This window comes from Prosopis cineraria, unplaced genomic scaffold, assembly GCF_029017545.1.
Source record: "Prosopis cineraria cultivar Desert tree isolate PC_DT_omini unplaced genomic scaffold, ASM2901754v1 PC2, whole genome shotgun sequence".
NCBI classification, from domain to species: Eukaryota; Viridiplantae; Streptophyta; class Magnoliopsida; order Fabales; family Fabaceae; genus Prosopis; species Prosopis cineraria.
In genome coordinates, this window is record NW_026555333.1 from 132,991 (window position 1) to 193,938 (window position 60,948).

Here is a 60,948-nt window from a genome sequence, read left to right on the forward strand (position 1 = left end):
GAGCAAACTTCAAACCAGTCGCAATTCTCCTTTCGATGTTTGATTAAAGTAGTTTTGGTATCTACATGAAACTTTCTTCTAACTGTAGCTAATAGCACAGGTCTTACACTCAAATGCATTTTTATAAAACATTAGATATCAAAACCCATTTTACCACTTTTTCACATAAAACATGAAACATTAGTGTTCCAACCCAACTACAAGTGCCAAAAGCCTACACCGACTCTTCGACCATACTTATTAGACTCTAGTAAACCAATGCAATGCACCATACATAACCAAAAACACATAATTCTCAAAATTACCACTTAACCCCAAATTTCACAAAACACAAGGGGGAGAAAATTCATGCACAAATCCATCATTTTTATTTCAAATCATTTAAATTACTCCTATTTCTACTTGTATAAGTATTTTGGCCCTATCTAAAAGTTTACAACTAAAACTCACTAACCTGAAGCACAAAATACATAAGATATATGCCACAATAATACAAGTAGTACAAAAATATCATGAGATTCCTTGCTAGATATTGTATCAACATTTATACACATAAAACAACAAGGAGAGGCATACAAAAGGATTACTCTATAAATCCTAAGCCTCTGTGTGTTTTATCTAATTCGGATTCAATGAGCTAGGCCCTAAAAATATTGAGAATTGAGGGGTGAGTTTAAACGCTCAATAACTAAGTTTTACCTAATCTATATAGTTATATATAAATTGTAAACAAATATAAATAAGGAAATACAACAAATATATAGCATATAAGGTAAGCATGGCTATGGCTCATAATACTAACAACTATATGGCCAAGCCTAAAAATACATATAATCATATTAATTTATAATGCACAACACGAGGTTGCAATAATACTAACAATGCACCCCTAATACATCTCGGACCACAATACTAACAATCATGTGGCCGAATTTATATGCATGATCATGTGTCAATCTTATACCCTCTTGTTACCTCCAACATAAAACTCATAGCTATCATATGGCTATGTCCTTCACAGACTAACCCAGCCTTTCACTTATAAGAAGCTACCGAGCTAGGGTTAACTCACTCACTTATGTAATCTGGTTTTTCTCAATACTAACAACCATAGGATGCTGTACCGTTAATCTAGCATCCACATAAATTGGTGAAGACTAGTTATGTTTGAGTCAAAAAGACTCAATTAATGGTGGTTTAAAGACTCAATGGTAGTAATGTGAGCAATAAAACCTAGTGAACCCATTGAATATGAATGGGTGGTGAAATTATGGGATTAATAGAATAGAAGAAGTGAAAATTAATGTGGTAAACTCACAAAAATGGAATAATGATGATATCCTTGTGTTGTGATTTAGTGGAATTCACATTGGCACTACTCAAGCTTGTGAGAAGCTTTGAAAGTGTTTGTTATGAGGGGTAAATATTTAACCTCTCAAATGTTTGAGGTAATTAGGAGAAACCTAGCTTATATAGTTGAATATTAATTGTTTATTTTTTTTGTAATGGTTGATTTGAATCATAAGTTATATTTTAAACTATTGATGCAATGTTTAGGGTACAACACCTCATGATTGTTAGTATTGGAAGAAATATGGCTCATAAGTGAGTGTAGTAGCCTTGGCTAAGTAGTTCCTCACAAGTAAAAGGCTTGGTTAGTTTGAGTTCATAGATGTAGCCACTAAATAGCCACCGATTTTATGTTGAAGGCGTCAAGAAGGTAAAAGAATGGCATTAATCATACATATCATATCTCGGCTGAATGGCTTTCATTATTGTGATCGGACATAATTTGATATGGGCACATGGCTGTTAGTTTTATAACCCCATATGTATGTTGATGCTATTCATTGATATTAATCAATATATGCTTGTGCCTAACCACATGGTTAATAATATTATGGTCGTGGTAACTCTTTTGAAAAGTAAATATACTTGTGAATGTAGTATAATTGCCATTTACATCTTTATAATCGATTGATATGTATTTGTATAAGCTAGATTAATCTTGGTTACTAAGTGATTGTACTCATCTTTCTTTCTTTAATATTACAAGCATTAGCTCATCGGATCAAGATATAAAAAACAACCAGAGGCATAGGATTCTATTGAAATCCTACTAGTAGCCCTCGTAGTTTTATTTATGTGTATTTTTGTTAAGAATTTTCCAAAGCTTCATATGATTTTTGACTACTTGCACTAAATAAGAAATTGAATTGAATGTATATTTTGTGCCCCGGGTTGCATATATTATGGTTGTATGGTTTATATAGGACTAAAATACTAGTGTAAGTAGGGAGATGTGTAGTTGTATGGGTATTATGAATTCTATGATATTTTATACGAATTTAGCTCCCCCACATGTTTTTGTGATGATGGCGTTAAGCATCAAAAATATGAGACATGTGTTATTTGATCGTCATGGTGTATTGCATAAGTTTTGTATGATCTATTAAGTGTGATATATAGGTTGTAAGAGCTTTTAGCACTTGAATTGATTATTGGACACCTAAGTTGTGTCATTTTGTTATTAAAGAGTCAGTTTGAAAATGGTGTCTAACTTTTAATTGAAAAATAATTTGAATGTGAAACTAGTGTTATTAGTTAGAGCTCAGATAAAGTTTTTTATGAATACCTAAATCATCTTAATCGAATGTTAGATGGAGAATCAAGATACATTTAAAGTTTTCCTTAGGTGCTGTCTTATGAAAGCAAGTTTGCTATCAAATTTTATGCAATACGTTGTAACATATGGCATAAAGGCATATGAATCATGGCACGTCTGCAGCAAGCTGCGACACATCCCTATGTTTTATGCATGTTTTCAAGCCAAATATGGTTTTATATAATTTGGATTCGCATGCTTTCATAAAGTTGTTTTACTCTTATTCTCGATTTACAGAAATATATTGTAGTGTTTTAAGCTTTTGAAAACTTAGAATCCCTTATATGTTAATTTTACAAATTTGGTAGTCCTATTAGATTATTTCCATGATTACCTTAGATTTTGGAGATGATTATGGCTTAGTAAGGGCAATCTTGCAATTGTAGTAATCTTTGGCCGAGTTATTCCTCATGATTAGTGAGCTTGAATAGTTCATTCACATAAACAAACCCCTTTTAGTATTCTAGATCACTATTTTAATTGAAAGATACAAGGGAGTTATAAAGATGGTCCAATGATACATATTATCCGATGTGTTACGTGGTTGTTAAAATTGTGGCAAGTCATGACCAATGAATTGTCATTGTCACATGGTTGTTTATATTGTAATAATGAGCCCTATAAGGTGACTATAAGCTATATGATAAACTTGTAAGTATGTAGTATGAAATAAGTGTGTTTTTTATGGTATGTGCTAATGTTTCATACGTAATACATTTAAAGTGAATTGATATGAAATTACATAAGATAAACTTATCTTGGTTACTGAGTTGTTGTACTTATCCTTCTTTATTAATGTTTTACAGGTTATAGCTTAGGTGCAGATAGGGAAAAAGCTCCGAAGGCTTAAAAATTTCATTATTCCTATTATTAAGCCTCTTCGCCTTGTTTAATTTTGTGTAATTGTAAGATATGGGTAGAGGAGGAAAGGCATCATTAGTGAGGCACATTGAAGGTGGAGGAGGATATTGAGGATATCAATGATAAAAGATACAAGTGATGTGGGTCAAGGGTAAATATGTCTAAAGGTGGATTCTGGGCAATGATAGTTAGAGGTGTTCAATCTTGTACCCATAAAAAAAATATAGACTTTACATAGAAAGTTTTGAGACAAGATAGAATATGGGATTGTTCTTGGAACATCCCTTCCTATTCAAATATTATATATATATATATATATATATTATTTTTCTTTTAAAAATATGCATTAAATATATTAATTATATTAATTATAATTTTAATATTTGCAATCCCTATTCAAAACTAAAATTTCTTGATACTAATAATTTTTTTAATAACACAGAGCAAGCAATACAAGATAATATCTTCTTTTTCAATATATTATTATATTAATATAATTTATTTTTATATCTATCTATCTAATAATTTTTATTGATATCATATTCTTTGCTTTATTTTCAGAAGAGTCAATAGCATCAAATATCTCAACTAAAGAAGAAAAACAATCATTTGATGTTGTGACTAACTTGCCGATTGATATTGCTCTTGTACGCTGAAGGTCACTTATAATTGTTGTCATGATGTTTTATGTACTTGTGTTGTTTTAGTTGTTGTCATCAAATATCTCCATTAAAATATTAATATTCATTAATATTTTAATGAATATTGTTATTTAAGTCATCCTCATATGCTATCCACCTTATTGGGATGTCCCGATCTTATTCTAATACCGTCTCAATTTTTAATAAGACATGACAATTTTTGAAATGGAACAAGACCTAAAAAAAAATTTAATCTTAATTATTTTTTGGAATTGAACACGAGACAAGGGTGTCTCATCCCATGAACACCTCTAATGATAATTCACATTACATATGTTTTTGTGTGCAACGAGAATGCACGAGTCTGGCGTAATCTAGATTACCACGATAATGGCGATGCTGGGTTAAAGGGCAACCAAACAACATGAATCACAAAATAAATCAGGATCATAAAGAATCTTCATTGGAATTCGACCAAACTGGTCACAAGTGGAATAGTGCGTTGTGCCTGCTCTTTCTTGGGGACCTGCAAAAACCCACGCTTCCAACAAAAGCGGAGCATGATGCGAACCACTAAGGAGCAACTTTCCTTGCAAAGGCGGGATCAAAATGGGAGTTGATAAGAAGAGGACACAATGAACCATCCAAATACTCCTAGTGAGTGAATTTCTTGTACTACTACAACTTTATAACTCAAATTTATCAAGTTCGTGTGTGACTTAGTTTCTAGGATATTTACGTGTCTTGTTAATGCAACTCATGTACTTACTATAGTTCCATTAGTACAACTTAATCCCTTCACAATCTGAGTTAGGACCTATTTGATAAAAATATATTTGGTTGTATTAATTTAAAAACAATTTTACAATAAAAATAGTTATGGTTTATAATAGAAATTGATTAAGCTAACTATATTTTTTAATAATCAAATATAATGTGTTTTGAAAATAAGAAAAATAAAATGAACATAATTCTAAGATATTTCTATTTTTTGTTTTAAAAAAATAAAAATAGTTTTAAAAACAATTAAATCCAAATCTGTTATTCAAGTGATTTTTTTTGTTTTTGTTTTTAAAATCAGAAAACAGTTTTTAAAAACAAAAACAAAAAAAATTCCCTTAATCCCTGTGATTCAAAAGATTGAGATAAACAATCTTGAAATCGACCAACTCTTCTAGCATGCTTCGTAAGCATGAGATGTCAAAGAACAATAATTGAGACGTTCATTGTTGTAATGTCAAAACATTTTAAATTCTAATGTTGATGGCAACTATTTTTCAGTTTTGCTGGTGTTCTACTAGCGCGTATCAAATTAGTGTTTTACATGTGGTGCTTTCTATTCATACCTACTGATAAGTGATAATAGAAAAAATTATCCAAACATCTATAAAGATGAAGCTGCCCACATTTACAAACCAAGATGATCTGTGAATTATGTTGTCAAATAAAGATGCCTCATTCTGAGTCATAACAACAGTACCACAACATGCTAGCACGGGGCCAAGGACAAAAGGCAAACAAGAATTACAATTACAATGGCGATCCCAAAGAATGAAGGTTCATGCTTTGAGACATTCTCTCCGCTTCCCTTCCCGCGAGAAGAAGGGGGAAAAAAGCGTCGAGGCATCACAAGTGTAAGGCTAATCAAGATGTCTATCCAGGGATCAAATCGATTTCACTTTTCAGTCGGTACTACCTGCAAAAGTTCAATATTGAGTTGAAACGTAGCTCCGGGCTGCAATAACAGTAACAAACGTTAGAAAAGGTTGGTGGCAAAAGAATAAGTTGAAGAAATGAGGGCTTCACCGGAATCTCATTCATCCCCTTTTGGCCGTATCCCTTGTCGGGAGTGACAATCACAGTTCGCTGCAAGCATTCAAACAGAAAACGCTCAAATATAATTGACAAGAGTATCGGTAGCAGCAAGATAATTAGGGATTGTCCGCAACACCTTTCCACCGGTCCGCATCCCTTCCGTTACGGAATACAAGGCAGCGGGAGGCTTCGGTGCTGCTTGGGCTGAGAATAGACCATTCGGGTTGTCTACAAACTCGCGTTTCCGTTCCTTTCCAGGCGGAGATCCGACCGTGAACTCATAAGGCTTTAGAATAGCACAAAGAATGCATCAGGCGTTTGGCTCGCCACACTGAAACCGGCAACACCAAGTTAAAGTCTTAAAGAAGAGGGAACCTGAGCTATAATACGATTTCCGGCAAGGAGTTTAGATTCTCTGCTCGATACCGCCGTAATTCCACGATATATGCAGTCAAAGTGCACCTGCGAGAAGGAGCCAACAGTAAATCAAGAGGAAAAAAGGAACAGCAAGATTTGTATAACACGTTCCACTCCTGACCAGAACAGCCGATCTTTCTCCGCTACAGGACCCTTTCCCTCAACCAAATCGTAGTATTTCAATCCATCAACTGAATCAAAGAGCACAAACATGAAACGCAAGTGAGGAACGGCCAATCCAGGTCAATAATAAGTATTTGGGGGAATGAAAAGAAAACTTAACTGGAAGAAAGGTAGTCTTGAATGGGGATGGTAGAGCTGAAGCGTCTGTCGCGAGCGACGACAGGAGGAGTGGGGAGGCAAAGGAAGGAGAGGGGGAGGGCGGAAACGAGAAGCGCGGCGGACGATCTTCTGGAGAATTGGTTAGGGTGGTTGGAAGGTCCATATTCAGAGAAGCTGTTTTTAATGATGAAGCTGCACCTGCAGGATGAGCACCAAGTTGCCATGCTCATCTCCTCGCTTTTCATTCATCATCACCCACCATCCGACTTTTCAACCCCCCAAATCCCATCCACTCCTCACATTACCCCTCTGCCTCTCCCTCTCCTCATTTACTCCTTTTTTTTTTTTCATTTCAGGGATTCCTCAAAAATAGGGCTGCACAAAAGACTGGACGTCACTGAACTTCACCCTAAACCGAAGTCCGGTCTCTTTCATGAAAAAAACTGGGTTAGGCAACCCGTAGTCCAGTCTTGTCCAGTAATAACCCGAAGATTAACAGGACCGGACTTGGTCCATAGGACTGGGAGACTGGTCCTGTCAGTCCAGTACTCACTTAACTTTTTTTCACTCTTTTTATTCTATGAGAGGCAATAATCCATTCCAACATAATAAACTCAATTAAGATAGTAAAAATACTTATAATAATAATAAATCCATAATAATTTCTAACAATAAAAAAAAATATTTTTATTATAGTCTAAATTATTTAAATTTATAAACTTTAATAAAAACAGTACTCAAAAAATTCAACAACACTATATTACAATAACAATTTAGAAACAAATTTAATAAATCTTTATGCAATCATCTCCTTAGCATCAATTACACTTTAAACATTTGTCAAAAATAAATTAATTATAATTATAATAAAAAAAATTAATAGGACTGACTGAACCAAGTGGTCCGGATGCCTGGTCTCTTGTCCAGTCCAACCTGAAAAAATAGTCTGATCTTTTTAGTCCTTTTGGTCCTGAAGGACCAGTGACTATACAGACCGAACAAGACTGAAACCATCTCGGGTTGGACTGGACCAGACAGGACTGGAAGACTTTTACACAGCCCTACTCAAAAGCCTGGACATTTTTAATTAATAAGCCCTCTCAAAAATTGTAAAATTGAGGTTTTTGGATTTTTCTTTGACAAATTTAAGAACATAGCATAATTTCCTAAAAATGTGCAAAAATATTGGAAACTTCCACTATTGGAATAAATTACAACTCATCTGATTATATTTGGTTCAATCTGCTGAAAAAGTAAAGGTAGATTTTGCCATCCTTTTTTCCCATGTGCTATCGTTTGAGGCGCGAATATCCAATGCATTGTTAATCCACGTCGACCTAGGGGACACGGCTCTAGTAGCGTTGTCTAGAAGGGAACTTGTTTTGCTGGGAATAACCGGCAACAAACACGGGCAGCCGGTCACCTCTACCCACATTACCGGCTTCCCCTGTTGGCCGTTCATTCACCACCGGGCTTCCATAGAATATAGAATGCTCCGTGTACAATAACTCTCTCCCAGAAATCTGACTGCTGCTGTGCCCTGACGAAGCCACAAAGCGCCCAGCTTCTTGATCCCAAAACACTGACGATCTTCCGTCTTCAGCAATGGCCAATCTGCTGTTTCTCATGGCAACCTGAATTGCACGTACACTGCTTCTTTCCCTTTCTTTAGCTGACCATGGTGACTGATTTGCGGATGATTGCTCATACACGGGATTCATATGATCTCTGTTTGAACTCTGCTGCTGCTGCATCATTGGCGAAGTAGCCAAGTTCGAGTGTTGAGGACTGCTCGAGATACTGATACTATCTTCCCTGCTCACATAACTGGGTGGATACGAGCTCTTGGAAGGAGATGACCTTGATGCTCCATCTTTCCCAAATCCTCGGTTGCCAACCGGACTGCTTCTTCTGCTCTCATTGCTAGGTGATAAATGATCAGCATCATGTGGATAAGGTCGAGAACTAATTGGATGAAGCACAGATGATGATGCTCTTGCTTTTGCACATGCCTTTGCAGCCTCATTAGAATCCAATTTTGCTAGTTTCCATGCACTGATTCGCACTGGACGCTGATTTAATTTCTTTTCCTTGTCAGGTGGCTGTATCATGTCTGGATCAACAGTGGATGGTAGCCGTCCTGGCTCCAAATGCGGTATAATTTCATCCTGCTTAACATAGGCCAGACAAGGAATTAAATCCAGAAAAAAAGGATAGGGTGTGTATAACATCTCCAATGGAAATACACCAAATAAAATATAAATTTAAATCTAAATTATCATCATGACACGCCACATTCTCCAATTCTTATGAGAAAGGTAGACAACTGTGGTCAGATAGAGAACACCGAATCTCATTGATATTAATTATATGTACAAAGGGTTCGGAAATAGATATAGCACAGTACAAAGATTAAGGAAAATTGTTCCCTAAACTATGCCACAAAATCAGCCTCTGATTGTTACATATCTGGTCTTTTGACTATTTACATAAAGAATGTTTGTTGCCCATGTCACAATAATATAACCACAGCAACATGGACTAAAAACTGAAGGACACGAAATTGACATGGAGCATGGAATTTGAAAATTTTGCCAACTGCTTACATGTGACTGCCACCACTGTATATTATTATTCTAATTTTAGCTAATGGCATGACGGATACCTTCATCATTAAATTCTAGCACTTCTTTATTTCCATTTTGAACAAAGAAATACAATGTCCTTTAGCCTAGCATGTAATCACAAATAAAGCACACATTTGCAGAAGAAGAAGGAAAAATGCGTTTCATATTAAATAGCAACAGCATCATGTGTTCAAAGAACTAGTTTGCTTCACTCAATTCTCCTTAATTATACACCACCGTTAAGTGTCTATAGTTAATGTAAAAAGACTGGTAAATATCCTTAGGGAAACCAGGCCATTGTCCAGTGCTGGCAATACCTGGTGGTCCATAAAAATTCTTGGAGGCGTACACCAAGCACCTTTATATTGCAGACTCCTTCCAATAGAGCTTCTTCCACTCATCCACTGACGGTCCAGCCTCACTTAGTGTTCTCATTGCAACAACGTACTCGTGTTGTGATTCCCTGGCAAAGAAAATGTTTGCTTACAAGCTATATAGAGTTGTCAGTAGGTAGTAAAGTTTATGAAGAACTGAAGATACCTTTCTAATCAGGATCATATGGAAAAAAAATAATTCTCCCAAAGGTATAGCTGCCAGCAAGGAGACAGCCGTACATATTGCCTGATCACCATTTTAGAATTTTGTAATACGTTGATGCATGCCTTCAATTACTTAGAATGGAAAGATATTAGAAAAGATTATTTCTAAATTAGGAATAAAAATAAATGTAGGAAATACGGTTTTAATTAAGATTAGATTATAAAGTATTAATCAATATTTAAAGTGAATTTGTTTCAATTAAATTATTTTTTACTTTTACATTATTAGGAATTATTGGGCTCTATATATAAAGCCCTCACTAGTTGAACTAAAGGCAGGCCATGGGATTTAGCATAATGAAATCTGTGCTCTCCTCTTCTCTTCTTCCCTTCTCCCTCTTTGCTTCCTTTGTTTTACATCACTTTGGCATAAGAGCACAGTTACATTCTAAACACTCCCTCCAATGCCTCTCACACTCCCAAATTTGCCAGAAAGCTTGTCAGAACTTTACAAACTCTCAACCAGAGGCGCAAGGTCCAGATAGCTCCATCCACAGAAGTCTCGTCTCTAGACTTGAACCACACGCTGTAAGAGCTCCTTTGCATGCCAAACTCTTCAATCTATGCCCATATGTCGTAACATAGGATTTGAGGTGGACACCCAACTCGCATCATGTTCGTGCCACCCAACCACTCCATTTACTGCCTGAAGGATCATTTTCTCTTCTGTTCTTTTCTCACCCCTCTTTTATTCCTTTGTTTTACACCGTTAACTAATCTTCATTCAACTTAAAGAAAGGGGAAAAAAATATCATTCAAGAGGATGCAGAATAGTTTCCAGCAAAAGAACTGATGATCCGCGCTTCTCTCATGACAAAGCAGACCCATAACTCCTGGATGGTTTAAGTTAATATACAGCTCTGCATAAAGCCCACGAAACATTGTAGCCTTCTCAACCACATCCCTGACAGAACCCACGAGGGCTACTTCTTGCAAAAGCCCAACAAAAGAACCTTGTTTTGCATCAAACTTACATACCCAGGTTCTATTCAATATTTTCCAGCAACTACAAGGGGCAAAATGCCAGCATAATAATCTGGCCCCACCAAAGAATGAAAAATTGTCCATACCCATTGCCCCTTTGCACCAAGCCAGTACTGGTTTTGAATTAAATCACACTGCCAAATGCTGGTGTTGCAAGAGGCTATTCGACTCCACCCTTCTTTCTGGATTTCCAAAAATGCTGGTGTTTTGGGTCCAAAGGCTAAGGGAATTGAAGCTGCTCTTGCCGGGCCATGAGAGTCCAAGTTGTTGCAGGAGGCAAGGATGTTACTGTAGAGCGTGTGTAGTCAAAGTAACACATTGAAGAGGACATGTGCTACACAGCCCACACATTGCATAAGGCACATGAGAAGAGCAGAGGGTCTGTGAATTTTCCTCTTTGTAGGTTGTAGGCACCAAGGGCATTGAGAGGTGAGATCAGCTCCTGATCGTGGATGACCATGAGAAGGCATTGCTTAAAAGAATCAAAAGTGAGACAAAAAGGAGCTACATTTTCGAGAGACCAACATCAAACTCTTCCCCCCACTCTTTCTTGTTCAGCAACCCTTCAACCTCTTCAGTTCCTGGCATGATTTCATCAACTTACTTATCCCCTCCTTTTCTGCTGTTCGATTTTTATTTGTTTTCGTTATCCTTATCCCACCCATCTTGCTCCACAACAAGTTCAAGCTCATCCCTATTCTTTACTTTGTTATGCGAAGGGGTAAGTCTTGATTTCTTGGCCAAGCGTGTAAGGAATTCATCCCACTTTTGTGCAAAGTTGCTAAACCTTTCCTGAAGATCTTGGTTGAGCTTCAGGACCACCTGTAGCTCCACCACTTGTTATGTCATTATAATTATGACAGTTATGGTTAGTTATCAGTTGGATTACTTTTGGGAAATTAGCCGTTAGTTGATTAAGATGGATTAGAGCCTATAAATACCCTGACATACACTTGTAAATCCGATGCTTTTTGATGTCAATAAGATTGAGCGTACTATTCAGTACAATATCTCTCTTGTTTCTCATTCTCTCCTCTCAGTCTCTGAATCTCCTTTCTCTTATCTGTTCTTCCCTCTTATTCTTCCTATCCCTCTCTATTTCTCTCTCTCTCTGAATTATTCTGATACATCACTAGTCCAACCAGACATCCCACTAGCCCTGATACCACTTGATACATAATAGAAGCCCTAATTATCTAATAAGCCAAAATAGTATTTCATTCATACCTTAGACATACGCAGATCATCCCCTATTTATACAAAAAGAAACATGCAAATAAATTCCTAAACACCCTTGAACCTAATTTCCTAATTACTTCCAGCCCCTAGTTCCCATATAACAAACATACTAGTACTATTCGCACATGATTAATATCACTATGACCTTAGACTAAATCAGGGGTTTGATGTCCTCCACTAACAATACCCTAAATTCCAATATGAAAATTCAAAACAGAAAGGAAGAATGAAAAAGAGATGCGATAGAGAGTGAATATACCACTATTGTAGCGAAAGGGGCCTGAGAGAATCCAACCCCAAGTTTTTCAGCAATTTGATTTTCTGTACCCCTTTTATCAACAAAGCATCGGATGAGCACAGCAATCCCAGCTCCAAATTCAACCATAAGCTACAACATCCTTGCATATAAAATAATAAATTACAGAATTCTAAAATGGAAGGTATTTCTTATGTGAAAATGACAGGAAAAAATATATTAAGAATAATCTTACCCAAACAATGCTCACTGCCAAGAGGCACACAAATGTGACGTAATTCTTTCTTCCAACACAATTGTTCAACCACTGAAAAAAAAAACATGTATGTTGCTTTCCTAAGAATCTTGAGTCAAAGATACTAGCAGTTGAATAATTGAGTGATATAAGCCAGGGAGACAAAAAGTGTGCAGAGAACACATAATCTCAAATATCTAAAAGGTATGATCAGGTTCTCTTCTAATCCATGTTAGGTATCATCCCCGGAAAAGGAAAAGGATTTCCTAGCACAAATATCAATATATGCGATGTCTATTATATCTCTATTATTACTTAACTCTCTTTTTATAACTTTTTGGGAAAATTAATCTCCAAGTCCTTCTAGTTTCTCAATTTTGAATTAGGTCACTATAATTTATTTTGTATTAACCAAATACTTATAGTTTGATCAATTAATTATGTTAATCCCTAAGGGTTAAAGTCTTTGAATTTTTTTCCTTTAAAAAATGAAATTAAGATTGTTTATATTTTTATTAAAATATTATATAACTTTATAAGTAATTACATAATTTTTTAACTCAATTTATACAACTAGGTTATGTTTCCTACATAAATTTTATATTTATAAATTTTTCATAAAAAAATAATAAAAATGTAAACATCGTATTAAATCAACTTTTCTATAAATTTTAAGAATGTTTTTGTTTTCAAAAAGTTAATTACTCATTAATAATTTTAACCTTCAAGGACTAATATCTTTAATTAATCAATCTACAAGAACTTAATTAAAACAAAATAATTATAAGGACCAAATTCAAAATCAAGGAAAACTAGAAGACTTGCACATTAAGTTTTCCAACCTTTTTTATCATTCAAAAGATACCAAATGTGGAAGTATTAGACATTTATTGTAAAGATATTTACTATTGTAAATATTCCTAGGTTTTATTAGTCTTTATTAGTAGTTATTGGTCATTAATAGTATTTTTCTCCACCCTAGTGTATAAATACCTAATTGTATTCCAATATTCTGTATCAATGAGAAACATTTTCTTTTCAATTTCACATGGTATCAAAGCGAAAGATTCGAAATCAACATAAGGGTTTCTAGGTCATGGTTCCATGAGGCAAAGTGTTTTATGCCCTAAGAAAGTTATGAATGTGATAATATTTTATTGTCTCTACAGTATGTTCAGGCCTCTGTTTGAAGAGTGGTCAGCAAGCCTAGTGGTCAGCAAGCCTCGACCAACAGAATCCCCAAAGCTCGCTGTGGTTGACGGCTTCTAGATCTAGCGCCAAAACTACTTAGGTGGCACATGGGGGCACGTCTCATTGCCATTCAGGTTGCTGCTCATCTCTCTAGCGATGAAACAAGATTTCTGGTGAGATCCCAAAGATTACTACAGTTGGGTACTCTTTTTGAATTTTTATTGTCTCTACAGTATGTTCAGGCCTCTGTTTGAAGACTTTTGGAGTACCAATCAAATGCTCCTGCTGATTCCTTTCTTATGTATGGGTTTCATCTCATGGGAAGCCCTAGAAATGGTCATTTGGACGGTCATAAGTCCTATGATGTCGATGACTAAATATGGCTCTGTAGCATTAGTGGAAAAATATAGGTCTCGACCGTCTGTGGCCAAAAGAGGAACATTTCTCCAGGCTTTAAAGACATCGTGCAACACCATAGTTTGGATTGTTGATTCAGGACTCCAACCATATGACGTGTTATCATGAGTTGTTTATCACTTATACCCCATGCGCTAGGAATATCAAAGTCAAGATTGTAGATGGCCCCTTAGCACTTGTAGTGGGAAAAGGGAGTATTCAAATTTCTGATTCCATAATATTGGAATCTGTACTTCATGTGCTAAAACTTGATTGCAACTTACTTTCAATTAGTCAATTGACCAACCAATCAAATTGTTATGCTAAATTCGTCCCATCCCATTGTGTGTTTCAAGATCTATTATCTAGAATGACAATCGGAAGTGCTAAGAAGTATGAGGGACTCTATTACTTTAAAGTCACCCCTCAAGTAGGTAACTCACCAGTTATTGGTAATTCTGCATCTATCTCTAAAGTTAATAATTTTATGTTGTGGCATAAGAGGATGGGTCATCTTAACTTTCATTACCTTCAACGATTGTTCCCAACTTTATGTCTAACCCTAAATATCAATGACATTCATTGTGAAGTGTGTGAACTTGCCAAACACCATTGAACATCCTTTCCCAAAGCCATTTACACACCAACCAAGCCTTTCACAACCATTCATGGGGACTTATAGCGACCATCCCATACACCCAACCGCACTAAGGCAACATGATTCATTTCCTTCATTAATGATCACACTCATGTCTATTGAGTTTATCTTTTACAAAACAACTCTGAGGCCACATCCACATTCATGAATTTCTTCAACACGATCAAAACCCAGTTTAATACCACAATTCAAGTCTTACACACTAACAATGACACTGAATACTTTAACCGATCTTTGAATACTTTCCTCCAAATGCACGATACTGTTCGTATCAATTCTTATGCCCATACGCCCCAACAAAATGGGGTTGAAGAAAAGAAAAATTGTCATATACTTAATGTTGCTAGAGCACTCATGTTTACTTGCAAGGTGCCTAAGTTTTATTGGGGGGATGCTATTTTGTCTGCAACCTACCTCATCAATCGTAAGCCCAGTCAAATCTTATCCTTTGAAATTCCTCTGCATAAATTGCAAAGTATTTTCTCCACATCCCATATTGAACCAATCTTCAGCTTCAAGTGTTTAGTTGCACAACCTTTATCCATAACCATCAACATACCAAACTTGAACCTCAAGCAATCAAATTCATATTCGTTGGCTATTCTATTGCTCAGAAAGGATACAAATGCTTCAACCCTACTTCAAAACACACATTTGTAAGCCTTGATGTTACTTTTCATGAATGAACTCCATTCTATCCCAATTATTTGATTCAAGGGGAGAGCATACGAGAATCTCAAACTTGGGAACAAGAACTCCAAAGAGAACTAGTGCATATTGAACTATTATTACCACGAAACCCTGAGTCGTTACCTTCATCTGAGTCTTTACCTTCATCCTCTCTTATGTCACAATCTGAGGAACACAAGGAGACAAGGGGAGAAACAGAAAGACCACAAAAGAGATAACTATCGGTTTACACTCGTGAAAGGAAATCGAATGATAGTAAGCAACTTGTACCTAAAGCACCAAGAGAGTCAAAACCAAAGGTAGCTCCTAAAGCAAAAACTCATGGAGACGTAGAATTTAGGACAACTCCTGAAAACCCAAAGCTAGACAATATAGAACAAATAAGTGAATCTACTGATCTTGATCTTCCTATCGCTTTGAGGAAGCAATCTTTTTCATGTACTTTCCATCCAATAAATAGGTTTGTTTCATACAATGCACTTTCTCCTCAATATCAGGCTTTTATTACTAGCCTTGATAAGGTAAAGGTACCTGAGACTACACAGGAAGCCTTAAGCATTCTTGAATGGCAGAGTGCTATCACGGAAGAAATGAGAGCCTTAGAAAAGAATAGAACATGGGAACTTGTTCAACTACCTAAAAGAAAGAAAAAAGTGAGTTGTAAGTAGGTGTTTACCCTAAAATACAAGGCTGATGGAGCTCTTGACAAATTGAAAGCATGTTTGGTTGCATGGGAGTTTACCCAGACATATGATTTGGACTATGAAGAAACATTTCCTCCAATGGCAAAACTGAATACGATCAAAGTATTATCATCTATAGCAGCTAATCTTGAGTGGCCACCGTTAGTCGCTCGAGATAATAAAATGAAATAAGAGAAATAAATCTATTAAGATGATATAGAATAAGAATCTCGTTATATATTTTTCTCAATAGCCACACTTAGGAGAATCTTGAAAGAGTTCAAGAACTATTTTATTGATGAAAAAATGATATGCTAGCTTCTAAGTTGCTAGTCATATTTATAAAGTTAAATACAATCTAAAATAATGAATAAAACCAGATAACTAGATAATTAAATAGAATCTCCTAAAATTTAAAATACAAGATAAAATCTAAATAAATAAAATACTAAATAAAATCTAAACAACTAAATAGTTAAATAAAATCTAGGAAAATATCTAAATAAAAACTAAATCAAATACTAAATCAAACAATAATGAAATCAATCCTAATTTATCTTCTGACGCTTCCCTCTTGAATAAGTCTTATTAACCACTTCATCAACTTGACATCAAAAATGCATTTCTAAATAGAGTTGAAGGAAAAAGCCTATATGACTCTACCTCTCGAGTTTGATAAAGGCAATCAAATCTGTAAACTGAAAAAGTTTATATATGGCTTGAAACAGTCACCAAGGGCTTGGTTTGACAAGTTTTGAGAGTCCTAAAGTTTGAAAGTTACAAGCAAGCTCTTTCGAATCATGCAATGTTTGTTAACGTTGAGGGAAGCAAGAAATGTATCTTTATCTTCTATGTCGATGACATAATACTCACTAGAGATTATTTTGAGGAGATAGAAAGAGTAAAAGGTGCCCTTGACAAGGAATTTGAAGTCAAGGATCTCAGGAAGCTAAAATACTTTCTTGAGATGGAAGTTGCAAGGTCAAGAAGATGAATCTATGTCTCTCAGAGAAAATATATAATTGATCTCCTGAAGGAGACAGGTATGTTGGGTTACAAACCTGTTAAAACCCTTGTTGAAATCAAGAAACCAAAGAAGAAGCTAAGGGAAGGTGAAGAAGAAGAGGAGGAAGCTAAAGAAGAAGCAGCTGACAATGAGAGATATCAAAAGCTTGTTAGAAAGGTGACATATCTTTCTCATACGAGACTAGATATAGCATTCGCTGTCAGTGTAGCCAATTAATATATGAATTGTCCATGAAGAGTCATATGGAGGCAATCTACAGGATTTTGAGATATTTGAAAGGTACTCCTGGTAGAGGCCTATTCTTCAAAAAACATGAGCAAAGATCCATTGAAGTTTACACTGATGCAAGTTAGGGTAGAACCTATAAAGATTAAAGATCAACCTCTGGTTATTGTTCATTTGTGTGGGGAAATTTGGTTACGTGGAGAAGCCAAAAGCAACAAGTTGTTTCAAGAAGCAGTGCTAAATCTGAATTAAGAGCTTTGGCCCAAGGAATAGCAGAGGAGTTTTGGCTAAAACGAGTCTTAAATGAAATACAGGTGGGAACAAGTCACCATTAAAGCTCAACTGTGATAATAAGGATGCCATAAATATGGCCTTAAATCTAATACAACATGACAAATCTAAACGGGTTGAGATAGATTGACACTTCATCAAAGAAAAAGTAGAAGGAATTTTATGTTTGACATATTTACCTATCAAGTTGCAAGCCGCTAATGTTTTGACTAAAGGATTTATTGAACCTACATTTGAAAATTGCATAGGCAAGTTGGACATAATTAGCATCTATGATCCAACTTGAAGGGGAGTGTGGAAATATTAGACATTTATTGTAAAGATATTACTACTATTGTAAATATTCCCAAGCTTTATTAGTCTTTATTAGTCATCATTAGCATTTTTCTCCACCCTAGTGTACAAATACCTAGTTGTATTCCAATATTCTGTATCAATGAGAAATATTTTCTTCTCAATTCCACACCAAAGACATTTCTTTTATTCACAGAATCACTTTTTTTATTCCATTCTCTTTCCCATTCCATTTTGTGTGCCAGCTGAGAGCGTTCATATGGTTTGTGATGACAAAGAATCAGTAGGCAGTGGTAGTTGCAGTTCTGAAATCAAAACTCAAAATGTCATTTTGTTTCTACAAAAACTTCAGGGATAACAAACAAGACAAATTTTATATGCAGAGAATTATCAACAACATCATTATTTGATCTCTTCATCCATATAAGGAATAAGTAGCAACTTTATTTTTGTTATCCTCTTGAATAATCTCAACATTGATTTGCCCTATCTCTTCAAGTTTTGTGTCTTTTATCTCTTAAAGCTTTGTCCTTCAAGCACTGTCTGGCTGTCCCTGCAAGTTCATCACTTCAGACACTTTTCCTATAATGTTAAACATTTTCATTGATTTTGTTCATATTTGTACTTAGGTCACGAACTCCATCTTCAATTTCTGAAATACTATCTTTTATTTTCTTTAACTCTTTTCTCATAAAAGTAGCGAAGTCATCATCCATGAGAAATCTTTGCTGTTGTGGTTGTTCATTCTTCCAGGTAGAATTATCTCTAGATGAGTAAATAGTGCAAGATTTACTAGAGGAAATGGTACAAGAATCTTAAATACTGATTTTCTCTAATAAACAAATGGAGAATCTCCAAATAGAAGGTGAATAATAAAGTCTAGATAGCTTCTACGGTTCTACCGTACTGCCTACTGCTATTCATACTAAATACTACATAACTATAAGTACACCTGATGCCTACTGTTTCCTACAATCATAACAGATGCATATTATTCCCTTAATGGCAGTTATGCACAGATGCTTTCATTGGTAATTAATCAATAACTTCCCTTTGAATGACCAAGTCAGACCTCTCCCCACTCCCCCATCATTCTCACTCAGCCTGGCCTGTTTTAGGTGAATGTGGGTTGCTGCCCAGAAGGCTAAGTCATACCTTATCATGACTCATAATAATCCACATGAAATTTTAGACTTTAATTACAAAGAACTGTTAAAATAAAAAAAAATGTGGTATGCCAACTGATGTGAAATGGGAAGGGGAAAGGGGAAGAGGGAGAAAAGAGAAGGGAGGAAGAGAAAGGAATAGAGAGAAACATGCAAATTCTTATTCACTAATCAAGTACAGTATGAATCAACTGAGAAACCCTATGATTATTTCTAGAGCCCTAAAATAATAAAACAATAATTTAAATTCAAATTATAAATCTAATTTAAATTTTAAAAAATGCTGATAGGATACTAATATTCTATTTTATTAAAGATAAATAAATCTAAGATAACAAATAAATCCTAATTGACAAATATCTTTATTTAAATATCCCTAATGTATAAGCTGAATATCCTAGATTAACCCTAATTATCTTAATTAACCACTATCCCATATTCTATCACCAACTTTCCGGCAATCGAGTGGTGGTGCATTGCAATAATAATAGGAATGGCTTAGGTGCCACAAATTAGTACTCCCTCCAGGCCCATTCATAAAAAGTAAATGATAGTTAAAATTTAATTATGATTTGTTTCTTATAAATAGGCAACGGCAGGAGTACTTTAGAAAGATGAGAGGTGTTGGCATAATGCCATTGAACATTAGATAGCAATAAGTTAAAATTTCATGAGAGTTATCTTTTTTCTTTTAAGCAACTTCAAGAACACTGAAGTTTGAGCTGTTTCTGGTGACAGAACAACAAAAAGAATGAGCAGAACCATAGGGGAAACAAATTCCAAGAAATAATGAACACATAGGTGGACTACGGTCATGCTATGAAACCAGTTTGATGTAAAACCAATAGGAAATTTGCATAGCACATTCTAAATCAAACCTCAAAATTATTGATCAATTAGAGAGGGTAGCAACTATGACTAACGAAATACCTATTCATAGAAAACAAACATGAGAAATCCTATCCCTATTTAAATAACATAAAGGGATAATTCCCTATTTAAAACATCAAAACTGATAACTCCGACCTAATATTAAATTACCAAAGAAATTAATTGCAAATCATAGTCATAATTATAACAAATAATAAAAATAGTTTTCTTATCCTACATTAATACCATTCTAGAAGTACACCATGCAGAATCAATGCAAAGTTGTGGAAAATTGAGACTTATAAGCTTCCAAGGCTTTTTATTAGTTAAATTTAATCTTCTTAGTTCATATAAAAAACTGACCTTCAACCCGTGACAACACAACAATGAGCATGAAAACTTGAGCAAATGAGTCGGAGCAGGTTTTTTTTTTTTTTTTTGGGGGGGGGGGAGGGGATTACCCGGCAATGGTGATCAAATCCATCAACACATTTGGCACAACTCCTACAATGCTTACTGAACATCTGGACCTGCAGGTTATAACCAGTAAGTTGTGATCACATAATGACATTTCGATTTGCTGTGAGGCAAGTAAATGAAAAGTGGAGTCTTCAACAAAAATTTATAATACAGTGCACCAGGAAGAATGACTAGAGTAATGCATGCGACTCCCAAAGCTTTTTGTTAAAAGAAACTATTTATCTATGCCAAAACATAAAGCATCAAAGAGGCATTAGTTTTCCATTCCGTCATTATGCATATAAGTTTTGGGAAGTCATATTTCAATTCCATCTACATTAAAGCAGACTGAGCTATGTTCTACCCAAACATCACCTTGTTTCAGTCCATACTATTTTTTCGGCCTTCTTTGGGAGAGTCGGGAGGAGAAACATAACAAGTCTTCTATTTTATTTCCTTTTTTCACAAGAATCATGTACCTCTGCATTACACAATGTACAGAATAGAAGGCCGTCACCTCCAGATTGCTGCTGTAAAATATCTTCATTACTGCAGCAATCTTCTCTGACAAGAAAACCAAAGAAGAAGCATCCAAGTTTCCGGCAACTATGTGAACCATGCTGGTCAGACATACCTTCAACCTGTAGTCCTATCTTGTTTGGTTCTGCAATATAATACGCAAATCATAATAGAATGCTAACAACAACAACAACAACAACAACAACAAGCCTTTATCCCACTAGGTGGGGTCGGCTACATGGATTGCAAGACGCCATTGTGCTCTATCATTTATTAAGCTTTTAGAAATATTATTAATTAAGAGATCACGTTCAACAACTTCCAAGAGTGTTCTCTTAGGCCTTCCTCTACCTCTCTTAATCGGACTCAAAGTTATATGTTCCACTCTTCTCACTGGTGCCTCCCTTGGTCTTCTTTGTACATGCCCAAACCATCTCAACCGATTTTCTACCATTTTTTCCTCAATAGGTGCCACCCTCACTTTTTCACGTATGTGCTCATTTCGAATTTTATCTTTACGTGTATGTCCGCACATCCATCGTAACATTCTCATCTCTGCTACTCCAACTTTATGCTCTTGCTGTCCCGTTAGAGCCCAACATTCACTACTATATAACATTGCCGGTCTGATAGCAGTACGATAAAACTTTCCTTTAAGTTTATTAGGCACCTTACGGTCACAAATAACTCCTTTAGCTTTTCTCCAATTAAACCACCCAGCTTGAATTCTATGTGAAATATCTCCACTGATTTCGCCATCATTTTGGATAATGGCTCCCAAATATCTAAACTTTTCCACTTGAGGTATAATTTGATCTCCCAATTTCACTTCCAAATTATTTTCGAATAGTCCTTTATCAAATTTACAATATAAATATTCCGTCTTACTTCTACTCAGACGAAAACCTTTCGACTCCAATGTCCTCCTCCATAACTCAAGTTTGCAATTAACCTCTTCTCTTGTCTCTGCTATAAGAACTATATCATCCGCGAAGAGCATACATTTCGGGATTTCCTCTTGAATATGTTCCGTCAAAACATTTAAAATCAAGTTGAACAAATAAGGACTCAGAGATGATCCCTGATGTAGCCCAATCTTTATAGGAAAATCCTTTGTTTGACCACTAGGCGTTCTTATACTAGTTTTTACCCCCTCATACATATCTTGTATGGCTTTAATATAAGCAATCCGTACTCCCTTTTTTTCCAACGCTTTCCAAAGCACTTCTCTTGGTATACGGTCATAAGCTTTTTCCAAATCAATAAAAATCATGTGTAGATCTTTATTTTACAACGATACTTTTCCATTAATCCCCTTAGTAGATAAATCGCCTCTGTAGTTGATCTACCTGGCATAAAACCAAATTGATTCTCAGAAATACTTGTCTCCAATCTCAACCTGTGCTCAATTACTTTCTCCCACAATTTCATTGTGTGGCTCATGAGTTTAATCCCTCTATAGTTAGTACAATTCTGAATATCTCCTTTATTTTTATAAATAGGAATTAATGTACTTCTCCTCCACTCATCAGGCATTTTCTTGGACCGTAAAATCACATTAAATAACTTAGTTAACCATCTCACCCCTTCTTCACCTAAACATTTCCACGCTTCGATAGATATACAATCAGGTCCGTTAGCTCTACCATTTGCCATTTTCTTAAGAGCTTCCTTTACCTCCTTATCACGTATTTTTCGATAGAATGACAAATTTTGTTCTCCTTCACCAGTTACTAAATCCTCCAAGTTACTAGATGAATCCTCTCCATCATTGAAAAGTTTAGAAAAATAAGTCTCCCATCTATTTTTAATTTCATCATCTGTAACTAAAATTCTTCCCTCTTCATCCTTAATACACCTTACCTGTTCTAGATCTCTTGATTTTCTTTCCCTACTCTTGGCAATCTTATAAATATTTTGCTCTCCTTCCTTCGTCTCAAGGTTCTTATAAAATTCTTCAAAAGCTTTAGAACGAGCTTCACCCACAGCTCTCTTAGTTTCCTTCTTAGCCATACGGTACCTCTCCCAATTTTCCTCATTGTTACACAAATGTATGGCTTTAAAACAGTTCTTCTTATACTTGATTTTGTCCTGTACACTATTATTCCACCACCAAGACTCCTTATCTCTCGGACCAGGACCTTTCGATTCTCCCAAAACTACTTTTGCAACCTCCCGTATCTTTTTAGCCATATCCTCCCATATGATGTTAGCACTTCCCTGAGAATCCCAAATTCCTTTATCCAAAAGATTTCGCTTGAAAATATCTTGCTTCTCACCTTTTAATTGCCACCACCTAATCCTTGGTGTTACTACTTGTCGACGTTTTTGGATTTTACTCATAATACACACATCAAGGACTAGGACCCTATGTTGTGTCGTTACAGCATCTCCAGGGATCACCTTACAATTTTTACAAAGTTTTCTATCTGTGTTCCTAACCAAAAGAAAATCAATCTGCGACCTTGAGGCTCCACTTTTGTAGGTGATGAGATGCTCATCTCTCTTCTTGAAACAAGTGTTGGCAATCTTAAAATCATACGCCAATGAGAAATCAAGAAGAGTTTGCCCTTCATTGTTTAGCTCTCCAAAACCAAAACCACCATGCACCCTCGCATACTGACCAGCTTCCCTCCCGACATGCCCATTAAAGTCTCCTCCAATAAAAATCTTTTCACTCTGTGGTATGTGTCGAATCAACCCCTCCAGATCCTCCCAAAATAATTCCTTAAGACTGGCTTCTGTCCCGACTTGCGGCGCATAAGCGCTAACAATATTAACAGTCTCACGTCCAATTATCATTTTTAAAGAAATAATTCTGTCTCCAATTCTGCTAACTTCTACAACGTTCTTCTTCCACTCCTTATCTATAATGATGCCTACTCCATTGCGTGCACTTACTTTTCCTGTATACCAAAGTTTGAAACCTTGAATATCCTTAGCTTCTTCTCCACGCCATTTTGTTTCTTGCAAGCAAAGGATATTGATTTTCCTTTGAATCATAACCCCTACAACCTCTACAGATTTACAATTTAATGTCCCAACATTCCAAGTACCAAATCTAATTTTGCTCTTATGGACTAACTTCTTTAGCCGCGTGCGTCCAAAATGACGCGGTAGCCCTTGCTCATTTAACACTACATCCGGGCGCCGATGCAGCGGCTCTAACTCACTTATCACTGTACTCGAGCCATGCAGCGCGTTACTTACGGGCAACGACCTAGCATTAACATTATAACGTCTATTGTCCATGTTCATGATAGATTCAACAAATTTTTACATTGGCTGTTGATGGCCTAACACAACCCTCCTCCTTTACCCGGGCTTGGGACCGGCTATAAACATAGGCGGAGTTAAATCATAATAGAATGCTAAACTATCTAATTCCATAGAAAATTATATCATCGCTTGCTAGTTGCTACAGCTACATACCACAGATATTCTAAACAAGTATAATGGTAAAGTTAATTGGGAAAAAGATAGCATAGAACTATCTCCCCATATATCCCACTTCAGATAGAAGAGACTAAACTATATAACATGAGTTAAACTTTTCCCAGAACTGCTCATGCATATATTTTATACCGTTGTGGTGAATTCAAACATATTCATAATCAACCTAAGAGCCGTAAAATTGTATCAAAACACTACAATAATCTTCAAACCACACCTGGCAACTCTCCATTGAATTGTGATGTATGCCTTGAGGTCTCATCAGCATCAAGTAGGATTCCAGGATCAGAAGGATCAATGGCAGTGCATCAAACATAAAGAATAAATACAGAGAAAGCCTGAAATTCAGCAATAACTTAAGACAATGAAGAAAGACCCAACATGAAATTTTAAAATACATTTTCTTCATTAATATCAAACTTGCAGAAGGGATCAGGAAAGAATGCTGCTCACCAAGACTGAGTAAACGCCAAAAGCCATATACTCATATATGTCCCTCCCAAGAAAAGGAGCAAAGAAAGCATAATATGCAACAGATAACAGGAAAAAAACTGTTATAGCCACAACCTGTTCACAATCAAAAAAATTAATTTCCGGAATTGCTAATGCCATTTGCTTCTGAAGATCATCCAACTCCTCAATAGTCTAACATGAAACTAAGAATAAATTTGGCATCCATGCTAACATTTAATCTTATCAACTCGTGAATCTGTAGAAGAGGTAGATTTCAATGTCATTCTATTTTAGCTTTACTCAAGTCAATCTCACTCATCTTCACGCTTATCCATGAAATTTTATTTCTCGAAGTTAGAATTTTACAGTATCAGTAACTAAAATAAGTGGAGGGTAAAACTTAAATATCATGATGCTTTATTAAAACTTGTTAGCCGCTTGATTAGGTTTCATTTACATCAAATTGGATAAAATAAATCCAAATAATATGCTTATAACTTATTGTCCACTCACCTATATCAAGATTCATTCCCCTTTAATTGAAAAAAGAAGAGATCACAATTTCACATGAATAAATCTGTCCGAACACCAAACTCACTTTTTAATGTGTATATGAGATAAATGATAAGGCAAACAAAGCGTCTTTACTAAAAGAAATAGTAGGCTCATTTTGTAGTTGTTGGAGTTCAGATATCCGGTCGTCCAGAAACTGATAGGAAAAGCATAACGTACAAAAATGTCAGTGATTCCGCAAATATCCCGAAGCCTGTTAATGACTTATCAGGAAAGCAAGTACGTGATACCAAAACGCACACTAAATCAAACCATACTCGGGGATAATTTATTTAAAGAAAAAAGGAAGGAAAAAAAGCTTGATACCAGGCGCTGAGGCCAAGAAACGTGCATTTGTACATGAGATGGGCAGACAAGGTCAAAAAAGTAGATGACGAAATGCAATAAAACCAAAGTTGAAAAACCCCGCGTGAAATACTTTTGTGGGTAAACCACATTTGGAACAGTAACAATGTGCAAAGACCGGGAAAGACTAGATAGAATGGATTGTGGACTAAAGTACCTGGAAATTGTGAAAAGGCAGCTCCCATCCATGACGACTAGCCATGACCAAGAACTCACTAATAACTAGCAAGTCAAAAGCATGTACAGGTAATAGCCCGACGAAAAACAGTATCTGGGCAAAAAAAAAAAAAAGTCGAACTGGAGGTCCGTAAGAAAATCCTACAGAAACTGCAAGTTGGTGGTAAACAGACTCCTCATTTCAACTGAAAACACCACACGGAAGATTTGAAAGTAGACCCAGACAGCATAAATCAAATTTTGAGACGAAAACAAAGTTGATTCGGAATTCTAGGGTTCGTCGGGTAGAATTGACCGAAGAGAGGCAGAAAGAAGAGGAAGGAAGACAGAAAAATATGCAAAATTTCACTCCTTCACCAGTTTATTTACTTTATATATTGTAGGGTCTGTTTCGTTTTCACCATTTCATATTCAAAAAATAAAATTTTATTTTTAAAATATTAAAAATTATTTAGATAGAATACCTTAAGGCCTCGTTTGATATGATTGAATAGTTTTTGATGGAATTAGAATTGGAATCGGAATTAGAATTGAAATCAGAATTGGAATAGAATTGGATTATAAAATATGTTTGGTATATCAGAAAAATTAGATGGAATCCTTACATTATTTTTGTTTGGTACGTAAGACATGGAAATGAAATTATACTTAAAGGACAAAAATACCCCTATATAGAAATTAAAATAAAACATAATAAAATCTTAATTGTGTTTCAATTTTCTTATGTATTTTATATGTTAATGAAATATTATATAGATGATAAATATTATATATAAGTAAAATATTTTACAAAAAATTTTTAATTTCCTCACATGTTTAGTATATAAATAAAATATTAGATAGATGATAAATATTATATATAAGTAAAATATTTCATAGAAGAAATATTATAAATACATATATCGTATTATATTTTATACATACACACATATATTATAATTGGGTGTGGTCATTTTTTAGTGTGGTTAGGGTTATATGTTTTTAGGGCAAAATTGTCTTTCTATAATTTTTATGAGGGTAAAAGTGTCTTAAAAGTCACAATTCTATGGAATTGCCCTTGATTCCATAGCTTTAAACAAAGAATCCAATTCAACCTATTTTTCATGAAATTGGGATTCTTGGGAATTATGATTCATGTCTACCAAACATCACTTTATTCAAATTCTTTTTCTAATTCCATTTCTATCTCTACAATTCCAGTCTACCAAACATGACCTAAGAAAAGCATATTTTGAAAATACATTCAAACACTAGTTAAAAATAAATTTTTAAAATATAACTATTTAAAACTTTTAAAAAGTAGATTTAAAAAATAAAATGTTATTTGATCATACTATCTAAGTTTAATCTCTTATTCTTTTATTTAAAAATAATTAATTCAATAAAAATATAATTATTACTTTAATAATAATAATTAGGTATTAATTTTTTTAGTATTATAAATTAAATAATTAATCATGTTAACTTTGAGCATTAATGTATAATAAAAATTACAAATCTTTATTACGTCTTTTAAAATTACAAATTAAAAAAATAGAAATAACTAAAGATCAAATTTTTAGTATTATAGATCAAAATTTATGTTATTTAAAATCTTTATTATATTTTAAATGTATTATATTTGTACAATAAAAATTATAAATCATTATAAATTAATGTCATTTTTTGTAATTATATATTCAAAAGCACATTTCACTATCACAAATCAAATAACTTTTAATGTATCAAACTGATTTTTGAAAAAATATATCCAAACATAAATTTCATTACAACATCTGACTTTCACTAAATCGACTTTCACCAAATGAATTTTAAATGAACTTTTGACCAATTAAAAATCAAATGCACACGTAGTGCTTTGGGCCTGTATGCTAGCGCCGGCACGGCGTTGGCAAACTTTTTTACTTTTTTTTTTTCTTGCTTTGGGCAAAAGGCAGAGTTTTTTGCTTGAGAAAATTTCAGTTAGAAACTCTTGACTGAAGTTAATCAAAAAGAGAACTTCAAAATTTCTGAAACTTCACTAAAGGACTCACAACAGAATTTCTGTTGAATTTGTTATAGAAATAATAAAATTGCCCTCATTTAAATGAATAATATAAATGATTTATTCATCCCCATACTCTATATTATTCATTTATTTATGAAATGTTGTTCATTCCCTACTTCACTTGTTTATAGACCTACTTTCACTTGATTTCATTTCAAAGACCATAAACAAATGAAGTAAAGAAATGAATAATATTTGGTAAATAAATGAACAACATACAATATGAGAATGAACAAGTTGTCTTGTCATAAAACTAATATGGAATGAAATCAAGTGAAATTAAACCTATAAACAAGTGAAGTAAAGAAATGAATAATACCCCGTAAGTAAATGAATAATATGCAGTATGGAAATGAACAAGTCGTTTATGTTGTTTATTTAAATAAGGATAATTTTGTCATTTCTGTCACAAATTCATGAGCAATTTTGTATGGGTCCTTTAGTGAAGTTTCAAAAATTATGAGGCTCTCTTTTTAATTAAGTTTGATCAAGGATCTCTCATTAAAATTTTCCCTTTTTACTGTGTGTGTGTTGGGGGGGCAATTGGGAGAATTATATATTATTGAGAGAATTATAGTATTAGGGAGTATGATTTATTAATGATGACAATATGACACACTGACGTGATACAGGTGCGCAACTATGTGAATTTTGAATTAAATGTTGTTTTGTTATTATGTTGTCATGTTTAGTGATTACGGTACAATAAATACAAATTTTAATGTCAATGCAATTATCAAAATCAATATTACTTTCTGGCCAAAAAAAAATCAATATTACTTTCAATTGAAATGCTTTATTATGACATTCAATGCCCTAAAAGTGTTAAAATTGAAGTAGTTTCATCTCTTTCTAACCTTTGATTAATGTTTAAGTAATAGAATTTTTTTAACTATTGAAATTGATACAGTTGTAACTCTTTTTTTTTTTTTTATCTATAATCATCTTCCAAATGACTGACTTTCCTCCTTTTCCTTTATCTTCATCTTCCCAGCAAATAATCCCATTCGAATATCCAATGACCCACGTGGAAGAATTTGGTAAAAAACAACTGGTAGACCAAGCGAATGAACACTTAATTGACAATCCTTGCACTGGCTTATGTTGCGCTCGTGAGCATAGATTAGGTCCTTGAGTTGGATGATATACCTATTATTTATGTTAACTTTTGGACCATTTTATACTAATGTGCTCATTAATTATGCTAAGTTGAGGCAAAAATCATCCATGTAATCTCATTAATTCATCATTTGTCAAAATGCAAGAAAGAAAAGAAAAAGGACTTGAAAATATGGTTAAAATAAGAGATTTCATATCAAGCACATCAAACAGATCTAAAAGCTTTCAACCAAGGGCAAACATAACATCAAAGAGCTTAAACGATGAGGATGAGTGGAGAATTTAAGAGACTCCTTGCCTCAAGTATATCCATGCCACACGTGAATGAAGCGAAAATTGGAAGATCTCTCGCCTCACTTCTTGTCCATGCGTGAACAATAGTGTACTGCTCACAACTATGCACGAACAAAGGGTTTTGACATGTAGGAGTTCAAATTTTTTATGAAACAATCTAAACCATCAGATCTATTTTGCAATAGACATAAAGCTCCCGATTTTAGGGCTCCTTGGGATGCAAAAGACCATAAGTAATAACCATAAGAAAGACACACTCTGACAAAGACACAATTCGAAAGACTAAATACAGAGTGCAAGGCTAATCTGTTTGATCTTGAGTTATTTTTTGTGTTCATCTCTTATTCTTTTCTTAACACTCTAATGAATTTGGGAATTGTTATAGCTAAATTTATGTTTAATTTCTAAATTCTCAATTAGGATCAGGAGTAGCCTAACTAGGTAATAGTTATATCAATTTCAAATGTCAAAAATAATTTTTTAGTCAAAAGTTATGAAAGAGTGACATTGCTTTACTTTTGATATACTTAACACAATATTGCTCGTTTTAAAAGATAAGAATGTTCATACTCCTTTAAAAAAAATGAGGAATATTTTTTTTTAACTCTTCTAATAAAAAAAGAAAAACCAAGTATGAGCAACTTGATGCATGAAACTCACTAACATTACTAACATTAATTACATTTACTCTACATCACTTGTTGAAAAGTGTGCTTTCAAAGTTGACTTTCATTATTCTATTTAATTTAAAATGTTTAGATGTATTGTTTGTGGTATTTCTTACTCATATTGTTTCGGTGACTGCACTTCTTCAATTCGTTACGCCCTCTCCATCTAAACTGTATTTTTTTTTCTACCTTGTTTAGCAATAAAAATGTCAATGACGAGTGAGCATGCTTGTTCATACAAGTACATTTGCTTTTTATAGTTTCTATATGCAGTACATTTGCTTTTAATCATCGACTAGCGTTATTCCCGCGCGTTACACGAATGAGGAAGAGGACCTTGCTTTTATCAATCAACTTCGTTTATTTTCAAATTCATTCGTTAACCTTGTGTCAAACTTCTTTTTTTTCCTTCATTTTTTAAATGAATCAGATACAAACATCTACACACATCTACGTATCTACTCCTTCCTTCATATGAAATAGTGACCCTTATTCCATAATTTGTTTAAATGCTAGAAATATATTGAATAATGATTTTTTTATGAATCTTGAATGTTGATTTACTATCCTAGTTTTGACTATAATTGTTGATTAAAATTAAATGATAAAATTACATGGGATCATAAAATTAAATTAATGCATAGCCTCTCTCTTTGTTGACCTTTTTCCTACTATGTTGATATTTTCTTCCTGCAAGAGAAGCAAACATGATTGTGAAACTTATTTAGCACGTGACTATCAAACTATGTGAAGCCAAATATAAATATGTCAATATATAAAATAGGTTGTTCAACCAACTCCAAGGGACAAACTCAAATAAGTCAAAAAAGATTTAAAAAGCACCACTTTTTAATGTTCGAATCTATTTAGGCCAATGTGCATATGGGCTTGAGAAATCCAACACAAACATGATTAGATTTGAGCTTGGTCTGAATGCTTGAATAAAAAAATATTTTTTAAATATAATGCATTAAATATTAATTGATTTTTTAAATTTTAGTTCATTTTGTATTAAGAGACCATATATTTGAATACATTATTTTCAGATATTTTCTAAAAAATAAAAATATTCACAATGTTATATTTTTTTATTATTTTTGTTGGAATATTAGATTAGTCAATGTGATTAGTGTTTAATCACCTAATTAATCGGTATCTCTAAACCTATATAAAGGAACCACATTATTATATTGAGTTAGGGAAATTATGGTATAATCCCTTATTTTGTTTCTCCCCATAATTTGGGAATGATTAGTTTGATCACCCTTTAGTTAAGGTAGATTGGTTCGAGCATGTTGCTTTTGGTTGTATAAAACATTGTTTCTTTCTTTGTCATTGTTATCCTTTTGCTTTTAATATAGTTAACAATTTTTAATCTAAAAAAGTCAAGTCTTCTATGTCTTTTAAGCCCCCCACAAATATATTTTTATTTTTTTCATAACATAAAAAATTAATTTTAAAGTTAAAATTGAATTTTTTTTTAAAAAGCAATTTAGTCTAGTCCAAATTGATCTAGAACTGAAGAGGTTAGGGTCAAGCCGTGATATTATAGTTTTTATGACTTAGGGCATATTCAAGCAAGTTTGAATGGAATCCACCCTGCCTGAATTAATAGCTGTATCAATATATTTGTTTTTCAGCTACAATGTAATTTGTGCAACATATAATATGTAACTATGTATCATGTATGAACTACATGCCATAAAAAAAAACTACAAGGGAGATAATCAAAAAGCTGGACTTCACATGCTAAATAAATTCGTTGTCATGTCTTGTGGAATTCTGGGAGTATCAAAACCATGCAAGGATAATAATTAGTTCATACAAAAGCATATAAATAAAGGTGGTTTTATAAAAGTGATGCACAAAAAATATTACGCTGCAAATGTACAAGTCAAGGTGCAATATATTAGTACATCAAGGTCGATCTCACAAAAAATCAAGTACAATAGCAATTAGGCAGTAAAGTTTTCACTTTTGTTTACACTAAACAAAATCAATTAGAATTGATTCATTAAAAAATTTTAAAAAGTGAAATGAATAAAATGTAATGAGATTACGACGCCAACAACTATAAATGTCTAAGGCAACCTAGGGTTACTAATCCCTTGCTAGCTTCAAAGATCTTACTTTTATCCAATTAATTAATTTTAATGTCAGTTTTGTAATCTAGAGTATTTGTATCTACAGGAGCCTTTCGAACCTCAAATAGTCATCTCTCAAATTAATTATGTTATTTCTAACACAATTATATAAGAGGCAATTTCAATTCTAACTTACTCTAATTTGATTATATAGGGCACTTAAGTATTTTTCTATTCTAATTGCAAATTAGATAATAATCCAATCTCATATTACTCAATCTAAAGGTCAAAATGAGATTTCTCTTTGTCAAGAAAAAACCTCAACACTCAAATTCATATTTAATGATGGCCAAACATTAAATAGACAATTAAATGCAAGATTAAGCAACTAAACTCAACATTAAGCATAACCAATGGGTAAAAACAAATTCTAATCTATCAACAAGTTCATAGTTACTGAGACCTATATGTAAGTAAATGAGAGACATGTTGAAGAATACCTGACCAAAACATAGTTGCCCATGGAAGAGGTGGACTTACCATAATTATTAACTCAGGTAAACTTTAATTCTAGAATTGGGTATGTAGGTTTTTTGGCTAGTGCATTCAAATGTGGCTTTTTTTTTTGGGCAAATCCCTGGAGTCTATTTCCCATTACAGTTTCCTTCTTTCAAAATGATACTTGTGAACAAAAAGAAAGATTTTTTACAACTGAACATTAAAGGTTTTTTTTTTATTTTACAGTTTTAAAGATTCAGCATGAAGATTCGATATTTTACAACTGAACGTATAAAAATTTATCATTGAGTGTTTACATTTTAAGATGAATGTTGTCACTGATGCAAAAATCATTAATAAAAAAAGTAACTTATTTATGAGTCATATATTATGACATTTTATTTTGCTTGTTTGTAGGCTAATGTTAATGGTATGATGAAAAGTTATTGTTTAAAGAAAATTTTTGTTATTTTCATTTAGATGGAGATATTTTAAAAGATATACATGAGACAATGTATTATGATGAGGGGTTGTAATGAAAGAATGATTAGAGAAGATATGTCTCTTGATTTCATCATGCATTAGATGAATTAATACATGTAGCTTATATGTACATTTCATATCTTATGTGGTCACTAAAGTGTTTCTAATTAAAATGACGACAAGCAATTGCAAAGTATTTGGAATGAAGTTACAAAGTTGGGTATTTAAGTTGTAAATTAGTAGGACAATCTCTTAGAATAATAACTTGATTGCTTTGCAAGATCAAGAATTCAGTAAAGTATTTTCACTTGACATTTCAAAAATGAGTTATACATTCATCCCAAAGAAGTTGCAAAATTGGGTATTTTAGTTGTAAACTGCTAGAGCAATCTCTTGGAATAATAACTTGGTTGTTTTGCAAATTCAAAAATTCAACAACGTGTTTTCAATTAAAATTGCAAAAAGTAATCACAAAGTATTTGTAAGTAAGTTGCAAAATTGGATATTTCAATTATAAATTATTGGAGCGATCTCCTAGAATAATGACTTAGTTTCTTTGCAAGTTCAAAAATTCAATGTGTTTCCAATTAAAATGGTGAAAAGTAGTTGCAAAGTATTTGTAAGGAAGTTACAAAATTGGGTATTTCAGTTATAAATTAGTGGAGCAATCTTTTGGAATAATAACGCGATTGCTTTGCAAATTCAAAAATTCAACAATGTATTTCCACTTAAAATTGCAAAAAATAGTTGCAAAGTATTTGCAATGAAATTGCGAAATTGGGTATTTCAATGACAAATTACTAAAGCTATTTCCTATAATAACTACTTGGTTATTTTGTAAGTTCAATAATTCAGTAAAGCATCCCCACTTAAAATTTTAAAAATGAGTTGCAAATTAAATTTATCCCAAAAAAGTTGCAAATTAGATGTTTTACTTATAAATTACTGGAGCTATCTTATAGAATAATAACTTGTTTTCTTTGCAAGTTTAAGAATTTAATAGTTTTTTTACTCAAAATTTTAAAAAGAAGATGCAAATTTGTTTAAAGGCAGTTGCAAAATTAGGCATATGAGTTACAAATTATTAAATGTATCTCTTACAGTATATAACCTAATTGTTTGGTAACTTTTGATTGATTTTCCTCTTAAAATTGTGAAAATAAGTTATAAAGTATTCGTAAGAAAGTTGCAAATTTGGGAATTTAAGTTTGAACATTACATATTAATAGAGTTCCCAATTAAAATAGGAAATGACAATTACACAAGCCATCAAACATTATAATTACATCATATACACATAATTAAAGTTCATTTAGACTTTTTTCATGTCCTCTTTGATCAGTTAGCTGCTGAAATAGAGGCAAAAACTTGATTTCTTTTGTGATTAACCAGCCACCATATCACTTGAAATAGAAGTCTAAGCACGGCATTAGATTGGATTCTTTATCTCGGCTCAATAATTCTCAAACTTGTTCAAAATTAGAAAGTGCCACGAAAAGGAACATTAAAATTAGTGGAAAGAATTTAACAAAATCATTTGTGCCATAAACAAATCCATTACACGAGAACTTTCTTACAAAAACATCCAAAAGGCAAATCCATCAAAACTGCATTAACCAATAAAAATTCATTGATTTATTAATATACAAGCCTGATTTCAAAAAATCTTACTTTTTCTTTCCTGAGAACCTTTGCAAAATAAAAGAACTTCCACAGAACATGACAAGCCCATTTTCATTAATTGACAACAAATGAACTAATGGATTAATCCCTTTTTTATTCCCTAATGAACGCATCATTTGGATTGTGTTCTTGTTCCAAGATGAACAATCATATGGCAAAAAGATGTAGTAAATCTAGAGGGTGGAAATGTGAGATTGGGGTGCCGAAATTTAAGTAAGTCATGAATTTAAATGCTAGATTATACAAAATATAACAGTAAAATTGCCTTTGAATCTAGATCGAGAACTCTACTTTCTATTGGTGTTTAGGGCTTTTCCTACAATTTGGAAAGGATGGGTTTGAATTACCAAGAAAAACAACGCATTTTGGCTTGTGTCCTGACTCTTTCCCCCTATCCTCTCCGTGTGTGATGGGGTTATCTCTTTATTTTCCTTGTTCTCTCCACGCACGATGTTTCTGTCCACATTCTAGAGCTCCAAATCTTTTCCAGCGTGATGTTGCAATTTGTTGGCTGAGATTTTAGGGGAAATAGGAAACTTGAGTAAGGGTATTTGAATAATTTTATTCTTCTTAAAGATCTTGGGATTTTATTAGTATTTCAGAACATGATAGTACTTATGTTGAATTAAATTGGTCTTCTGGGACCTTTCTGTGATTCTCCTCTTTCTTTTCTTACCTCCTTTTCTTTTTATTTTTTTGGTCTTAATCATTCATTAATTTTATAATTTTAAAAAAATTATTTAATAAAATAATATAAATAATTAAGATGTGAGGGTGGATTGAAAAGAAGGGAGAGAGTGACCCTCCTTCCCTGCCGCTGTAACTTTCAAAATAAACTGTCATCTCATATATTGGGCTACCACGCACACGCCATGGAACAGGTCAGGTCTATAAAATGGGGAACGACGGGACGTTACCGAATTTGTTTCTCACGACGAGCGGCACGGTAATCACAGAATAGAACCATAAAAGTAAGCTGATGTGTCCCCAAAAAAAAAAAAAATGTTGGCTGAGCGACTGGCCATATCCGTCACCAACCCACTGTCAATGTTGCAATTGCCGCTTAGGTTTCATCGAAAGAAAAAAAAAAACGAAAAAGAGAGAGAAAGAAAGAAAATCCGAGCCGCTTGCTTTTTACTGTGCCTCCCTCACAGCCTCTCAGGTGCTGATCGTCTGGCACCCTATCTTAATTTCCTCCCCTCTTTCTCTTTTCCGGCTTCGACCATGGCTTCTGTATCGGGTTCTGTACTTCTAAGAAAAAATTCTCCAATTCATCTTCCTTTCGGTAACGTCTCTTACAATATTTACTTGTTCAAGGATTTGATTTCCATTTCCAGTCTGCTGTTTTGATGGCTTAATTGGATGATCAATTTTTTGATTTTCGGGTGCATTACCCTGATTTCTCTGCTGCTTGAACCGACTAAGAATATATAAATTTTACTCGGCAAAATTACGAAAGAAGTATGCATTTGAAAGCGCTCCGCCTTCCCTCTCTCGATGGATGCAGAGTTGAGTGTTCTAGTTAGTAACATTTAAAGTTGCTCAGATCAGAAAAGTTGTCTTCTCTCTTTTAGGAACATCTACTCTTTTTCTGTGCGTCAATGCACCTGGGACGTCCCGGGAGGCTGGCTTCTAAACAGTCTGTTAAATACTGTCTGGCGCTGTGTGATGAGTACATGTCTTATTCCTGCTCATTCGGTTTCATGCACGAAGGACCCAGGGAAAGAGGGAATGAGTGAATACACTCCAAGTCGACCTGATTATGGGTCTAAACGTCCCGATTTTTGCCCCTCTTAACGTCCCGAGGACGAAATTCAGTCTACAAACTAGAAGTTTGTGGAGGTGTTAACTATTAAATACGAGATTGCGTGTCAGTATGAGAGTAGTGGTTGGTATCATCATCTGATTATAGTTAACTTAAATATTTCGAGTTAAGTATCTCCTTTCATTCAGCTGATTCTGTGTTTTAGGTTGAACAGAGCACCACCCTTTGGACATACTATATATTTTCTACAAGACCAGCTAGTTGCCTAATTTTCACCGGTTGAAAAGGTTTTCCGCCTTAAAAACAAAAAAATTGGGGGTCTGATTGTTTGCTTAAATCAATGCTAGCACATTATATCATGAATTGCTCTTTGTCAACTTTTACCCCCTTCCCTTTTCTTTCCTTTTCTCTTTTTGGGTTTTCTCCTTTTATCCAGAAAGCTTGTTGTCTGCTGACTGTTTCTACTATTGGCAAAAACTTTTTGCTAGAATTACACTTAAATGAACTGGATTACAATCGGGCAAGGACAAAACGTTCCAGATTGTCTCTGAATCTAAATCATCCCGGGAGGCTGCAACTATCATCAACCAGAAGGCCTCTGAAAATGAAAATTCAAGCTGCTTATAGGTATTCTCCCTGGTTTGTTTCATATGGTTCGGTGCGTTGTAGTTTGTTTGCATTGTTGTAAATTGAGAATGTATTGATAGCTTATAAGGGTCTAAAATCTTTAGTATTTATTTAATATTTATTTGGGTGCTATAGACGCAAACACACACACACATACTTTCTCCCCTAGTCCTATTTATAAAACACTTTCAACACATTTTATTAGAATTATGGAAAACCGTAAAACTCATTAATCCTATCTAAAAATTTAATAAATACTCAACTTTGCTTTTATTAAATGTTCATACTTTAATAACATTTTCTCTCACCAACATTTGATGGAGGGTAACATGGAAAGTTTGTGATAAAAATTTAATGATGTGACTTATAAATAACAACAACAACAACAACAAGCCTTTATTCCACTAGGTGGGGTCGGCTACATGGATTGCAAGACGCCATTGTGCTCTATCATTTATCAAGCTTTTAGGAATATTATTAATTAAGAGATCGCGCTCAACAACTTCCAAGAGTGTTCTCTTAGGCCTTCCTCTACCTCTCTTAATCGGACTCAAAGTTATATGACTTATAAATAAGACAAAAAAATATTTTTTTCTTCACCTTATAAATAGGCCCGGAGAGAGTATATCATGTCATGAAATCTATGTCTCAGTATATGTGCTACTTTGGTCCCAGCTTCCATTCTTAGATGCATAAGTATCAATAAAGCTGGAGCTGAGAAATGTGTGATGCTTGTTAGTTGATGGGAGGGGCCTAAAGATGGGGAAATGGTGAAGAAACTCTGCAATGTAGTATATGTCAAACAATGGTTCCCATTGCATATCTGGCTTTAAGTTTTTGCTTTTTATATTGATTAATAATTGGCAAAATGATCATGGTGTTTTATTATTTGACCCTTGGCACGTGCTTGTTAGTTCAAAAAGCATGTTGCATTCCAATTATCAATGTAAGATAATTATATGCTGAGGAACACAGGAAGGAAAATCAAACACAGAACAACAAAAAAATAGTTAATTTGAAAGAATAATCACCATGATGGTTTCTAATGTTTTCAGCTGAATATGGAGGTATATTATTAACCCGGTTCACCTCTTGTTCTGTAATTAGTAACGATGGAAGGCCAAGCAGTGCTAGCATTTTCGTTGGTGGATTTATATTAGGAGGACTCATCGTTGGCACAGTTGGCTGTGTGTATGCACCTCAGGTAGTATTTGTTACTGCAATATACTACTCCAGCTGCTGGATGTTGTTATCCAATTGGAAGCTGTCTAAGATTTGTTTTACTCATAAAGTCATCAACTTAATGCCTTCTTACCAACAAGAGTTGGGTTTAGCGAAAGAGGCTAATCTTTCATAACATGACGAATTAAGTTTTGAATTCCCATTAGGAAAGGTGTTCACATTTAATGCCTGATAGTATTTCGAATAAAATTGCCTCCAATAAAAGGATGCTTGTGGGTAATCCAAAAAAAAAAAAAAAAACTTAGTGCCTTCTTATCCCCTCTTACTATCAAGTCAATAGACATCAATAATCTGCACAAATATGAGTTATTGGCTCTATTGACCTTTGAATTTTTAAGATAGCAAAATATTATCATTTTATTTTAAATTTTTATGCTAGGTACTTTTTTTTTTTGGGAAAAAAAAATGCTCGATTGTTTATTTATATTTTTCTCTTTCACAGATCAGCAAAGCACTAGCTGGTGCTGACCGAAAGGAATTAATGCGAAAATTGCCAAAATTCATATATGATGAGGAAAAAGCTTTAGAGGTGAGTCGTTACTAGTTTCTCTTGATTCCATCCTTCATATTTGTCTCTCTGAAGACTGTTAAGGGCACATGTCTTTGTTGATCGTGCAAGGATGTGTAACTGTAGTTATTTAATTCTCTTAGGCTAGCATTTTTGACTAACTTGACATAATTTCCTTTCATCTGAAAACTGGTATTCCATCTGCGTACTTTTATATTATAAATTTTGTTAACAAAAGTTTACATATATGTTTGATGAATTTTTTCTAGTTATTGCTACTTTGAGTCTCATTGTGTTATAATTGTTTCATTTCACTCACACAGTTTGCTTTCCTTGAGTTACAGAAAACTCGAAGAGTACTGGCTGAGAAAATTGCACAACTGAACGATGCCATTGATGATGTTTCTGCTCAGCTACGGTCAGAGGAGGCCCCAAATGGAGTAGCTGTGAACTCTGAAATTGAAACTGCTACATGAGCGTGCTTCTCTGCCCTGCTATGGTGCAATTGGTTATCACTCTCTTCACCGGCAGATACCTTGCTTTAAAAAATGTATCTAAATTTCTTGTGATACTAATTTCTTCTCAGTAATAAATTCATCAGTTATTTTAAATATTTTATTGGCAGCTCGTGGCTTGGGTAAAACAGTCTTTACCTTCACTTGCCTGTGGGCTGTGGCCGTCCTTCTGGAGATCTATGCATACAGCATGAATGATTTCGGGATTTCAGTTGTGTTAGTTTGTTAATGAGTTGTCATGATGAGCTGATTATACTATAGATGTGAACTAGCAAACAAGTGTATCAGTAAATTGACCTTGGATTCGATAAGTAATGGATTGTATTCATCTTGGAATTTTCCAACTAATTACGAGTGCAGGATTATATTCAAGTTAGCATATGTGCATTGAAAAATGAAAAGTAGCACCATGGATTCATCAGGTTGCTAAGTAATAAACAATCAAGTACAGTAAGCACGTAATAGAAAGAATCCGACGAAGCTAAAGGCCTTTTGGGACCCAAAATTAAAATGAAAAATTTATCTAATTTTTATGCGTGCTGTTGGTGTTGGATTATCAAATTAAAGCACTGCCCATGATATTTTCACAAAAACAAAAAATCGTTTTTTTTAAATATTAGATAATGTTTGTTTAAACTCTTAAAAATAATGATTAAAATTTGAAAAACAAAAAGGAAAAATATTTTTAATTATAAAACATAAAAATTATAGATATTATAAAACTTAAAAATAACTAAATAAATATTTCTATGAATAAAGATATAAATGCTTTCATTTATCTATCAATTGAGATAGAGACAGAGTAAATTAGTGATGGAGGGAATTAGTTTCAATGCTCATCAACCTGATGAGCACCAATATGAGATTTTTACATTGGACGATCCAAATTTAAGAAATTTTTTTATTTTTATTAAAATAAAAATTATAAAAATGTTAATAAATTTATTTTATCACTAATCTTAATAGTTCAATTTAACACTAAAAATTTTTAAAATTTTTATAAATTAATTATTCAAACATACTTTCGATAATTTATTTAAAATTTTTAACTTGTAATTTTTTTAAAAAAGTTTTTTTAATATTTATAAAATTTTAAAAACTTTTAATATTTAACTCGATTATTCAAATCAAATTTATATTATCTAGATGATAAAGTAAATTTATTAAAACTTTTATAATTTTATTTTAATAAATAAAAAATAAAAATAAAACCTTTAAATTTGGACATTTTAAAAGAAAATTTAAATAATCCGAATCCCATTAACCTAATGAGTTTGTGCGCAAAACTAGCTTCGTGAGGGATAGCGCTAGAGTATTGTCGGGAGATTTTATTATTATGGGAATTTTTTGAATATAAAGAAAAGAGGGCGAACAATCTGTGGCTCAAATTGTGAAGCGGGACTTGTGCGTCCAAACGTGATCTTATCTGATACATGTTGATTCAACTTATTCACCACTCATTTCTGCAACCGAGCAGCAAAAATAATTTTGGGACATGGAGGGAAGGAAAAATAGTCAAATATATAGACTGTAGAGGAAGCTGTTGGGAAGGTATCGCTGCAGCCATGGCCACCAACGCAGCTCTTGCCTCTACCAGAATCCCCACCAAAACAAGGCTTCTTCCATCCAAGGCCTCTCACTCTTTCGCTTCTCAATGCGCCCCCAAGGTACACCCACCTATCTAACGCTCTTTCTACCTTTCTTCCTTTGGCTCACTTGGCTCTCTTGTTCGTGCAGAGACTTGAGGTGGCTGAATTCTCTGGCCTCAGATCCACTTCATGCCTCGTCTTTCCCACCAATGCCCATCCCTCTTCCTTCTTTGATCTGGTCGCTGCTCAACTCGCTCCCCAGGTTATCTCGCTCTCCATTGTTCTTTCATTTCTTTGGGATATCAGTTTACAGCAGAGGACGAGGGCAGGGTTCCTCTCATGTGTGTTTTTTTTCCCATTTGTTCCTTTTTTGGACGATAGTTTATATGAATCGATGAGTTGTAACTCATAAATTGGTAACTTAGTATATATGGTTTTGAATTGGGGAATTGAAAAAAACAGAGCAGGGAACCGAGCGGGGGAAGGGCAGAAACAGTGGCGAAATTGAAGGTAGCAATTAATGGTTTTGGACGCATTGGGAGGAACTTCCTCCGCTGCTGGCATGGCCGGAAAGACTCACCCCTTGATGTCGTCGTGGTCAACGACAGCGGTGGTGTGAAGAATGTAAGCTGTTGTTGGTTATTGTCATGCTCGGAATGAATTGGGTTTTGTTATATTGACCATGCAGCTACAACCTTCACACATGTATGCACCTATATACGCAGGCTTCACATTTGCTCAAGTACGACTCAATGCTGGGGACATTCAAAGCACATGTGAGAATACTAAACGAGGACACCATCACTGTGGATGGAAAGCCCATAAGGTCGTGTCCAACAGGGATCCTCTCAAGCTTCCCTGGGCTGAGCTTGGAATTGACATTGTTATTGAGGTATCAACTGGCCGATGCTAGCTCCTCAAATGAGACTGAATTATATATATATATATATATATATGGCGCGCTCTCACAAAATGAATGCCCGGACCTGGAATTAATATCCTTAATCCTGGGTTTGCAGGGAACGGGCGTGTTCGTGGATGGGCCTGGCGCCGGAAAACACATCAAAGCAGGGGCTAAGAAAGTAATCATCACCGCTCCTGCTAAAGGGGCAGATATTCCTACTTATGTTGTAGGGGTTAATGAACAGGATTACTCGCATGATGCTTCCAACATCATAAGGTTGGTGTGGGTCTGTTCAACCTGAGGTTGTAATCCTGGTTTTCATTCATCCATGGTCTTTCTTGTTTGTTGAATGCAGCAACGCTTCGTGCACCACAAACTGTCTTGCTCCTTTCGTGAAGGTGTTGGACGAAGAGTTCGGTGAGTTTAAATATGAATTTGTGGGGGGTTGCGGGGGGATGAACACATGAATTGAAAACGAGTGGCTTGTGGGTGTAATGCAGGGATTGTGAAGGGAACGATGACGACGACGCACTCATACACGGGAGACCAGAGGCTGCTGGATGCATCGCACAGGGACCTGAGAAGAGCGAGGGCGGCGGCACTGAACATAGTGCCTACGAGCACGGGAGCAGCGAAGGCGGTGTCGCTGGTGCTGCCAAAGCTGAAAGGGAAGCTGAACGGAATAGCACTAAGGGTGCCGACGCCAAATGTATCGGTGGTGGACCTAGTGGTGAACGTGGAGAAGAAGGGGGTGACGGCCGAAGACGTGAACGGGGCTTTCAGGAGAGCAGCGGAGGGGCCTCTGAAAGGCATACTGGAGGTGTGCGACGTTCCGCTCGTGTCCGTGGACTTCCGCTGCACTGATGTCTCTGCCACCATCGATTCCTCCCTCTCCATGGTCATGGGAGATGATATGATCAAGGTGGTCGCTTGGTACGACAACGAGTGGGGTTACAGCCAGCGAGTTGTGGATTTGGCCCATCTCGTCGCCGCCAAGTGGCCCGGCGCCGACCCCTTAGAAGATTTCTGCAAGACTAACCCTGCCGACGAGGAATGCAAAGTCTATGAAGCTTAAATATATCATTTCTGTATTTCTGTATATTATTAACAACGCTCTTTTTTTCTTTTCCTTTCTACCGCGTGCTCCCCCCCCCCCCTTCCCCGGGGCGCAAATAATTGTTTCTTGTCATTTTTTTCCCCATTTCATCGCCATATTTTATGCGTCCGGTTTCAGTCCTCCTCAAGTGACGAGCACTATCATGAGTAATTTGAACGTCCAGAATTCAGATTTATAAATTTTATTCTATATTAATTAAAATAAAAATTATAAATTTTAATACATTTATTCTATTATTAATTTGAATAACAGAGATTTAATCTTTATAATCTAATTTAATATTAAATATTTTATAATTTTTATAAATTGACTTCAAGTTGCAATTTTTTCAAGTGTTAATTTGAAGATTGTCTTTATTTTTATTTTTAACATTATATTTATTAAAATAAAAATTTATAAAAATTTTAACAAAAATTTAACATTAAATGGAGACTGCCCAAAATATATTTGGTAGTTAATTTATAAAAATTATAAAAAAATTAATAATAAATATATAAAAATAAAACCTAAAAATCCGGATGGTTTAGACAAAGCCAAACGTCCATATTTTCCTACTTAGTGCATGTTTGGATTAGTTTCTAACTTGAGTTAAAATGGATCAAACTAAATTTAGAGTATGAAAAGCTTAAAAAATGTTGTTTGGATGGGCAAAAAATTTCAACTAAAATTTGGATCTCAATGAGCCTTTTTCCCAAACCATGAGACTTGGCTTATCCATTCACGTTAGCGTTGATCCATTGAAAAGCATTAAATGCTTTTTAAATTTTTATACTCTCTTCAGCCGAGCTCCAACTCTGCTTCACTTTTCTCACATGCATGGTTGTTTTTGCTCCTGTAACCTCCCTTATTTGCATTGCTCACTATTAGTGCCGTCATCGCTGACCAATCTCCACCGTCTGGGTTGTTCATTGTGTGGTTCTCTTATGGGCAACCTCTAGCCGATCTCAAACTTTGTCGTCCCTTCGAACTTGACTGTGGTCCATTAGATTTGCACTTCCTATGGTCCATTGTCGCTCATAGTCGATTGCAAACTTGCCATCATTGTCAAAACTTTTTGCCCTCTGCTTCACGAACTTTGACTATCGTTGCCACCATTTTCATGATTGTGTTTCACCCCTATTTACTCTCATTACCATTGCTTTACTGATAGTTGTTATTATGTGTTGGCCTTTTTTAAAATACCTAAAGAAAAATTGAAATTAAAAAATAAGTATTAAAAAAAGCTAATGTGAATTAATTTAACCATGTGTAAATTTCATATCAATAATATAATTTACCCACCAGCTTCTTTTTAGGATTAATTTACATTTTAAAATTTAAAGGATTAATACAATAACTGAAAAATTTTTAAGGATTGTATTGATAAATATTAAACACAAAGAATTAAATTGATATCTCATGCAAATATGAAGGGTTAAAATTTACATTATTTCAATTTTCAATTAGGTTTTTGCTATTTACTTCAACTTTTATTTAAAAGAATTACTAACTTTTTATTGAACACTAAAAGTCTAAAACATTAACGCTTATTTTTATTTTCTGTTCATTTATTATTTAGATTTTTCATCACATCATTTTCCCGCAACTTTATAGAATTTTTTTATTTACATTTAAATTATATAAAACTAGAGTGCATTTTTTGTTAAAAAAAAGTCTTGCCTTTAATGAATATGTATATAATAACTACTATTTTTGTATATATAATATAAAACTGAAATTGTATAAAACTTGATTTTTAAATTTAATATTTTTTACTTTATTAGTTAGTCAAAAAATATATACAAAAAAATTAATGCTTAATTTTGTCATTAAATATTTCAACAGGTTTTTGAATTAAATCATCTAAATGAATTTTAATTTATCTAACCAATTTTTTTAAAAAAATATTCAAATATAAATCACGTTATTTTAATTAATTTTTTTTAATTTTAGTTTGTCAATTTCAATTGAATTCTAATCTCAATTATAAATTTTTTAATTCAAACATACTCTTACATGCATCTATATTTGAAATCCGATTGCCTTCTTGCTTCTTAGTTCTTACCGTCCAGTCCCAAATAAATCAAAGAAAAATGCGTTGACCTCTGCTTAAACGGGTGCAGTTTGCCAGCTTCCTGAGAGACTAGGACCCACCCACCACGACCCGATCCCCTTACTTGAAGAAATGGGCTTCGCCTTGAGATCCGTCGAATACGGTTTAAAGCCTTTTCATTTGACCATTTATCGCTAATAGTCGAATACTTTTACTTTAATAAAAGAGCAGTCTCGTTAAACACCACTAGGGTCTAGATCTGCAACTTACGACGACAAAGTGTAGGGGCCATTCGTATGAACCAGAATTCAGAGGTAAATAAATGGAGTTTAACTTTTTATTCTAGGATAAAGTTCAAATATACTCTTAAAGTTCAAAATGGTACAGTTTTACCTTAAGCTAACAATTTGACTAGATTGACCATTTATTTTGACTCTTTGACTGTTAGATGCCTAGCTACATGCCACGTGAGATTCTATGTCTGAAAGTAAATATTAAAAAAAAAAAATGATGGCCACATGCTTAATTGTTTAATCTTCCCTTCATTTCTTCGTCATCTTCCTAGAAATGAAACAACCATAGTGCAAACTATAACTAACAAACCATAAATGAATAAATAAAACCTAATGATAAATGAAAATCTTTAAGGGCGCCATGTTTGAATAGGAAAAATAAAACCAAAAATCAAAATCGCAGTGTTAGGAATTGAATTAATTCATGGAAGTTTAAAAAAAAAAAAAGAATCTCAATTCTAAAAATCAAACATGGGGTTTGAAGATAGATGACAATATTATAAATCACTGAAAAAAAAAGGGCAGAGAACCTTTACCAATTTTAACACTAATAAAATCCAAGTTAAAATCTTATAAAATAGTTTAAGACACATTAGCAGAATCAAACCCATCGGCAAAAACAAAGCCAAGATTGAAGAAGGCAAGATCAAACTCATTGGCAAAACCAAAGCCAAAATCCAAGAAAAAAAAATCAAACAAGCACAAAATAGCAAATGTAAGAATGTGATTTCTCTTCAACCCAAATCAATAAATGCAAGGATTTAACTCATCTTCAACATAGATTGACAAATGAAAGCATGTAATTGATCTTCGATCCAAATCAATAAGTATATGAGAGCCAAGAAGAATCAAGAGTAAGGAGAGCTAAGAAAGGTTGAGAGTAGGGAGAGCCGAGAAGAGTTGAGAGCTAGAGCGAGAAGGAGGAGAGGTAATGGTGTAGGAAGGGTCTTGAGAGGCTGAGAGAGTGAATCAAAGACAAGAGTAGCGTTGAAGAGAAGGATGAAAGAGGTGAAAGCTTGCATGAATGAATCTAGTGAGGTAAAAATGAACAAGTGTTATATGTGAGCTAGGATGAGGAAGAAAAACTGATGTGGCAAGTGATGTGGACTACCATATTTAAGGTTCAATGGTCAAAAAGCTTAGATTAATGGTCAACTGAATATTTTTATCACAATAAAATAGATTTGTGTTGTTTTAAAAAATGTTAAGATAAAATTATACCGTTGAATACTTTAAGATACAAAATCTGTATTTAAACAAATTTTGAAGATGGATTTATACTTTAATCCTCCTACTTCCTGGTCTAACCTGCTGCCCTACCACTAATTAGATAGACTAGTCGGAAAAAACTAATTACATAAGGAGTAAAAAAAAAAAATAATAAATTTTTTAAAAAATTAAACATAAAATGACAGGCATGAGGACTTGGGAGGGGCCAGGGGCCAAAAGGGGCAGGAAGGAGTTGAAGCCGGGAGCTGATGGGCCGCTTTTTAATCAGTGCTTTGAGTGGCTTTACTAAATTCCAGCCCCGACCAACCAGACCTCAAATCGTTGTTGATTAGCATAGATTTTAAGCCAAGGAATGCTATAGGTTTGTTTATCAACGATCTCTCCTTTGTTTTTGTCGTCTCGGATTCAATCGACCTTGATTTTTCGAGTACCGCTCCTCGATTCCTCAGTGCAATGTAAGTTTTTCCCCTCCGTGGCTTTTATTTTGAGTCTCAGGAGGAGAGGAGTGAAGGACGTGATTGCGAGTTCAGCGCGATATTGAGCACTTGTACATGCATTTCTTAACCGACCATTTAATCCAGTGACTCTATTTTCGTGCGAGGCATAAATTAGTAAATTTTCCTTTGATTTGGGGATTTGTATGACTGTTCTGAGGTTTCTACCGCCAGCCTCTGAATTTCTTCGCCCTGGATTAAAAGCTTTATCAGCCACCGTCTTTTGTCGATTGTCATTATAGAAAGATTCTGCTTTATTTGAATCGTGACCGAGTTATTTTATTTTCTTTTCCTTTTCAAAATCATGTTAATGGAATTTTGAAAGATGTTTTTACGCTCCCCGATGAATTGTTGAGGGAATCTGTGTGATCTTTGGATCGTTAATTTGTTATAACCTCAGTATATTCTATCACCACAATGGGTTCAAAAGAAATGTAAATTGCTCCCATTTTTGGGAATTTGCTTCATGTTTATGTTTCTACTCTTTCGACGCTTCTCCCGTCTAACTTGCTGTTTTCTATCTTTTGATTAGTCATAGAAGTTGAGCTTGGGCAAAAATCTAAATGAAAAGTAACACGTAATGATGGGAGTGACGCATTTGCTGGTGCCTAATCAGTGAGCATAATGTTTTCTGAGAGATTGCCAGTTGATGAATCTCTTTGTCAAGATGTTGAGAGTTTGAGCATTTCAAAGCGTCTTGTGAGGAGTGTCAGCCAGAAGTTGAGGAAAAAAAATAACAAAGGGGGAGGGGAAGAAGATGATACTGGAAAGGGAATCTCTTTAAGATGCCTTACCTTGTATAGTCGAGGTGGGGGCTGCAAGGTAGGTGCTGATACTAGTGACGAATTTGGGGATTCAAACAGTAGAAGGAGGTCTAGTGCCAGTGAAGAAGGAAAGGGATACAAACCAATTTGTGGTCCTGAAGAAACGAATGTGGACTGCTTCTCATATGGGGTGAAGGAGAAGTTTTGGAGGAAACACAACAGAAAGAATTCTGGACTTGAGGAATCTGTCAGTAATAGTAGAATGCATATCTTTCTTCCAGATGACATTCTTGAAATGTGCTTGGTCCGGCTTCCATTGATGAGTCTCATGAATGCTCGCCTCGTGTGCAAGAAATGGAGATCCTTGACTACCACTCCTAGATTCCTTCAGATGAGACGGGAGGGTTCATACCAAAATCCATGGTTATTTCTTTTTGGTGCGGTTAAAGATGGCCTTTGCTCTGGCGAGATACATGCATTGGATGTGTCTCTAAATCAGTGGCACAAGATAGATGCTGATCTTCTCAAGGGAAGGTTCATGTTTTCTGTTGCCAGTATACTGGATGATATATTCGTTGTTGGAGGATGTTCAAGTTTGACTAACTTTGGGAAGGTGGATAGGAGCTCATTTAAGACACACAAAGGGGTAGTGATGTTTAGTCCCTTGACAAGATCATGGCGTAAAATATCATCAATGAAATATGCTAGATCAATTCCTATACTAGGAGTGTCTGAGGTCAGTTTAGATTTTTCAACCAGTCATGTTCATCAAAGTTGGCAGGATAGACGTATTCCAAGACCCAGGATTGGTGGGGTTTCAGACGTCTATGAGGATCCTCATAAGCTTTCAATGAGGCGTCAGTGCAGAGCTGCTGTCAATGAGAATGATGCTTTGTCTATCTCAAGTCAAAAATCATACAAGGTCATTAGACAGAGAAATGATCATTCAAGTTCAAAAGGCAGTAAAAGATTTGTATTGATAGCTGTAGGAGGTCTGGGATCTTGGGATGAGCCTTTGGATTCTGGAGAAATATATGATTCCGGGTCAAATAAATGGACTGAAATCCAGGGATTGCCTTCAGATTTTGGTGTTGCTTGTTCTGGAGTTGTTTGTGGGGGAATGTTTTATGTCTATTCTGAGACTGACAAGCTTGCAGCATATAACATAGAACGTGGTTTCTGGATTGCAATTCAAGCTGCTCCATTCCCACCTCGGGTACATGAATACTACCCTAAGCTTGTATCATGTAATGGCAGGCTTTTTGTGCTCTCTGTGTCCTGGTGTGAAGGGGATGGTCAAATTGGCCGGCGAAACAAGGCTGTTAGAAAATTATGGGAATTAGATCTCATGTATCTCACCTGGACGGAAATCTCAGTGCATCCAGATGCCCCAATGGACTGGAATGCAGTTTTTTTGGGCAGCAAAAACCTGATTTTTGGGGTTGAAATGTTTAAAATATTTGGTCAGGTGTTAGATTTCTTCACTGTATGCGATGTGTCTGATACGGCAAACTGGAGCCATATTTCGAGGAATCATGTTACTCATGAGCTGGATGCTTCTTCATGCTTGACCAAATCATTGGCAGTTCTACATCTTTGAAGTCATTTATTGACTTATGCGACATTATTTCTTCCCCTCAGATGTTTTAGGATCCGATATAATCAGTTGCTCCTACTTTTTTTATTCTCTGCATGAAATTGTATACGTTCAGCTCTTCAGTAAGGTCTCGGTTTCAGTGTCGCTCGTGTACTTTCTCTTTTAAATTCGTTTACACAGCACCAGTCATAATGATGCGTTCTTGCCCCACTTTTATTTTTCCTGTTCTGGGAATAGTTATTGTGGTCGATTTTTTGCCATTCTGCATGCCCTTATCTCTGTCTTGTTTACTCTGAATAATCTTGAATATACGGATTAATGTTTTGAGAAAATTTATCCATATGAGGGGTATAAACTTGATTTGCTCATAATTTCCGGAAGTTTATGGGTGAAATGACAACGGATGATGTATGTATGTATATGTACATTTGTTATATTTGATGAACCGCCACCATGGTAGTTAATGAAATGAGATTTCTCGTTGTGAATGTTTAGTTGTAAACTTTAATGGTTTGTTAAACCTTAACGTAGAAGTGAGGTGCCAGTGTAAAGTAGATGGTAGACTTAAAGTGAAAGGATGAACTTTAATAATTTTAGTAAATTAATGAAATTCATGTATATTTTTTGTGAAAAAACTTATATACTTGACTTATATATTTAAAGTACTTGTATCTAATTAAATTAAAGATTTGTGAATCTTTTATAGATTATTTTTTTTATAATAAATTTTTGTCATTAATTAAATTAGGAAAAATTAATCTTTTAGTTTTCTAACTTTTAATTCACTTGTAACTCAATCCCTCGACTATAATTTACCTATAATTTAGTTTTTAACTTTTGACTTATTTATAATTTAGTTTCTCAACTTTTGTTAATTTTCTTTTTTCATGTTAGCTTAGATCTCACATTATAAAGTAAGAGGAGGGTATTTTAGAATAATATATGAGTATTTCTTTTATCCTTCTTATTTGATAAGGAATTTTTTTAAAAAAATTTGACAAATAAGGATCGAATTATAAGTGAATTAAAAGTTGAGAGATTGAGTTACAGTGAGTTATAGTTAAGGGATTGAGTCACAACGAGTCATAGTTGAAGAATTGAGTTACAAGTGAGTTAAAAGTTGAAAAACTAAAAGATTAATTTTTTATTAAATTAATACATTAATATCCACGTGTTATGATTTAATTTGATATAAGTATATTAAGTATATAAGTTTAAAGACATAAGTCTTACTCTATTTTTTATTTGACATGCTCTTTTCATTAAAAAATATAAAATATTTTTTAAAGATTGGATATTAAAAAATATAAAGCATTTTTAATCTTTTGAGGTGTAATTATTATTATTTTTTTAAAGTGTCTCTATTAATGAATAACTTTATTTTTAAAGTAGAGTATTTAATAGAGGTAAATATGAAAAGATAAAGTTAGTTTGAAAATAGATAACTATTTTATTAAAGAATAAAATTCAGTTAAAAATATTTTATATTTTTTAATAATAGAGGCATGTATTTAATTTTCCTTGAAACTGTATCCACAACAGAAAAAGAAAAGAAAAGAAAAGAATAAGAAGACCAAAAAGATTTGATCGTAAAAAAAATAAAACATTGATATGGTGAAGGCATGTGCAAAGGATGGAGTTAACGTCTAGATGTCGTCGTTGCGAAGGTTGAGACTTTTGAATTGAAGGTGGCAAAGGCATCGGTAAAAGAAGTGGGCGTCAACAGTGTCAGAAACATTAAGGCCATGTTTTATATACTAAAATTGTGAGAAGAGAAATGAAATCATATATGAAATTATCCGGTTGATTTATTTAATATATTGAAATTGCTTTTATGAAGGAATATAATTCCATCAAAATTGATGGAATTTAATTTTATTATAGAGATTATAGAATCCACCAACTCAATATAAAATTAGCTTATGAGTCGTTAAAAAAATAAAATAAAAGATATTTTGAGTTTTAAAAGTATATTTTTTATTTTTTATTGCTAATTTTTTCATTAAAAAAATAAAATAAAGGGTATTTTAATTTTTTTATTTTAAATACATATACTTATTAAAATTATATCATGATTTTATTTTCATATCAAACACACTTTTAAAACTCAATTCAATTTTAATTCTTATTTCGATTCCAATTTTAATTTCAATTTCAATTTTAATTCTATCAAATACTCTTTTATCATATTAAATGAGGCCTAAAATCAAGCATGTGTATGTTTTTTTGCGCTTGTTGCCTTCAAACGTACGTCTAGCAAAAACAAGAATTTTCTTTCTCACAAATGTGTCTTTGAAATTCATGAAAACGGTAAAAGCTGGATGGAAACGTAAAAGGCAAATACAAACACGAGTCACACGACAAACTAAGCTGCACCATACCTGGGTAAAAGGTGGAGTGGATGTTGTTGAAAGAACACGAATCCAGGTACAATATCGAAGGAAGACGCTATGACGGCAACTAAGGCAAAATATGATGATAGTCACGTAAGGCTCCAAAATGGAGATGCTGTGAAAAGAGGTTGAAGTTAGAGGTGAAAAACAGAAAGTCCAACTTATATGGGCTCAGCACTTATGGTCACAAGTTCTTAAATTTTATTTTTTAAAAATTAACTAATTTTTAAAGAGCGTATCTTATTCAAAAGACTTATAGCCAAGTCCATAAGTCTTTATCTTTTTTTTTAAATTTTTTTAAAATTAAGAATTTCAATTACAATATTTCATACAAATTATAATATTAGAAAATTAAAAATAAATAATAGAAAATCTAATTTTAAATTATAGACATGTATTTTAAAGTTTAAATTCAATTTTAAAAAATGAAAATATTTTATTTTTTATAGTTAAAATGAAAAAGAATTTAAAAGGGATGCTGGAGCCCAAGCTTATTTTTAGACTTATCAAGGCTAGTCTTTAAAGCTTGATTTTCCTAAAAAAATGCAATTTTTTCAAACTCACCCTTAAAAGAATGAGCTTAAACAGGTGACTCACCAAAGTCGACTCTTATTCCAACTTTAGTTAAAGTAGGGTTGAAAATGGACACAATAGTCTAGATGGAAAATGCTTGTCAAGCAACAACTTTGGAACCAATTTAAGCTTTTGAACACTGCTAAATGGATTGAATGGAACTCGAAGAAAGAGGCCAGGAATGATTCCACTGAGTAGGTAGCTTGGAATGTGCTCTTTGGGTATGTCTGTTGGGATATCTAGTGTGAGATCGGTAAGCTTGCATTCTCTATTGAGGATGTGAGTATAACAAAATCTGGTTTGATCAAGTTATACAAAGCCAAAGCACACCTTAGTTTTGTCTGCATATCTTACAAGTTGGAAAGGATAAATAGAGTTTCCATCAAACAATGGTCCAGACCAAGGCCAAGCGAAGTTTGCCTTGATGCTGACAGACCTATCAAAGATGGGATAGCAAAATGTGGAGGGGTAATATGAGATAATGCTATAAACTAGGTTACAAGTTTTAATGCTTGTGCTTGCTCTTTTCCTATTGCTGTAATAGAATTATTGGGAATCATCTATGGCTTCCAACTATGCTGGGCCAAAGGTTTCCATAAAGTTTGAGTTTTTACTGATTGCACAAAAGCTTGCTTGTATTTCTTTTAATGCTATGTATTCAACAAAAAAAAAAAAAAAAAGGCAAAACAGTCTTTTTACATCTAGTTCGATAGAAGTTATCAAACTCGTTCCTCCCATCGATGGAAGTAGACTTCCATGAAATTGTGATTCTAATGTAACAAACGTGCTAAAGTATTCTTCCACCTCTACTTTCACTCCCTCTCTAGTTCCATCATATCACAGGCGGTCCTGCTTAGCAAATATACCTCCACGACGTCAAACCCTCCAAGAGAAGTAATGGCCCCTCACATACAACAGGATCCTCCATGTATCATACAAAATGTAAGGAATGAGTCTCATAATCTGACTTATGAATACCACAACTTTTACGTATATATGTATGTAATGCATTGTTTATTCAATTCAAAAAAAAAAAAAAAAACAGCAAGGGAAGGAGCATGGCGTAACAAACCCTTAATCTTTTTCCACATGCTTACAGTCGCAGTACATATAACGATTTCAAAATAGCTACAGAAACACGTAACAACAAATAAACATCTTTTGGTACCTTCTAAAAGAATGGGTAATTCGTGCAAGACAACTTCAATTGCATTTAGAGGCAAAGCCGGTGATAATAACAACAAATAATACAATAGACTCGAAAAGTGCTCAGGCACAAATCCTCTCCCAAACTATACCTTGTGCAGTCGTGGAAGGATGAGGGGTAGACTGAAGAGAAAGTGAGAGAGGAAGAAAGGGCAAGTCCCGCTTGAGTGGTACTCCCCCTCATTTTTCTCTCTCCAACTGCATGTGCAGTGTTAAAGACAACCCTATCCCAACATTAAAAGTAAAAGTTACATACAAATCTTTGAAGTGAGAGGCATAGGGAACTGTAAGGGGTCTGTGTCTATCCCATGTTTGAAAAAATTCCTGAGAAGTTTGGAATCTTGTCTACATGCTTGAGAGCACGCTCAGCAATCTGTCGAGTTCGATAGTCACCATGCTGGAAAGCGTCAACAAGTGCAGTGCCCACATTTTGATCACCAGAAACTTCATAGGCTATGTCATCAGTTCGCAACAATCTCTCAACTGCCCAAACTGCCCTCCTCCTCAGATTTTCTGTCCGTTTCTCAAGTAATACATCAAGTATAGGCTTAATTCCTTCTGCCTCAAAAAGCACCATCACCCCTTGTTCAATATCAACTCCATCGTCTAACAAGGTAGATAAAGCTGCCAGTGCTGCCTCAACCACATTCACATTTGTGTGGTCCAGTAGGGCTACTAACTTACGTACTGCCTGCCCTTCAATTAGACAAAATGTTTCTTTTAATGAACATAACCCTCGGTGGAGCCTACACAATCCGGTTATGACAGGCTGTTTGCTAAGGCATGGAAATATTGAGGCACAAAAACCAGGAGATGGCATCTCAGGTAATTTTGTTAAATTCTTTGATTCTTGGGACAGATTCTCCAAAGCAATTGCAGAAACCATCTGTACATTATCAAGTCCATTGGCCTGAAGCAGTTCAATAAACAGTGCAGCAAGATTATGCTCACGGCAGAATGATATAGCATCAGGCTCATCAGCCAGTACAAACGTAAGCCTTGCAAGAATCTTCACAAGCCCTTCAAGAAATGGTGTCACAAAGCGACTGCCTCTGATCTCTCCCTGCCTAAGGGTAATCACTCTAGAGTAGACCAGCTGAAAGGCACCTTCATCTAGCATCTGTCTTGTGAGCCCCAAATCCCTCTCAGGCAGATCAGCTAGAAGGCCAACAGCTGCTGCCTGCTCTTCACTAATTCCTGTATTTTCTGATATGACTTTAATTAGACTGCCCAGTTGTCCAACTGAACCACGTAATGCATCAGCTAATTCCTGGCCCATGAGGGGAGACAAATTCTGAAGGAGTTTTATAGATGCTACACGTAAATCTTTCTGTGGAGCCTCAATAAATTGAACAAGACTGATAATGGCACCAGAGCTTTTGATTGCCGTGACAACACTCAGAACGGTAGTTGGAGAACCAGTAAGTCCAACCAGGACTTGGAGAAGCTTGCATTCAATAGCTGGACCAGTGTTGCTTATAAGATGAAGTAGATTATGAACTATGTCCTCTGAAACGAGAGTCTGGTGATCCTGTCCAAATGGGATGGAATCAAAGTCCTCGCCTGAGTTCACAACATTGGCAAGAATTGTAGCAGAGACTTCTTTTAGTCGCATGGGAAGCTGATTAGGACCCACTGCAAAAAGGTCATTGACAAGAGGTGAAAGTATTCCAGCCTCTATCAAAACCTTTGCACTTGGGTCACAGGATGATATCTGATTAAGAGCTTTCAGTGAAGCTTCCCTGGACTGCATATTACCACTTTTCATTATATTGATCAGAGATGAACCCACGGTTTTGGCTACAAGGACCTTTACATCATTATTCAAGACCAGCTCACCAAGGTATCCAGCCATGGCCAGTTTGGTTTCAGGTGGACCTGCAACATTCCAACAAGAAACTCATATTACCGATTGATGCTGAACAGAGGAATATAGAATTATTCCGGCACTTGACAAATCTTACTCTCTAAAATTTAAGGATGATACAGCTAATAGTCAATTAAAACTAACTGGAATACACTTGAATATCCTCCACAAGACATGTTAGTCATTATGTACATTCTACAATATTTCCTGTTTGGAAATAAACATTCTCCATAAGAAAAATAAATGATAAGTTGCTAACTATCATAAATCTTACAACAGGAATATTCATTTTCAGCAGTAAAATAGGCCACAGCTTGATTATAATGTTGACACATAAACTTTAAAATGTAATAATACTTTACTTTCCTAAGCTATTCTAAAAAAAAAAAAAAAGAAATCTTACATTTTAGTAAAAACTGACATCTAAAGGCTACATGATTGCGTTACCAATTTCTCTCACCATTTTCTTATCTGCATTTCCCCAAACTCCCAATTTCTAAGATACTAGTTTTAACTAAAAAATTAAGTTTTTACTGTTATGATAGTGTAGGGGGGTAAACTGTTATGTATGCTGTCATGTTAAGGTTTGTATATCAAAATTATATAGTCAGGCTAAAGTTCCCCTTTGTTTTTTTTTTGGGGGGGGGTGATAACAAGAAAAAAATATATTTATCAATCTTCAATAGGAGACTTCCACAACATGCACCTCTCACAAAGAAAGGTTACCATATTCATATTATGATACCCATTATGAGATAATCATTCATGCGCATGCCCATCAAAATAATTCTTATAAAGAAAAGAAAGCTCCAGCACAGCGTCTTTAAAATAATGCATGATGGTTCAGCAGAAAAATAAAAAGAACGGTGCATAAGTTGACCACAGAAGACAGGTATAATTTGAGAAAAAATCTTAGGGAACATGAGCACCTTCAAGGAGCTGTGTCAGAAGAGGCTGCAGTCTACCATTTTCAGCCATTTGTCGCACATTATTCTCACACTTTTCCAGATTCTCCAATGTTTTTTCAGCCTTCTCAACAGTCAAGATATCTTCTGATTTGCTGCTTGTCATTCCAACTAATATTAGAATAGCCCCATTGATTGAACCTATCTTCTCACACAAAGTTTCTGATTTTGAGAGCTCATAAAGCAAAGACACAGCTTCCTCTCTTTCTTTAGAGAGTTCATGAGAAAGGAATTTTACTATTGTGCGCACAGTATCCCCTTCAGCCAACAAGTCCTTTGGAGCAAAGAAAAGACGTTACCAAGCAGCCTCAAAGTTAATCACACTGATGATATCAAACAATAAATAAAAAAGAAAAGATAACCAGCAAACCTGTGACAACCTTATTCTCATTGTCTTCTTCCACGACAATCCTAAGGGTTCCCAAAGCCGTACAACGAACCTTACGGCTGCTGCTCTTCAACATGTCAACAATCATAGGTATAAGCCCCGCACTACGGACAAGATGCTTATTAGACCGGCTTCTTTGGCAGATGTGTTGGACATAATGTAAAGCCTGTAATGTATCATTTTCAGGACTACCCATGTTCAATGACCTGCGAGCCATGTCCAGCTGCGCTGCTTCATTCCTTGCAGTCCACTCTTCAATGGTGTTACGCAAAGCAATACTGGGATTTAGTTCTATGCTTTTTAGTTCTTTCAGAGTCAAAGGGCAAACTAGTTTACGCCCACTCTCCTTGCATTCCTTGAACCATTTTTCAATTGCTTCACGTTCAAAAGTCTGTCCAGTTTCCAATGTAACAGGATCACGCATAACTTGCTTTGTCAGTGGACATACAAAGGCATCATAAATAGGCTCAATATGCAGCCTCTCAAAGTGGTAGCTCTCATCAGACTGGCTGCCAGGGTCATTACTTCCATCCCAGCTTGTAGCCATCATATCAAGCGGCCTATGACAACAAAGATGACGACATAGGGAGATTTGTGGAACTAACAATTAGTGACAGTTTATGAGCATCATGGTAGTGATATCAATATCACGAAGAAACTTTGATACTATGAAATCATGCAGTAGCTGAGAAAAATTATTTGAAAGTACGACCCACCTAATTGAGATGCTTAAAATACAGATGTCAATCTTGAGCTCATTAGAATAGCATCAAACATCCAAATTGGAATTTATAATTAATTAATATCAAAAGCTAATTAAAAAAAATCATTGAATTGTTAAACGGATGAAGTCAGAGTCCATTTAAATGCCATGATTCTTCCAGTTCAATGAGAAGTGAGACCATGAAAAATGATAAAAAATTAGTGAATGCTTCAGTGTTAATAATTATGACTGTAATTTAGAAACCTCCCAGTGCTATAAACAAATCGATCCTACTTGTTTTTCAGAAGAATTATCTTAAAAACTGAGTGCTATTGCAAGAAATTCAGACTAAATCAAAACGAAGCTCGGCCTAAGTCAAAAATATACTGAACTGATGATGACCGACCAAAGCAACGAGTTAAAGGAAGAGTCTCTCAGAGGAACTGTAAAACTGACCGCGAGAAGAAGCAGAGAACGAGGAGAAGAAAGAAAACTTTAGTATTGATATTGAAAGCAAAACTGAGCTTCCAAAGAAGTGTACCTTCCCCAACTTGTAAGAAACGGCGAGGGTCCTTTGGAAAACCCTACTTTAATTTCACGATTAAACACAAATACCACGATGGAATTCTGGAGGAAAGTTGATCACGCTACAAATATCTTCCTGTCCCATGGTAAATACTAAATAGTGGTGATTGGAAGACTGGAGGAGGACGGGGAGATGGGGTTGAGGGCTTGCATCTGATGAAACGAGAAAGGACCAACGGAACAAGAAGCAATCGCGAAAGCTTTCTTTGAAATAGGTGAAAAATAAAAATCAACTAGAGAGAGAGAGAGTTGACTCGTTGCAAATAGTCATCGAGTTAGAGAGAGATAGACAGTGGAACCATTTCATCACCCGCCATTGACCCCACGAGGCGTCCCAAATCCAGGTTGGCAGGACAGTCTAATCATTGGGGCAAGAGGAATTGTCACCATTCAGTAAAAAAAAAAAAGACATATTTTTGGCCAGCAATTAAAAAAAAAGATTCATTTGTGTTTTAGTATTCCAAAAAATAATTTAAAAGAGAGTAAACAAGCAAATTTAGTTCACAAATTTTTTTAAGAAAATCATTGAATACCTAAATTATGGAATGATACAAAATAAATTATCAACTACTACTCCCCATCAAATCTAAACTTAAGGTTATGGGCCCACGCAATTTGACAAGTGGCCCTTTTATCAAACTCCCTCACTCCTACCTTCATCAAACTCTCTCTCCATACTTTGACCTAAATGTAGGTTCAAAATAAAGTTGGGCCATCTAGGTATTAAAAGGTGAGAACAAATAGAAAAAAGATTCTCTGTGCCATATGTCGCAGTATAAGGAACATCTGTTGCGAAGCATGGAGGCATCCAAAGTGAGCTAGGCCTCTTTGTGCCACGCACGGTGGCAGGAGACTGCGTGGGCCACGACGCATGACCAAAATTCTGCTTAAATCAATTTGTGTCTATTCAAAAATCAGAAGAGGGGAGAAAGGGAAAATGAGAGCATACTCATTGCTTTGTTAGGGCACAAACTTGGGGACTATTGGAGATATTTTGAAGCTTCCTAACACACAAGGTAATAGGTAAGTACATTATGTCTTCCTCTTCCCTTTCCTTCCATTTTTATAAAAGTTTAAGTTAAGATTTGAGTTGGGAGAGTGATTTTCAGTCCATATGAGTTATGGATCCAAAATCATTAATTAAATGAATATACTGGGAGTTGTTTAGAATATTTAAAATCCACATTAATGATTTTGTAAGTTATTAGTAGTTGGGGACCATGAACACCTAAAAAACGATAATAAATAAGGTTGTTGGGAGTGTTTAATGGCTATTAATGGTGGTTTAATAATTCATTAATGATAATGTGAGTTGTTATGACCTAGTAAATCCATTAGATATAATAGGTAGTGAGTTTATGACTTTGATGAAAAAGAGTATGTGGAGTTATAATCTTGGAAATTGCCCAAAAATAGGGTAATGATGCTATCCTTGTAATATTATTGTAGATTAACCTAAGCTGCACCATTCAAGCTTGAGAAGAAGCTTTAAAAGTTAGTATTTTGAGAGGTAAACTTTTGATCTCTCAAAGGTTTGAGGCAATTGGGGGAAATTTAGTTTGTATAGCTATATGTTAATTAATTATTTATTAAATGAGATTGTTTAGAACTTATTGGGTGTTTGAAAACTCTTTGATGCAAGTTTTGAGAATGTATTTATTGTGTGTGAGACATTGTGCAGAGTTGTTTGGAATATCAATATGCATGTTTATACATATGTAATTAATGATGATGATTGAGAGCATTTCATTATAAAAATGATATATATGTGATAATTGGCATGTGGAGTATAATGGAGAAAGGAATTTGTGAATATGATGTGATGTGATTAATTGTGCTAAAATAACATTAAGTGTAATATATGTATAGCATGATTATTAGTGAGAGTTCGCTTAGGAAAGGATTAGATTGGTAAATTTATGTGATATTGGTGGCTTATTATTGAAATCAAAAGCTTGCCTTAACATCAATCGTTAGAATCAAGAGATAGTCACTATCTCATAGTTAATTCGAGAATGTCCCATTTGTTCTTCAAGGGACTCAAACCTAACTAATCTCTATCAATTCATGAGGAGACTAGATTAGGAGTATGACATCCCATGATTGTTAGTATTGGGGAAAAACATGATACATAAGTGAGTGAGTTAATTCTGGTCTGGTAGCTCCTTATGAGTATAAGGCTAGGTTAGTTCGAGTGTGGACATAGCTACTTAATAGCTGCCAGTTTCATGTTAGAGGTATCAACGATGTATAAGATTGACATTGATTATGCATTTAGTTCTAGCTATATAATTGTTATTATTGTGTTCTGGTGTGTTTTAAGGACTCACGATTGTTATTTTTGTGACCCCAAGATGCGCATAATTGTAATATCTGATTATGTGAATTGCATGCTCGGTCATATGGTTGTTATTATTATGGTCGATGCTATATTTGCTTTATGTGGATGATATTCATGTTTATTTCCATTTACATCCATTTTTAATTGATATGTAACTGTATAGGCTAGGTTGACCTTAATTACTGAGTGGTTGTGCTCACCCTTTATTCTTCAATATTTTCAAGGCCTAGTTCATCAGATCAGGATCAGAGAAAATGATTAGAGACATAAGATTTTGAGTAAA

The 60,948-nt window shown here is 34.5% G+C and overlaps 6 protein-coding genes across 8 annotated transcripts; 3 read left to right on the plus strand and 3 right to left on the minus strand.

Moving 5' to 3' along the window:
- Nucleotides 1–5,574: 5,574 nt before the first annotated feature.
- LOC129303770 (peptidyl-prolyl cis-trans isomerase FKBP18, chloroplastic) lies at nt 5,575–7,016 on the minus strand. Its single transcript, XM_054943288.1, has 6 exons — nt 6,683–7,016; nt 6,542–6,590; nt 6,358–6,466; nt 6,119–6,268; nt 5,974–6,033; nt 5,575–5,902 (listed from the first exon to the last, which is right to left on the minus strand). Exons 1-6 carry the CDS (start codon nt 6,924–6,926, stop codon nt 5,843–5,845), a joined length of 672 nt encoding a protein of 223 aa, XP_054799263.1. The 5' UTR covers nt 6,927–7,016; the 3' UTR covers nt 5,575–5,842.
- Nucleotides 7,017–7,788: 772 nt separating this feature from the next.
- LOC129302883 (protein S-acyltransferase 21) lies at nt 7,789–26,418 on the minus strand. Its single transcript, XM_054941771.1, is given in 12 exon segments — nt 7,789–8,849; nt 9,626–9,707; nt 9,709–9,759; nt 9,761–9,771; nt 9,849–9,929; nt 12,390–12,518; nt 12,622–12,693; nt 20,574–20,642; nt 21,051–21,235; nt 24,761–24,881; nt 24,997–25,110; nt 26,072–26,418. Coding segments are annotated over 12 exon segments (1,776 nt in total). The 5' UTR covers nt 26,117–26,418; the 3' UTR covers nt 7,789–8,033.
- A 9,564-nt stretch (nt 26,419–35,982) lies between these two features.
- LOC129301771 (uncharacterized) lies at nt 35,983–39,972 on the plus strand. 2 transcript variants are annotated; one of them, XM_054940364.1, is made up of 6 exons: nt 35,983–36,252; nt 37,221–37,359; nt 38,467–38,563; nt 39,044–39,130; nt 39,454–39,608; nt 39,735–39,972. In XM_054940364.1, exons 1-5 carry the CDS (start codon nt 36,015–36,017, stop codon nt 39,583–39,585), a joined length of 693 nt encoding a protein of 230 aa, XP_054796339.1. In that variant the 5' UTR covers nt 35,983–36,014; the 3' UTR covers nt 39,586–39,608; nt 39,735–39,972. The 2 variants fall into 2 exon arrangements, with proteins under 2 accessions (XP_054796339.1, XP_054796338.1); XM_054940363.1 differs by having other exon boundaries at nt 35,989–36,252; nt 39,454–39,972.
- A 1,109-nt stretch (nt 39,973–41,081) lies between these two features.
- On the plus strand, nt 41,082–43,361 carry LOC129300698 (glyceraldehyde-3-phosphate dehydrogenase B, chloroplastic). Its single transcript, XM_054939278.1, is given in 8 exon segments — nt 41,082–41,291; nt 41,362–41,475; nt 41,676–41,837; nt 41,939–42,035; nt 42,038–42,105; nt 42,233–42,393; nt 42,473–42,534; nt 42,618–43,361. Coding segments are annotated over 8 exon segments (1,341 nt in total). The 5' UTR covers nt 41,082–41,189; the 3' UTR covers nt 43,193–43,361.
- A 3,648-nt stretch (nt 43,362–47,009) lies between these two features.
- Nucleotides 47,010–49,928, plus strand: LOC129300890 (F-box/kelch-repeat protein At5g42350-like). The gene is made up of 2 exons (XM_054939491.1): nt 47,010–47,244; nt 47,816–49,928. Exon 2 carries the CDS (start codon nt 47,908–47,910, stop codon nt 49,645–49,647), a length of 1,740 nt encoding a protein of 579 aa, XP_054795466.1. The 5' UTR covers nt 47,010–47,244; nt 47,816–47,907; the 3' UTR covers nt 49,648–49,928.
- A 3,823-nt stretch (nt 49,929–53,751) lies between these two features.
- LOC129303154 (U-box domain-containing protein 44) lies at nt 53,752–58,572 on the minus strand. Of its 2 annotated transcripts, XM_054942259.1 has the most exons (4): nt 58,281–58,572; nt 57,029–57,596; nt 56,613–56,922; nt 53,752–55,694 (listed from the first exon to the last, which is right to left on the minus strand). In XM_054942259.1, exons 2-4 carry the CDS (start codon nt 57,584–57,586, stop codon nt 54,118–54,120), a joined length of 2,445 nt encoding a protein of 814 aa, XP_054798234.1. In that variant the 5' UTR covers nt 57,587–57,596; nt 58,281–58,572; the 3' UTR covers nt 53,752–54,117. The 2 variants fall into 2 exon arrangements, with proteins under 2 accessions (XP_054798234.1, XP_054798235.1); XM_054942260.1 differs by lacking the exon at nt 58,281–58,572 and having other exon boundaries at nt 57,019–57,172.
- Between the last annotated feature and the right edge of the window lie 2,376 nt (nt 58,573–60,948).

Bases quoted from the DNA above. Each gene is read 5' to 3' on its own strand.
- LOC129300890 (XM_054939491.1), top strand. From the start codon at position 47,908: ATGTTTTCTGAGAGATTGCCAGTTGATGAATCTCTTTGTCAAGATGTT.
- LOC129303770 (XM_054943288.1), bottom strand. From the start codon at position 6,926: ATGAAAAGCGAGGAGATGAGCATGGCAACTTGGTGCTCATCCTGCAGG. The intron at 6,591-6,682 runs GTTAAGTTTTCT...TCTTTGATTCAG, and splicing joins TCAAGACTACCTTTCTTCCA to TTGATGGATTGAAATACTAC. The intron at 6,467-6,541 runs GGAGAAAGATCG...TTCCTCTTGATT, and splicing joins GAGGGAAAGGGTCCTGTAGC to TACTGTTGGCTCCTTCTCGC.
- LOC129301771 (XM_054940364.1), top strand. From the start codon at position 36,015: ATGTTGCAATTGCCGCTTAGGTTTCATCGAAAGAAAAAAAAAAACGAA. The intron at 37,360-38,466 runs GTATTCTCCCTG...TTCTGTAATTAG, and splicing joins AAAATTCAAGCTGCTTATAG to TAACGATGGAAGGCCAAGCA. The intron at 39,131-39,453 runs GTGAGTCGTTAC...CTTGAGTTACAG, and splicing joins ATGAGGAAAAAGCTTTAGAG to AAAACTCGAAGAGTACTGGC.
- LOC129303154 (XM_054942259.1), bottom strand. From the start codon at position 57,586: ATGATGGCTACAAGCTGGGATGGAAGTAATGACCCTGGCAGCCAGTCT. The intron at 56,923-57,028 runs GTTGTCACAGGT...TTTGCTCCAAAG, and splicing joins AAGAAGACAATGAGAATAAG to GACTTGTTGGCTGAAGGGGA. The intron at 55,695-56,612 runs GTGCTCATGTTC...GGAATGTTGCAG, and splicing joins TCTGACACAGCTCCTTGAAG to GTCCACCTGAAACCAAACTG.